The sequence below is a fragment of the Centroberyx gerrardi genome, chromosome 2 (genome assembly GCF_048128805.1).
Source record: "Centroberyx gerrardi isolate f3 chromosome 2, fCenGer3.hap1.cur.20231027, whole genome shotgun sequence".
Lineage (NCBI taxonomy): Eukaryota > Metazoa > Chordata > Actinopteri > Beryciformes > Berycidae > Centroberyx > Centroberyx gerrardi.
The window spans coordinates 36450914-36523002 of NC_135998.1; the positions used below are offsets into that span (position 1 = coordinate 36450914).

The 72089-nt window shown below is 40.6% G+C and overlaps 2 protein-coding genes across 2 annotated transcripts; both read left to right on the plus strand.

Annotated features, from left to right (window-relative positions):
* The first annotated feature begins 26958 nt into the window (after positions 1-26958).
* Positions 26959-36145, plus strand: LOC144542384 (uncharacterized). The gene is made up of 6 exons (XM_078288926.1): positions 26959-27117; positions 27587-27727; positions 29448-29904; positions 31709-31957; positions 33467-33712; positions 36047-36145. Exons 2-6 carry the CDS (start codon positions 27594-27596, stop codon positions 36143-36145), a joined length of 1185 nt encoding a protein of 394 aa, XP_078145052.1. The 5' UTR covers positions 26959-27117; positions 27587-27593.
* Positions 36146-43497: 7352 nt separating this feature from the next.
* Positions 43498-49337, plus strand: tdgf1 (teratocarcinoma-derived growth factor 1). The gene is given in 7 exon segments (XM_071905949.2): positions 43498-43520; positions 43734-43786; positions 44836-45027; positions 46427-46541; positions 47061-47170; positions 49232-49273; positions 49276-49337. Coding segments are annotated over 7 exon segments (597 nt in total).
* The last annotated feature ends 22752 nt before the right edge of the window (positions 49338-72089 follow it).

The window sequence follows — 72089 nt, forward strand, 5'->3', positions numbered from 1 at the left end:
TTTTGATGATCAGGATCCTGACATCACCACGATTCCTGTTGTCTTTGGATTTTTGGAACATATTGAAGCTAAGGAGTCGCATAAAAGTGCATAAATGGGCCGGCCTATTAAAATTTGAGCTGTTTCGAGGATTATGTACATGCCGAATTAGCCAGAACACCCTACCGATTAGTAATAAAGTCTCAAATAATGTTTTCCGATGTGTGTTTTTTTGCTGATAAATAAGGCAAAAACAAATTGGCAGATTTTTGAAGGGACCTTGGAGTGGTAGGAGGGCCTTCAACCAGAGATCTCTGCAGCGTACGCCGGCTCTTTGTTTCACTCACTACCATTCAGAACCTCTGCTGATATTTACTAGTCAGATTATACTTCAGGGAAGCAGAAATATTACACATAGACCCTTTAAATATCAAAATCAGTTCTATTCACTCTAACCTACCATCAACGGTAGACTACATGAGAAAAACGAGAAATAGCTGCTGTAGTTGGTTTATGGTTGCTTTTAAATTCATCGATACAAATGATTTTGGATGTGGCCGTTCCAAAGAGTAAAACACATCAAGAACGCTCCTGAGCTGATCTGAGCCGTTCTTCCACTTCTTCCCATGTGACCTGAACACAGCAGAAAGCAGCCAGTACGACCTGACCATTGAGTGAAGTGAAGAAAGGTCCAAGATGGGAGATAAATTGGGTAAAAGAAGAGTTTAAAATTCTTATGAAACATCTATAAAATCTGGAGAAAAATTGATCTGTATTTAGAGGTAGGATAGGTTAAGAAAGTTCCAAAAAAGGGTAAAACTCTCATTGGGAATCAACTACTTAAATGAAGGTTAAATTAAAAACAGAAATGCGTTACCCGAGTTGTCTGACAATACATTTCTTGGAAAGTCATGTTCTGGCAGCTATATTAAAAATCTATAATATTTTGTTCTATTTTTTCATATTCCTTAGATACTTAGATACTTTAGATACAAACATAATTATGTACATCAGAGCGTCTGTGACATCTTCAACCAAACTGGCAATGTAAATCAATGGATTACATTTACATTCTAGTCAAGTCATGACTCACAACACAGCAATACATTGGTTTATTTTAAGGCAAAAAATAATTGCATTTAAAGTCAACAAATTATGTTAAAACTATGCTTGGTTGAAAATGAGGATCAAACTATCTTCATTTAACCTTTATTCCTGCAGAAAACAAGATAGATGTTCAGCTTGGAGAAGTGAGACTGATCAAATAAAATAAAGATTCAAAGGGAAAACATTATAACCTGTCAATCATCAATAACTGACTCTCAGATTAAATACAATAAGATGATTCTGAGTCATTTCATTTTCCAAATTGTTGTTGTCCATGTGATGTTAAAATCCTGTTCAGTTACACAATACAATACAATCTACTCTGTTTACAGGGACAGATGGATCATCTCAGCAGCTGTGTTTGGTCAGCAGTGTGAGGGTTTCTCTCTCCCTCCTCTATCTGACAAGAGACACTGAGGAACCGAACCCAAACCTAAACCCAGGGTAGAGTGGTTCAGTGAATGTGGAGTGGAAGGTGTGGATGTGGATCAGTGTGTCAGAGGAAACTCTGTAGAAGGACAGAGAGCCAGCAGGCCAGTCCAGATACACTGCTACTCTGTTACAGACAGAGGAGCGGGGGATTTGTATGAGTGTTGATCTGTTATTGTACCAGGAATAGTAACCAACATCATAACAGAACAGACTCCAGGACTTTTCATTCCCTCCAAGCCAGCAGTCAGCACCCGCTCCTCTCCTTCTGATTCCTCTGTAAGTCACTCCTATATGAACCGTTCCTTCCCTCTCGACCTCCCAGTAACAGCGACCAGTCAGACCATTTCTACACAGCAGCTGTTCCCAGCGGTCAAATCTCTCTGGGTGATCAGGATATGGCTGCTCCTCTCTCACCTCGGTCACCTTTCTGTTGTCTTCAGACAGGAAGAGGTTTCTGTGTGCTGTGTTTGGGTCCAGTGTGAGTTCACAGGCATCTGATGAGAGAACAAGACTCAATACAGCAATCAGTTTCATTTCTGTGAACAATTATTTATGGATTTATTGATTCAAAGTATGAGAAAAGGCAACCAACATCTGATGGGGCTTATATAAGATGTAACAATTAGGACAATATGATTAAAAGAGACTAATGATAACATCTATCACAATCACAATCACATCACAATCTATAATGATGCTATAGATACATACACATACATACACATATACTGTATATATACAAAAATACATACACAATAAATAGCTAAATATTTCACATTTCAGAACTTATTTAATGGTTTCATTAAAACACATGATGTCAGCCATCATCTTCATTCACAGTAGGATTTGAATGAATGGACGTCACATACTGCTGCATAAATTGACTTTCTTTCTAAATAGTTGAATGTGTGCTGCTTTGTTTTCATGAATCAAACTAAATACACACTTACACTTCCTCAGACCTGGTTTCAACCACTGGACTCCACCATGGTCCACACTGGGGGGGTAAACAAAGTCAGATCAGCAGATTCTCTTTGATGATGGAAACATGTACATTTAATAACCTTCCCTATGAATGATTTCCTCCCATATCCACCATTAAACAGTATTCCTCATCTTCTCAGTGTGAGTCTCAGCCATCTAGCAGACGTCGCCTCTCCATACTAGAGTTGTCACGGTGGTGTGGTTTCCCTCCTCAACACCGGTCACACCGGTTATACCGCATGTCGCCACTAGAGGGTCTGAGCGCTATCAAAGTCAGCGTCACTACAATGAAAGTGAAACTTAAAATTCCTCTCCAAACTCACGTTAACGGCATTTGTAAACGGTAACACTTTTTAATCAGCGATTTATAACACTGCTCAACACTCAGGTACTTAATGTGAGTGCAGTGCAGATTCTGGCACATTGCCCTTCTTTAAGGGGCGATCACACGAGAAGCGTCGCTACAGGCGCATCCGCTTCAAAAACGCCTCGGCAGACCGCGTCGGGCAAAACAGCTTGATGGCCTGTGGAGCACTGAGGAGCGGGGCTGCGCGTGCGACCGGGTTAAAGACCGCTAATGTCAGTTTTTCATCTGTGTTTTCCTCTGTCCCGCCGTTCCCACCACATCAAACCGCATCAAAACAGGAAGGAAAGCCCGCCTTCTGCTTGATTTGATTGGCTGCCTGGCCCAAATGTGACATTGACGAGCGGTGCGACTCCGCGCCTTGCGCTGAAAAGTTGAGAATATTTTAACTTTTATGTGCGCCTAAAAACCGCCAGAAAAACGCGACGCGCGTCGCAAGAGAAGAGCACGCGCCAGGCGCGCCGTGCCATAGGAAAACAACGGTTTTGGTGGCGACGCGTTTCTAGCGACGCTTCTCGGTGTGATCGCCCAGGCTACCATTGGATCCTAATCTGTCATATTAGTGATCAGATTTAGTGATCAGTATGTTGTTAGTATGTCCATTTATTATTTTGTAGCCTAACTTGAACATGGAAGCTCTGAATATGTGCTTTTATTTTACAAAATACAAAATAACGGTATTCCCGGTGTGGGGCTAATGCCACCTGTGTGGACTCCAAAACCGTATGCCACCGCTAACACCGCCCACCGCGACAACCCTACTCCATACCTGAGAGAGTCCGGTCTCCGGTGTGGATCCTCCAGTCCAGCAGAGACCAGCTTCACTCCTGAGGCTCCTGGATGATTGTAGCTCAGGTCCAGCTCTCTCAGATGGGAGGGGTTGGAGCTCAGAGCTGAGGCCAGAGAAGCACAGCCTTCCTCTGTGAGCAGACAGCCTGACAGCCTGCACACACACACACACACACACACACACACACACACACACACACACACACACACACAAGCAGCCAACAGCGACATATTGTTGCATTTCCATCCAGTGATGTATAGTTTGTAGTGTTGGGTGATAAAACAATATTGATAATTATCTTGGTTAAATTTTCCTCAATATGAAAATAAAAGCAGTTTGATAACTTTCAATAATAATGATCATGGCAGAGTTTCTCTCTTAAAGCAAAATTTGGGTTATTTCAACCTGGGCCTTGTTTTTTTAGTTTTTTGATTGAGTTCAAAATTACATAACTTCCTTCACTGTAGTTTTACATAGCTTCAGTTAAACAGGAGAGCTGCTGTCCAACACACACACACAGCAAACACACTCTCCAACAGCTGGACCCAAAAAGTGAATAAAACACAACAACACTCACACTGCAGTTAAACATATCTTTAAACAGCTGCAACTGAACACTTATGATATTTCAGTTATAATAGTCCATTTGATATTTTTTAGCGTTGCTCACACACTTCCTTATTTACTGCGTTCAGGTCATATTGGAAGAAGTGGAAGAACGGGCTTTCACTGCTTTGGTTTGTTATTCTCATATAAAGAGTATATAAGGTTGTAGTTTTGAAAAATATGACTGAAAAATTCATTTCATTTTCGCTTGGTCTCTGTTTCATTTTTTTTTTTTTTTTATATCCCGGGAATGAAGTGTCTTAAATGAACATTGACTGTCAGATCTATTCAGTTTTTATTCAGGAGCAATATTACCCCTTTAAACTTGACAGAAATAGTGACTTTACATTATATCGTGATAAAACTCGACATCGCCTGCTATGAAAATTTTAAATCGTGATAACATTTTCAGCCATATCACCCAGCACTAAAGGGGATCGCACACCGGACGCGTCTGGTGGACGACTTACAGCGTCCAAAAATTCAAAACCAATGAAGGTGCACACACCGCCGCCGCCGCGGCACGCTGGCGCCGCCCAGCCACGACTTCCAGCGCCACTCAGCACCACTCATGTTTTACACTATTGCTACTAGACCCAGAACAAGACCCACAAATCAATATTAAATATGCGGCTTGAAATTTATCATTGTGAACAGAAGTAGCAAGCCATCTAATATTTTAAAAACAATAACTTTTTATTACTTTTTTTATTTTGTCAGCTGACATTTGTTTTCCATCTAAAAAAAACATTGCCTAGTAAATCAAATAAATGTAGGCTATCCAGTATATCCATTCATTCACTCTAAAAAAAACCCCCCAAAAAACGAAAGATGGATGATGAACAGTTAATCAATGAAGTAGGTAAATATCCAGAATTATACGCCATCAATCACAGATTATTTAAGGATAACCAATGAAAATCGGCAGCTTGGAGGAAGATTGCGGGAGTAACGGGATGTACCGCTAAGTTGTAACGTTATACGTTAATCTATTATACATATTAACGTCTACTGGCGCTCTTTGTATGACGCTTCCTATGTGGTTTAGCTGCGCCTTGTCCTATCTGCGACGCGGCACTTCTCGTCCGGTGTGCGACCTCCTTTAGAGTTTATTCATTGTTTATTTTTGAGGATTGCTTCTGTACAGCTTTTCTGAAAAAGAGATCCCAGCTTGACCCAAGGATCAGGTTTGTGTTTTCATTTCAGTTCTCGACTCAGTTCGTGACAGAATGTGACAAGTTCTTTACTTCAGGTTTCAACAACAGAGGCAGTGAGGAGAGGAAATAATGAAATATTCTCTCAGAGGAGAGAAAGTAGAGCTGAATGTTGGTTTCTCAGCTGCTTTCAAAAATCACATCAAAATCCTACAAAGCTCAGGTATTTTCTCTGACATTAATGTGCATATAAATCAGAATTTAAATGGTCTGTTGAACAGTAACAGTGATCCTGACCTGAGAGTCTCCAGTCTACAGTGTGGACTCCCCAGTCCAGCAGAGAGCAGCTTCAGTCCTGAATCCTGCAGGTCGTTGTTACTCAGGTCCAGCTCTCTCAGACTAGAGGACTGGGAGCTGAGAACTGACGACAGCTCCTGACAGCATTTCCCTGTGAGTTTGTCTTGATTTAACCTGACAAAACAGAAAGAAAATCCTTGACTCTTTAGCTTTCCAGAGCAACTCACTGTCAGTGAGCGGGAAGGTCTTCAGTGTTGAACTCCAGTTCACTTGGGCAGGGAACATTTGGTGTTTCAGAGATCCAACATGTGACGTTCTAACCCTGCCCACCCTTTAATAACATTAAAGGAACAGAGTAGAAGAGGAATATAATACCCAACATTTGTATCACGCAGTGTTTATACCTGTAGTATGTAGAGGAAACAGATGCTAAATATCAATATTAATATCATTAGTAAGTACGACGAGTTACATGTAGGGACATGAAGAGGTCGACCCCCTCTGAATTCTGCAGGTCGACGACCTTCACAGGTTCACAGCGCCTCCGTCAGATTTCCATCCATTTTGGACAGAAAGTTCAACCCAATTGAACTTTTTTCTGGACTGATGGATTCGTTACTGTCCGTTCAGCCAATCAGAGGCGTTCCTATGTTTGTTTTGGAACAAATCGTGGTGATCACAGAAACAACGGTCTGACCAAAACAAAGATAAAACTGAGAAAGCCTGGTGTAACGCTGGGATGACTGGAGGTTTTCCAGGTAAGTGCCTTATTATTCTAAAAACAGCCCAACGAACAGAAATCTATCCGTCAATAATTCTGTCTGTTTTTTCTTAGTCCCTCAGGAAGGCTTTCCACAGTCTGGAAGCCCTGAGGACTAAAGTGAAACCACCTTCAGTGTTGAGTCTGGACTGAGGGAAAGTCAGGAGGACCTGAAGATCTCAGCTGGCTCTCAGCTCACAGGGAACTAAGAGCTCCACAGTGTAATTCAGGACCAAAACTAGCTGCTTGAAATGTGTTCGGTGACATTTTAATATGAATTCTCTATCTAACTGGTAACCAGAGGACAGATGTTAAAACTGGGCAGATGATGATGTCACCTTCCCACTGGTTAAAATCTAGCTGCTCTATTCTGAAGCAGCTGGAGATGTGACAGTGAATTATGGCTGAGAGGAACAGAGAGAGGTGCAGTAATCTAATGACAAGATATCAGAGCATGGATGATCTTCTCTCAGTCACTGAGCTTCACTGCTGTGTATATGAAGCTGGATCAATAAAACTCAAATCCTCATGTAAAACCTGCAGGGCGACCTTTGCAGATTCAGGAATCCTGTTTTGAGAGAACGGACCTTAATTTGGAGAAATGTGTCAAATCAACTCAGAAAAACTGTTAACTGATCTGACCTGAGAGTCTCCAGTCTGCAGTGTGGACTCTCCAGTCCAGCAGAGAGCAGCTTCAGTCCTGAATCCTGCAGGTTGTTGATACTCAGGTCCAGCTCTCTCAGATGGGAGGGGTTGGACTTCAGAGCTGAGACCAGGACTTCACAGTGAGTCTCTGACAAGCTGCAGCCACTCAATCTGAATAAAGAACAAAGCATGTAGATATAAAATAAAATATTCCTGAATGCTTGCAACAATTCAGTGTTTCATAATCCAGTTACATCTGTGGATTATAGCGCTGCTTTCAACACCATAATTCCCTCTGAACTGGATGCCAAACTACAGGCCTTGGGTCTCTGTAACTCTCTGTGTGACTGGTTAGGGTTACTGACTTGACTTTTTACACAGACTCTTAAAGTTGGTAATGCTTTGTCATCTACACTCATTCTTAATACTGGCTCACCTCAGGGTTGTGTGTTATGTCCACTGCTTTATTGTTTGTTTACCGATGATTGTATAGCTAAACATATGGAGGTGAAATGGTGTTTCAATTACTATCTCATGGGAACAAGATCTATCTCATGGCCACAACTTTCTCTCTCGTGGGAATGAGCGCTATATGTTGACTTGTAGCTGCAGGGGCTGCTTCTCAGTCCCAAACATCAGGATCTTGTTCCCACATGTTAGTAAGTTTAGATAGATAGATAGATAGATAGATAGATAGATAGATAGGTCTCATTCCCATGAGTTAAAAAAAACATAAAACACATTTCACCTCCTGGGCTCCATATAAACAAAACAGTAACTACATAGTTAAATTAGCAGATGATACCACAGTGCTTAAAGTCACACTGAAACAGAAGTTTCTTTAGCTTCTGTACTGTGACGTATTTCCCAGTGAAATGGAATATTTGAGCGGTGTACAGTTACAAGAGGGATTTAAATCAAATCCTTCGCATTTGATTGGACCGCTAAACAGTGGGCGGGGCTTAGAGTTTAGCGCGATACGGAGCTACAGAGAGAAACGGAGCTACAGAGGACTGTTGGCTCCACACGCACCTCCCTCACCTGTTGTTAGATCAGGAGGAGGACAAGGTAGAGATGAATGAATTAGACCTCAGCGACATTGTTTTGGAAATGAAAGCACAGTTTTTGCCCACTGATATCCAAACACACATCTCTTCCCATCTCTCTCCATATTGCTCTGTCAGCTGCGACCCAGAAACGGTGAAGTTTGGTTTTATATGACCGGTGTGGCTAGCTAGAGGTTGAAGAATGATTGATGGGTGGATGTCATGATATTATTGGTTGAAGTTGGTTGGTTCATGCTTACGTAAGCACACGGCATATTTTGTTTTACCGGAAGAAAACATGATTGGATTTTGATATAAGAATACAAAGAAATTGATTTTTTGTATTTTTTTTGGCATATATTGTTAAATAGGTGCACAATATGACCGGGGATGTGATCTAAAAGGGTTAAAAATGCATTTTTCATTTCATCTCGACTTTAAGTAATAACGATGAGACATCCTACTGGAGAGAGGTGCAGGACTTGGGAGTGTGGTGCCAAGAAAACAACTTATTATTGATTTGAGGAAAAACAGCAAAGGGCACACTCCCATCACAATCAAGGGGGTGGCTGTAGAGGCTGTGGACAACTTTAAATTTCTGAGCCTCCAGATCTCTAATGATCTGACCTGGTCCCACAACACCAGCTCCATCATCACAAAAGCACAACAGCACCTCCATTTTCTTAGAAGCCTGAGGACATTCGGACTGCACAAAACCATTCTCATTAACTTCTACCGGGACACTGTTGAAAGCATCTTAATGGGTTGCATTACAGTTTGGTATGGACAAAGGCCGTAAGGCTATACAAAACAGTTTCAACACTGCTCAACAACTTACAAACTCTGAAAGGGAAAAAGTACAGCTCTTCCTCCAACCCATACGACCACATAGGTAGTTTGTTCCTACCCTCTAATACGACCCACAGGAGCGTTTCCAACGTGATCTCACAAAAATACGTGAAATGAACACGACCTTGACGAATTTGAAAACGTTCCTCCGCCACAAATTGAATTACATCCCAAAGGTTGGTTGATGGTTAAATTTAGGCAACTGAAACCACTTTGGTTAAATTTAGGCAAGTAAAACAAGTTTGGTTAAGGTTAGGGTTAAGTTTATGGTAAAGTTTAGGCAAATAAAACAAATTGGGTAATGGTTATGGTTAGGCAACTAAAACAACTTGGTTAAGGTTAGGAAAATGGTTTGGTCATGGGTTAGGGTTAGGGTTTAGGGTTAGGGTTAGGGTTAGGGTTAGGGTCAAAAATGAAAATGTGACTCATGGTTGTATGTCCTTTGGAAACGCTGGGAATCGAAACCCGGTCGCCGACATCGAAGGCAAACATATACGACCACGGCACCCTTACTTTTATTTTAATGTTGAGAGAGAAACTTGACAGTCACGTGACGTGGACGCAGACCAACGTAGCACATTGTCGTTATTTACACGACGGCTAGAGGTCGCTTAACTTTAAAACGTAACTATAGGTCGTAATAAGCTGCTTGTACAAACGACCTATGGGGTCGTTTTTTGGGGGAGGACAGTCTCAGCTCTTCCCCCCACTGAGGACGTCTACCACAATTGTTGCCTGAGCAAGGCAACACAACATCAAGGATTCATCCCATCCTGCACACACACTGTTCTCACTGCTGCAATCTGGCAAACGGTACTGCAGCGTACGAACGAGGTCAAGATTTAAGGACAGCTTCTTCCCCCAAGCCATTTGTATGCTCAATAACAAACAGCTGGACTAATGCACTTACACTACTGCACTGTGTAGACTGCACCTTATCTTGCACTTTATTATTATTATTATTATTATTATTGTGTTGTGTTATTATGACTCAGAGTAAATTGTGTGTGACCATACGTATGTCTGTGTTGCTGTTTTGTTTTGACATTGATGGGATGAGCTGCCGTGAAATAGCATTTCATTGTTTCTTAAATGTTTTTTTTTAAACATATGACAATTAAACTTGAAGTTGAAACTTGAAAGAAATCCATTCTAATTTCAGATGGAACGACTCTACACAGAAGTCCTAATATTAAGTGTCACCACAATATTCATATAACATTCATGTCAGCACATTGTTAAATATGATGTCTGACCTGAGAGTCTCCAGTCTGCAGTGTGGACTCTCCAGTCCAGCAGAGAGCAGCTTCAGTCCTGAATCCTGCAGGTTGTTGTAACTCAGGTCCAGCTCTCTCAGATGGGAGGGGTTGGACTTCAGAGCTGAGACCAGGACTTCACAGTGAGTCCATAAGAGTCCACAGCCAGAAAGTCTGTGATTACAGATTTAATGTGAAATGAGAACTGAGACTAAGCATACCAATCAAAACTAACTAACTCGGCGTCCAGTAACAACACTGGGTTGTTACGGGAAAAAGGTAATAAATTACACATTACTTACGTTACTTATTAAAAGTAATGAATTACTTTACTTATTACTCCCCGAGAAAAGTAAGTTGTTCATTACATAGTTTTTGCGTTACACTCTAAAACGATTGTGGTAGGCTTACTTGTGTTGATTGGGCCAGTAAATATTGTAGAGCTAAGCCACATTACCAGAAGAACTGGTAGAACAACTACTGAACTGGCCATCTGCTATTGGCTGGTCTTTGGTGTCACCTTCTATAGAGTACAACAGGTGGTGAAACATCACCTGGCACCAAAGACCAGCCAATAGGCCCTTTTCACATCGTCATGGTAACAGCTTCTGCATTGAGAAAAAGGTGCATTACAACTTCCTGTTGCCAGCTCTGACCGTCACTAAATCACTCCATAACCTGCCCATCATGAACACTGGTGAAGTACAAAGACTAAACTAGAGAAAGGCTACAAGTTCTTCGCCTCAGGTTACCTCTTCGCAAAAATTAAATTGCCACAGGAGGTTGTAATGCACCGATTTCTGATGCCGTGACAAGGGCCTATAGCAGATGACGAGTTCAGTACCCTACTATTAAATGTCAGGCTTCACCACAGATTTGGGTTTGCGGTTTAGTTACTTTTAAGGTTTTTAGCCTGCAGCATTAAATTCCAACTTCCTGATTTGTATTTACCACTTTGTTGGCTTGCTCATGTCACTCTCTGTAATTCTAATATGTCTGACATGGGCTGCAGGCAGGGTAAGACAAGGGGAATCTTTCATAGATATTATACCAATAAAGAGGTTAAAGAGGCTGAGGAATAAAACTCAAGTAACCATCTATCTGTTAGATCAGTAACTGTAATGTGATTACTGAAACTGGAACAGTAATGCCTTACTTTACGTGTTACGCCCAACACTGTGTACCACTGCTATGTAGAACAACAGTTAATAGTGTGTATGTTTGAGGAACTATAGATCTTTATTGTAATTCTGATGGTGTCAGGTATGAAGGTCGCTCTACACTGTTCTATACTGTTGGTATTCACATCAGGACTAACCGAGCCTTCCTGCAGTTCCTCACAGCTGGGATCAGTCTCCGTCGTCCCTCCACTGATGTGTTGTAGGCCTCCAGGTCCAACACATCCAGAACCTCCTCTGACATCTGCAGCATGTAGGCCAGAGCTGAGCAGTGGATCTCAGAGAGTTCCTTCTCTGATCTGGTGTCTGACTTCAGGAACTGTTGGATCTCCTGATGTACTGACTGGTCGTTCATCTCCATCAAACAGTGGAAGATGTTGATGCTTCTGTCAGGAGAGGTACTGTAGGTGTTCATCTCCTTCAGGTTGCTGATGGCTATCTGGATGCTTTCTGGTCTGCTTCTTCTGGTCCGCCACGGCAGGCTTCTGACGCTCCTGGTCTGACCCAGTAGGCCTCGTAAGAGACTCTGGTTGGACTCCAGTGAGAGGCCATGAAGGAATCGGACAAAGAGGTCCAAGTGGCCATTTTTACTGTCCAGGGCTTTTTCCATGGTACTGTTCAGGAAGAAATCCAGAGATTGTTCACCGTCTAGAGAGTTCCAGTCTCCCAGGAATGTCTCCAGTACCTTCTCTTCCCTGTTTGTGTAACAGTGGAACATGTAGACAGCAGCCAGAAACTCCTGAATGCTCAGATGGACAAAGCAGAACACCTTGTCCTGGACCTGGTACAGCCCACACTCCTCTTTAAAGATCTGTGTGAACACTCCTGAGTACACTGAGGCTGCTCTGATATCAATGCCACACTTTGTCAGGTCGGCTTCATAGAAGATCAGGTTGCCTTTCTCCAGCTGCTCAAAAGCCAGTTTTCCCAGAGAGAGAATCATCTTCCTGCTCTCTGTATTCCAGTGTGGATCTGTCTCAGCTCTCTCATGATACTTGACGTTCTGCAGTTTGGACTGAACCACCAGGAAGTGGATGTACATCTCCGTCAGGGTCTTGGGCAGGTCTCCTCTCTCACTGGTTTTCAACACATGGTCCAGAACTGTAGCAGTGATCCAGCAGAAGACTGGGATGTGGCACATGATGTGGAGGCTTCGTGAAGTCTTGATGTGGGAGATGATTCTGCTGGCCTGCTCCTCATCTCTGAATCTCTTCCTGAAGTACTCCTCCTTCTGTGGGTCAGTGAAGCCTCTCACCTCTGTCACCATGTCAACGCACTCAGGAGGGATCTGATTGGCCGCTGCAGGTCGTGTGGTTATCCAGAGGCGAGCAGAGGGAAGCAGTTTCCCCTTGATGAGGTTTGTCAGCAGCACATCCACTGAGGTCGACTCTGTAACATCAGTCAGGATCTCGTTCTTGAAGTCTAGAGGAAGTCGACACTCATCCAGACCGTCAAAGATGAACACAACCTGGAACTTGTCAAACCTGCAGATTCCTGCTTCTTTGGTCTCAGTAAAGAAGTGATGAAGAAGTTCCACCAAGCTGTACTTTTTCCCTTTCAGCAGATTCAGCTCTCTGAAAGTGAACAGAAATGTGAACTGTACATCCTGGTTGGCTTTGTCTTCAGCCCAGTCCAGAGTGAACTTCTGTGTTAAGACTGTTTTTCCAATGCCAGCCACTCCCTTTGTCATCAATGTTCTGGTTGGTTTATCTCTTCCAGGTAAGGGTTTAAAGATGTCTTCACATTTGATTGTTGTTTCTGGTCTCGCTGGTTTCCTGGATGCTGCTTCAATCTGTCTGACCTCATGTTCATCATTGACCTCTCCACTCTCTCCCTCTGTGATGTAAAGCTCTGTGTAGATCTGCTTCAGAAGTGTTGGGTTTCCTGCCTTAGCAATCCCCTCAAACAAATACTTCAACTTCTCCGTCAGACTGGATTTGAATTCATGTTGGCAGATGGCAGCAAGAGTCTCTGAATGAATAAACAACAGATGACATCAATGAGAGGTGAGTAATGAGTAATGCAAACATTTTCTGGTAAATGTCCACATTTCCAACTCCATGGAATCTATTCGGCTCATTACTGGTGGGTGGACAAGCAGGTCTTGACTGGGTATAAGGTATAAGGTAGCTGGTCGATCGGCCACCAATCGTTAATGAATATCGGCCGATATTTGTTCTAAATAGTTTGATTGGTGGTCTCTATAAAGGCCGATCAGATGACGCAAAACAATTTCTCTTCGCGCCGCTAAAATGGCTTCACCGATCTGGCAGTTCTACCGGGTGTCTGAAAAAGACAATAAATTTGCAAACATGTTAGGGAGAGACGAGTTGGGAAGAGATCCAAACTCTCTCTCTCTCTCTCTCTCTCTCTCTCTCTCTCTCTCTCTCTGCACACGCGGGCGTGAGGGATATTTTTTTTTCCATGCCAAGAAGACGACCGGCTGAATTCCCAAAAAGAAGAACTAAGGGTTATTAACGTTATTGGGAATACAGCTGGGTTTCCGAGACTAGCAGATTAGCTGTATATTGTTGATTTTTGTTGCCTCAGTAGGCCTATATATAAATTATTGTTCTAACTTGGTGTGTTGTGCACATTTAGCTTTTATTCTAATTTTTATTTTATAAAAATTTATTTATTTTATTCCACAGGAAAGCTATATTTGTTAAGATCTAAGCTGCTCCCAATAACCAAGCGTAGGCTGCTATGGTTTAAGTTGTGTCTCTAAGAGAGAGAGTGGAATATGTTGCACATGTTGCCTGCCAATAAACAGTTGTCAATTCATGATACTTTCTCATCTCTTAATTTTAATACTTCATATACAATGTTGTTAAGAATAGTTAAATAAATAAATAAATAAATAAATAATGCTACACAATGAATAGAAGCCTTCAAATAGACCCCGTGATCGGCCGATACTGCTTCCAGCGATCGGTGATCGGCCCCAAAAGTCCTGATCGGAGCACCCTTAGCTGAATCTTTTATTATTACTCAGCCAGGAGTTTCATGCAACCAATCGGATTCCTTCAAAACACATTCACACTGTCCTGATTCCCATAAAGCTCTGCTAGCTGTGCTTTAATGGTTGTGTTGACAAACTTTGTGTTAACCAAGCAGCTAGCTGCATTCCTTTTCACTTTGTGCTGTTTGTTATGTTCATGTATGTAAAGTACTTAACTACTATAAAAACTTAACAATTAAAACTTTAAATCGTACAATAAACACAGACGCTCACAAGGCTGCCTGTCTCTCTTTACACATCTATTGTCTGGATGTAGGCCAATAAAAGTACACTTAAAGATGGCACAGCTTGCACTCTATATAAATTGTTGATATGAAGTGTTATATGATAAATCATTATGTGATGCATGATTGCATAAATTGGATCTTTTTTACAAATGCCCCATTTTAAATTTTCCCATGACTAACCTTTGGATCCTGAGCTGGTGTTTGACAAACTCTGCACTAGATCATTCCTGTTGATCTTCATTAAAACCTTCTTGATCACCTCCAGAGTGTTTGTGTTGTAGGTCTGCACCATCTGATCCACTGTGTCCTGCCTGTCTGCCTTCTCCAGTCGGCTCTTTGGGATGGCTGGGAACCCTTCCAGGCACTCAGCCAGCTGCAGGAACCACTTGAAGCTCTTGAACTCTTCGTCTCCCAAATCCTCCAAAGTTTTGAAGGACAGCTCTACAAATGTTGCCATCGTTGCTCCCTGGTAAAATTATAGGAAATATTCAACTCTAAGAACAATTATGCGTTTTTCCCACAGGAATGACTTCATCTCATCAGTACCAATGTTTTAGAGGTGTGTCTAAAGATAGTAATATCACTTTATCAGCCAGGTCACACAAGTAATTGGTAATGTAATTAAGCCCTGTTGAGTAATGAACAGAGGGATTATTATATGGGATTTTTGACTAGAGAATACAGGTCACAGTGATGAGTGCTGAGGGGGCACCGGTGACAAAGCAAATGCAATGTGGTGTTGGGCTTTGATAGGGGCAGGTTTGGTTATTAGCAATCAATAATTAATAATCATGAAATTATTAATATTCATAAAATTATTGACAGGAGTCAATATTAACGGGGCACCATCCTGGAATCAGGGACCAATAACCGAACCTTTAACGTAGTCTCAAAATGGCTGTTCACCCCCAAATGACAGTGTTTAAGTACCACTGTACATTTATGAGTGAACAGTGAAGAGCCTCTGTTCGCTCCTCTCCCCGCTGTGACAGTCTCACCTGAACTTTCACCGACTGTGATCAACAACCAGGACATCGACATTGACACTGATGTTATCTGTAGGAAGGTTCAGCAACGTTTGTTCTTTCTGCCCAAAACAATGACTTTGTTTTATAGAAGTTTTATTGAATCAGTGTTGTTTGTATTGTAGCTTGGTTTGAAAATTTGACTGTGCAAAACAAAAATAGATTGAGCAGGATGGTCAGTACAGCCAGCAAAATTATTGGAGTTCAGCAAATTCAGCTCATGGATATGTATAAAAAAATCTGTTACCAGGAAAGTCCTCATGCAGACGATTTAGAACTAAAACTAAAACTAAACAGGACTAAGTCTTCTTTTATTGCAACTGCTATAAACTTTCTAAATTCACAGAGATAGTGACTCTTAGTAGTGTTATTTTCGTCTATGTTGTTTTTATGGTCTTTGTAGTCTATGCTGTGTTTTCTGTGTTTGTGATTTGCGTTTTTTATACTTGGCTGCACAAAACATTCCCATCAGGGACAATAAAGTTATTGATTGATTGATTTGAAGAGTCATTTGCGGACACATAAATGCGACCTGATCTGAGATCCGATCTGACTGTTCTGATTGCAGGTGTAGCCACGGCCAAAGACAGGTGTAGTGAGAAGGGACCACATGAAGAAATTAAGGTGAATTACAGTTAAAATAAAGTTTAACTAAACAAGTTTCATTTGATGAATAAAATGGTTGTAGTGACAGATGGGTTTTCAGTACAGTAGTGTAGGTTATCAATAACATTTCCTCATTACAGTCCTCTTACTTTGTGTCTGAGGGTGCAGGTTCATTACTGAAGTCTGGAGGAAAATCTTGGGTTAAAATAATAATAATGTTGTAATAACACTCACCCTGCCTCAGCCTGCCTCTTCTCCTCTTTCTGCTCTGCTCTGTCGTCTCAAAATGAGTCTGAGCTAGCTGACTTCACACTTTCAGTTTTACTGTTCCCTCCCTGTTCTCATGTACCTGGATCACCTGGATCAAATGCCTTCAGATTAGGCTGAAGTCACGTGTGTGTGTGTGTGTGTGTGTGTGTGTGTGTGTACAGATCGGTAACAGTGTTCTAGCAGAATATACTGTAAAAGTATAACTTGTAGTTGAAATAGGGTTTCAGTGCAGTAGACCTTTAGAAATATGAGTAGTGGTAGACATAGCACTTTAGCGGAGTATACCATTGAAAGTATAAATATGTTGAAGTAGTATTTTAGCGGAATATGCCTTTAAAAGTATGAGTAGTAGTAGAAGTAGTGTTTAAGTGGAATGTGCTTTTAAATGTTTACAAAGCAGTACTAGGAGCAGCAGTGTTTTAGTGGAATAAACCTTTAAAAGTATGTGTTGTAGAAACAGTGTTAGAATACAGAGAAAGAGTATGTGTATGTAAGTGCATTAAGCAGCATGTATTTCATCCTCCTACTTTTATTGAAATATAAAGTAACCGAGTGGAAAGATGATCAGATAACATACCAATATAATTTTGATAAACAGATGTCTCGCCCTGAATAAACATGAACCAACAGCCTATATAAGATAACGTCAGGATCAAAGTGCAATCTGAAGTCTGTGGCAGAGAATCAAGAAGCAGTTTTATGATGCGTCTGTCAAATGGTGAACTTTAACCTCACTAAAAGCATTACAACTAATTTACATGTTCAGGACGTTAAACAGTGAGTCTCACCCTGGGGTGCAGTTCCCCAGGTGCCAAGGTTGGCTATTCAAGGTATCCAACCGCCAGTAAGTCTGGTCACATGCGGCACTTCAGAAACTTGCACTTTCTTTTTACTATGGACTGGTTTGTACTGTGTATATGTATGTATGTATTTATGTTAGTGTCAGCAGTGCTGTGTTTATACTTTGGTTTTAGTTGCTGCAAACAAATTGCCCCTTGAGGAAATGAATAACGACTGAACTGAACTGAACTTTCATTAGTGACGTTCAGTCAGAGATAGGCTGGTTTTCTGACAGCTTTGTTTCTATAGTTTGGTTTTTAAATTTGTCAGAAATTCAGTTCCAGGAACTGAAAAGGTCATATTTGGCTTTCTGAAACCTGCAGATACCCATACAAACTCCATTGGTGAGCACAAGGATGTTTTCAACAAGGCAGATAGAAACCCTTCCCAAAATATCACGGTTTAAAGCGGGTCACTGTACAGAGCTTTGTAATGTGAAAGGTTATATGGATGCAGGAGTGAGTGTGGTTTCTCTGTGTTAACACAGCTGGCCCAGTGTTGACAGCAGTGGGAGATATAAGGAGCAGATCAGGTTGCATGAACGACCTGTCAGTAACTCACGTTACGGTTGATGCTTATTCTATCAGGATGGTATCTAACTCTCATTTATGTTTGGTTTCCCTTTGGTGAAAGCATGGGGAACGTAGAAACCTTCTGAAAAACACTGCTAAGGTCAGACTGTTCAATCTGACAGACACTATGTTTACATGGACAGCAGTAATCTGACTATTGGCCTTATTCTAAATAAGACAATATTCAGGTTAATCTGTCTCCATGTGTTGCTTATAGAACTGTTCCCTTCATGTTCCTGTCTCCAGCTGCGGAGCAAAGTCCGGTCAGCAGGACAGAGGAGGATCACCGGAGACTCGGACAGTTTCGGACTTTACCGAAAACTTCATGATCTCCGTTTCCCTCTAAATCCTGAGCATGCTCAGTTTCAGCCTCTCCTTCTGTTTCCTGCTGTCGGTCTCTTTCTTTCTCCTCTGAAACCGGTTCAGCCTCTGGAAGGCAGAGGAGCGCCAGGCGGTCCAGAGAGTCCTGGTTGGATCCAGGTGTTTACAGTCTGAACCAGGGGAGGGGGGAGGAGTGTGACGCAGTGACGGACGGTCAAAAGCGGCTGGCTGGCTATGCATTTGATATTTTCTTTCACATAAACTATTATGAAAAATATACATTATTGATTTAAATCATATATATTATGCATATGCGACTAGCGAGGGGGGGTCAGTGGGGGGGTTCACATATGGGTTCACTCACAATGTGCATCTAAAAGTGGGAGTATTTGTTGTGTTCTTTTATCTTTCTATTTTACTTGATTTGATTCTTTTAATGCAATGCATCTTGCTTGTTCTTTTATATGAATTGTATCTTTTTATCCGTCTTTTATCTGCCTTTTATTGATGTAAAACACTTTGAGCTGCATGTTGTGTATGAAAGGTGCTATACAAATAAAGGTTATTATTATTATTATTATTATTATAACATAACATAAAGTAGCAACATAAAATAACATAACATTAAGTAACATAACATAAAATAACATAACATAACATAACACATTAAGTAACATAACATAACATAAAATAACATAACATAACATTAAGTAACAACATAACATAACATAACATATCATAACATATTTGTCTGAAGCTCAATACTATGAGCTTGTATTTTTAGCATGGTTGTTAGAGGGAGTTGAGCCCTTCAGCCTGGCAGAGTACTGAGGAAGGAAGCCATTACTAAGGAAGTATTATAAAACGGATAGTTCCGGTCCTTGATTATGATTGGCTGAGCCGCGTTCGAAGCCGTTTTAAAATACTCTATAAACACACACCTGTGACCGCATCACATCAGTATTACTGCGCCAAACAAATTGCCTGTGTCTGCGTCTGTGTGTTGCTTGGCAACCGTTCTGCTAAATGTCGCTGAAGAACTACATTGCTTGGCGGAAGAATGATTATTTGTTATCAATAAATTATTGCATTTTTTGTTGCTGTGTGTTTATTTTATGAAACCTTGCCAGGTATATGTAGTAACTGTTTTATAAAAGCAATAAGCTAAGGGGGTTTTAGGCAAGCCTAACAACGCCCCTTAGCTGTTCTAAAATCACTGTAAACCACGGCCTCTTGGGGCTTATTGCTTTAACAAAACACTTGAGTATTTCTGTGAGCTTAATGTGACTCACTTGACTGTCCAGACAAATACTTTAACGTGAGTGAAATGTAACTGAAGCAGCAGCACTTGATTAAAATATTTCTGTCATTGCAGCATGACACACCAGCAGAGCTCCATCAGCCTGAACAGGATCCAGTGATGACAGAGGTCTGCAACAGGAGCCGTGGGCCGGGGTTTCACCGAGGCTCAACTTCTATTTTTAACTACGATTCTGGAACAATTTGCAAGGACCTACAGTGGCGCCATTTGTTATTTTCAGTTGTTTGTACTCCTAAACACATATGTTACCTAGAATATGGTCCAAAGTGCATGTGTGCAAGTTAAGAATTAAGAGTGGACATTTTCTGTTATTTCACAGCAATTAACTTTCTGAATTCTGAATTCTCTTCAACCTTTTTTCTAAATATTATTTCAATGCCATTTCTGCTTTTCATTGACAGTAGCAGCAAAGCAGATTTACACACAATACTAATCAGAAAACATAAAATAAAAACAGCTGTGGCAATACAATATGATTTTATTGTTTTAACATTTTATCTATTTTTATCTATCTTCATTATGTTTTCATGTATTTTGTATATTCTATGTATTTTTGTATAGTCTTTTGTATTAACAGTTGCACTGTGGCAAATTCCTATCAACTTAAAATAAATATAAAAATTGAATCTTGAAACTTGAACGATTGTAGCCGACTGATCCGCTGGGAGGAAATCCCAGTACAACACAGTGAGCAGCTCCACTGGGACAACTGGGGTTAAGTACCTTGGTCAAGGGCAGCTCTCTGGTTATAGCTGAGGATTGAGGATTCACTCATTCACTTTCCCCCCAAGGCTTTCAGGGATTTGAACCTGAAAGCTTCAGAAGCTTCTTTACAATCCTCTAATCCTCAACAAAAGAGCAACTCTCTAGATCAGTTGGTCTGCAGGTCAAAGGTCAGCCTGCAGTGTAATCACCACAACACGACTGGTATCCCAGCTCACTAACACGCAGTACCATTTAACAACAAAGTGTGTAAAACTAAAGGATCGGGTTCACTTTAATTTGCCGAGTGCAACAGGTGGACGAGGAATTTGACCTTTTGAATCCATGCAAACACAAGACAAGACTGTTCTATAAAACAGTTTGACACCGTTGTTTCAGCACAGAATGTAACAGGATGTCACTTCCTGTGCAGACGGACGGACTGCATGGCGGCCGAATACGTAAATATACTAAAAGTATGCTTCGGTGTTGAAGAACCGTGCAGCGCTGACAGTCACAGATGTGTGAAGTACAACCGGGCTCATACAGTTTATAGCAAAAGATGCATAAATTACACTTGCAAATTACAAGCTGCTGATTGGTCGCCCGATGCAATATGCAGCTTTTTTGTCATTAAAATAGCAATAAATAAACAAGAGATATTCTACATTCCCAGTCGGTGTGTGCAGGCCTAAATCCATCAAGATGACTGACAGGTGTGTGGGTGGGAATTTAGGGCGGGGCTAACAATTGCACTTGCTGCTTCAAGGCAAAAATTTCGATTACTGCAGTGTTTCATTGGTGGTTTTACAGTTCATGCTTGTTTATTTTGCTTGTCTGATTGTTTACAAGCCTTTTCAGACAAGTGAATAATTTATGTACCATTTTTTGATAATATAATAGTATTTATGACACAACAAGAAGTCAAAAGATGTTTGAAATAAGCTCCCAACTGCTGAATTACTTTACGAACTCTAACCACACAATTGCATGAGTGTAATTTGTGTGAATTGCTACGTAAACCGTGTCTAATGAAATTCATACCGATACAAACCAATCGTTCAATATGAAAATGGCATTGATCTAAGTTTTTGAATTGCTACACAACCAGAAACGGTTTTCATTAGTTTTGCTTTCAGTGGTGAGCTTTAGTGTCCCATGGTTGGAGAATTCAGAATTGGATTCAATGGAGATATTTAGTGTCTCGTAGTCTAAATGCCTTTGTATTGGTTTCAATGGAGGGTTTCAGTGTCACATGGTCTAAATGCTGATTACAGAGAATTTGATTCATGCTGATTTCAACAGATAGCTCTAGTGTCACGTGGTGGGAACACTGTTTCAGAGGCCTTGGCATTACAAGAATTTACAAGGAAACCTTTTTTCTTAACAAATAAGAAGGTAGAGGGGTTCAACTCAAAATAGAAAGCCTTTTGCACGGCTGTAAAAACAGCCAACACTAAACAGATGACTGAACTGTGACTGAATACAGACACAGTTCAGTCAGTTTTGCAGACTGCAGTTAGTTTGTGTTGAAAAAGACTCATCCCACTTTAGTGTTTCCATTCATTTCATTTCATGTCACTCCATTTTCCAGAGTGCTGGCCACACTGCAAAAAATGAGAAACTGTCATTTTGTGATTTCTTCTTGTTTCCAGACCTATCAGCTTATTTCATGATATTTTTAATCAGATTATCTCACTGCACCGGCAGATAATCTTGCTGGTTTCAATAAATGTCACTTGATACATGCCAACATGACAAGAAATCATCACAAAACAATCACAAAACATCACAAAACAATGAAGAAAATTTGGAAACAATAAAGACAATAATAAGACAATTTCAGTTACATTCTCCTGAAAAAAAGTCAAATTTGTTGAAACCGGTAAAATTATCTGCCAGAGCAATAAGCTTGATAAGTGCGGACAAAAGATAAAATAACCTGATAAGTTTGTCACTTTTTCCAGTGCTTTCTTCTAGTGTTTGCCTCACTCCAACGCTAAATATAGCTGCAAACATGCCGGTGAAAACGTAGCCGTGGAGCTCGTGTCGGACGATAAAAATAGCAGCGAGGAAGTCAGAGACTCACCAGATACAAAGGACAGGCTGACTGTAAGCTGTAAAAGTTACTGTAGAGGGGTTTTCTGTATACAGACAGACAGGCAGACAGACAGACAGACAGGCAGGCAGACAGAGAGAGAGACAGACAGGCAGGCAGACAGAGAGACAGAGAGAGAGACAGACAGACAGAGAGAGAGAGAGACAGGCAGACAGAGAGACAGACAGGCAGACAGACAGACAGACAGACAGACAGGCAGACAGAGAGAGAGACAGAGAGAGAGACAGAGAGAGAGAGACAGAGAGAGAGACAGGCAGACAGACAGACAGGCAGGCAGACAGGCAGACAGAGAGAGAGACAGAGAGAGAGACAGAGAGACAGTCAGGCAGACAGACAGACAGTCAGGCAGACAGACAGACAGGCAGGCAGACAGGCAGACAGAGAGACAGACAGAGAGACAAGCAGACAGGCAGGCAGACAGAGAGAGAGACAGAGAGAGAGACAGAGAGAGAGACAGGCAGACAGAGAGACAGACAGAGAGACAAGCAGACAGACAGACAGGCAGACAGACAGACTCAGAGACACTGAAGGAAAGACATCAGGTAAGTCCTGGTATTTACCTGCCAAGGTGTGGCTCAATTCACTGATTCAACTCAACTCAATTCAATTCAATTCAATTCAATTCAATTCAATTCAGTATGATTTGATTTGGTTCAGATATTACCTGACGCTGCAGTTTGACGCAGTAAAGATGGAGGCTTTGTGCTGACTTGCATATAAAAACCTTTCCATGGCTCAGCATGTCTACTTTGATCTTGCTGATTCGGCTCTTTTTATTCACAACAACACTGGGATTGAGATTTTCTTACTTTCTATAGTACTTTAGTATCAGGTATTTTAGTATCAGTGGACCAAGTTGGCGCTCTTTCGAAGGATGAATCATTTTCAAAACATGCATGTGTGGAGTGAACGCATCTTGAGTTGCGCTTGAACACGAGTTAAAGACACGTAACACGCTGCTATTAATACGAGTTGTGTTGAAACGTAACCTTATAGGATGTCATGTGTCTAAAACAAATGGATGTTGTGAAAATGACTCATCAAGTTAAACAGCGTGCTTCGAATATATTATAAATATTTTGAAGCTCTTTTGAAGAGGGTTTCTTAGTCCTCGGGTAAGGCAGGGAGACACTACATGACTTTCTCTCTGATTATAGCATCACAAGTCATTTTCAGGATCAGAGCGAGTCAGTAAAAGTCAGTAATTTTACTTTTCCTTAATTACATTTTCACTGAAGTGTTGTACTTGACTACAGAGGTGGGGACTCGAGTCACATGACTTGGACTCGAGTCACAGTTGTAACTGCTTGAGACTCGACTTGATGCATGAAGAGAAGACTTGAGACTTGACTTGACTTGGGTTCTGGTGACTTGGGACTTGACTCTGACTTGTACTTTGATGACTTGAAAAGGTTTCTAAAGTCTTGACTTGAGATCTTGTGTTTGTGTAAATGACTTAGATTCAAAGTGATGAGATTTGTTCCAGCGGACGACTGAATTTAAATTCTGTTTTCTGAATTTGTATGGAATGATTGAATTTATTGAAGTTGAAACTGATTATAGAAATCAAACTCATGATGCTCTTACCAAGTTTTTATCCTATTAAAACCATATTGCATTGAAAAGTCCTAGATATTTAGTTTTCTTTAAGATGTTAAATTGATACTGGACTCTTGATTTGTTCTGACTTGACTTGCTGTTCTACACTTAGACTTGAGACTTGACATTAATGACTTGGACTTGACTTGGTAATCTACATTTAGACTTGTGTCTCAAGACTTGAGACTTGTGCCTCAAGACTTGAGACTGACTTGGGACTCGAGCAAAGCTGACTTGGTCACTCCTCTGGTATGAAGACATTTTTCTTCACTTTGAAAATTATCATTTGAGCTGATGAAAGTAGACTTTACATTTTTGACTTGACTTGATGATCTACATTTAGACTTGGGACTTGACTTGAGACTCGTGCCTCAAGACTTGAGACTGACTTGGGACTCGAGCGAAGCTGACTTGGTCACACCTCTGCTTCAGTCCATTTTAAATCCATCCATCACAGAACAGATTGTGTCTCTCCATCAGCAACAGAAACTGGATCAACAGAAACTGGATCGACAGAAACTGGATCAACAGAAACTGGATCAACAGAAACTGACAAACTGTGGATCCATTCACAGTGAGAAGAGGAATCTGACTTTACTTTGTTTCTGCACTTTATTTTCTCATTTCTAATGTTTCCAGTGAAAAGAATCTAGTTTGAACTCTGACCTCTCTCCTGTTAGAATCACATGGAAAAGATCACAGCTGACAACTTTACTCTGAGGACATTTTAAATCAGACGCTTACTGCAGTACATTTTTACACGAGTACTTTTACTTCAGTAAGTAACAGTACTTCTACTTGACCAGGATATTCTAATACTCTTTCCACCGCTGGTTCAGGACTTCAGTCTTCAGTCTATTTATCCTATTTCTTCATGTAATATTGTCTGTATCTTGAGTATCTTGAATTGAAGTATCTTATTATTATGTCGTGTCCTCAGATTAAGCAAACCTCTCGTTGGTCCCCATGACAACAGCACTGTTATGTTTTAATGAGCCTTGATCCCAAGAAGAGACACTACTCTCTACATCACCAGGGTACGAGTACGTTTTTTTTCCCCCATACTTTTTATATACTTTGAATCTTTCACTTTAATCCTCATGTGTTTTTTTTCTTGAAATCATGTGGAGACTAATGTAGAAATAAACAACACAAAAAAAAACAGAACAGAAAATAAAACAGAAGTAATGATACTGAATATCTTAAAAAAAAACTCGCTCTCAAAGAAGGGAAAAAAAGTTAAAAATAGATATAAAAAACACATAAAATTGTTTATGTATGCAAGATGCACATCGGGGTACTTGTATATTTTAATGAGATAAAACATAACTTAGTTTGATCTGTTTTGATACACTGCAAAAACGACAAGCTGTCCAGTGATTTCCTCTTGTCTCCAGACCTATCAGCTTTTTTCCTGATATTTTTAGTCAAATTAATAATAATAATCTGCTGGTTTCCATAAATTTCACTTGATTCATGCCAATATGACTTCTTCTTTCAAGAAATCATCATAAAACAATGAAGAAAATCTGGAAACAAGAAGCTTTCTCCAAGACAATTTCACTTTTACCAAGAAAATGTCCTGAAACAAGTTACATTCTCCTGGAAAAAAAAGAAAGTCTAATTTAATTAAAATTGTCTGCCAGTGCAGTAAGATGATATCACACACACACACACAAAAAAATCCTAAAATAAGCTTGATATGTGAGATATATTTGAGAAAATAACTTTTGTCAGTTTGCAGTGTAGTGTGTTTTCAAACTGCATTCACTCAGAAGGAAACAGGCTTGAAACCATTCCAGACCCGTGAAGTTTAATAAACGCTGAAGACATTCGGTCGCTGTCATTTGATTCTGCGCAGCGTTCATCGGGGACTTCTCTGATGCCTTCATGTGATGTGATGAGCTCATTTCCTAATTTGAAGTCTTAGTTATTTAGATAACCCAAACTCATTTATCAAGAGGAAGGCCGCTAAGTCCCAGAGTCCGTCTCCTAGAGATGGATTAAGCCGGTTGACCTTTTTATTTTCCAGACAGTTCTCTATATAAAGGACCTTTTGAGTCCGGTGTCTCCATTAGCAGCCTGCTGTCGTCTGTTGCGGTCCGGTTTGTGTCTGTTGATTCGCCCGCTGAAGGTTTGTTTTCACAGGTCGAGGGATCGCGCTGCTTCCCGGTATCTGACGCTTGATGGGCGTGTCATACGTTTCTCCTCCATGACTACAGACAGACCGACAAATTAAAACTTCCTGGCTGCACCTGATTGGACAAACACTTTCACTGGATTTGGAAACTGGAAAAACACGGCTTTCTCTTAAACTTTCTCTTACAGTTCACCGAAATGTGTTTCTGAAGACGTGAGAGGCAGAAATCAGCTGCAGCTGCTGAGTCTGTCTTCATGTCAGATGGACAACGGCTACTTTAACAGTTTGGACTCGAGTTTCAGGAGTTTCCAGAGGCGGCGAGTCACGGCCGACGCCCCTGATTTGCATAAAGTAGACTAAGACCTCAACTTTATGCAAATGTAGAGCGGCCGACGTGACGCGGCGTCCCTTGAAACGCACCGCGGCGGTCGAGAGCCGAATAACCCCCCCGTGTTAAAACTAAGTGGAACATTGCTTTAATTAACTGTTAGTTAACAATAAAATAATAGTTAACTAATGTTAATTGGATTCAGTGCATCAATGTTCAGGCTGATCTTTCGCCGTCGTTAAGGCGAAGATACTCTGACAAATGTGTTAAGGATCTGAACCATCACACTGAGCTGTGAGGATCAAATCAATCAGGAAAAAATACTTGTTGTTAAAATCACTTATCGTCTCTGTAAACGTGGTCTACAGTCTCCTTTAGTGTAGTGGTGATAGTTTTACGGCTGTGGGTGTTTGTTGTTGTTGTTGTGGTGTGGAGGCTGTGAGTTAATAATAGCAGAGTGAAGTCGGCGTCTTGTGTCAGCCGGTCTTCAGTTTGTGAAGACGAGTCAGTTCTTCACCGGCCAGGAGACCGAAGACACAGAACCGGACTGAAAGATTATCACTGATCTATCTGTCTGTGTATGTAGCTTATGTCTATCTATCTATCTATCTATCTATCTGTCTATCTATCTATCTATCTATCTATCTGTCTATCTGTCTATCTATCTATCTATCTATCTATCTATCTCTCTGTCTATCTCTCTGTCTATCTATCTATCTATCTATCTCTCTGTCTGTCTGTCTGTCTGTCTGTCTGTCTGTCTGTCTATCTATCTATCTATCTATCTATCTATCTATCTATCTGTCTTGTCTGTCTGTCTGTCTGTCTATCTCTCTGTCTATCTATCTATCTATCTATCTATCTATCTCTCTGTCTGTCTGTCTGTCGTGATTTTGTTATAAATTTTGTGTACATCAAATTCAGTGCCACTGTGTCTTTGAAGTTATGTGAGCAGAAGGCAGTTTATTTCCTCATTGCTTTGCCGGAAATGATGTGTTTGATGTTGCTTTTGTTGTTTATCGCTTGTTTATATTTGTGTCTCCTAAGCGACAGGATGTTGTCTGACAAGGAGGACGTGACGTCGTTCACCAACGAGCAGCTCAGAGACCGATGGGAGAAGAGAGCGCAGAACTTAACTGACCAGAGCCGGCTGGAGACGGACAGGAGGGGGAGGAGCGCTCTGAACGGGTGAGAGGGACAAACATGCAAAGTCTACTTTCATCAGCTCACATGATCATTTTCAAAGTGAAGAAAAATGCCTTCATACCAGAGGAGTGACCAAGTCAGCTTTGCTCGAGTCCCAAGTCAGTCTCAAGTCTTGAGACACAAGTCTAAATGCAGATTACCAAGTCAAGTCCATGTCATTAAAGTCAAGGTCCAAGTCTAAATGTAGAACAGCAAGTCAAGTCAGAACAAATCAAGAGTCCAGTATCAATTTAATATCTTAAAGAAAACTAAATATCTAGGACTTTTCAATGCAATATGGTTTTAATAGGATAAAAACTTGGTAAGAGCATCATGAGTTTGATTTCTATAATCAGTTTCAACTTCAATAAATTCAATCATTCCATACAAATTCAGAAAACAGAATTTAAATTCAGTCGTCCGCTGGAACAAATCTCATCACTTTCAATCTAAGTCATTTACACAAACACAAGATCTCAAGTCAAGACTTTAGAAACCTTTTCAAGTCATCAAAGTACAAGTCAGAGTCAAGTCCCAAGTCACCAGAACCCAAGTCAAGTCAAGTCTCAAGCAGTTACAACTGTGACTCGAATCCAAGTCATGTGACTTGGATCCACCATGCACATGCAACATATGGAGTAAGAGACAGCAAGAAAGATAGACAGACAGACAGACAGACAGACAGACAGACTAACAGAGAGAGAGACAGACAGACAGACAGACAGGCAAAATAAAGGAAAGGCTGCTCTGAATTCACATTTGTTTCATTTCAAACTGGTCTAACAGTTATTCTGAAGACTTGAACAGAAACATTACAGAGCTGAGCAACTTCTCACTTTTCTGTAAACTAATACAGGCACAGCAGGAGAGATGGGGGGAGGGAGAGAGAGAGAGAGGGGGAGAGGGAGAGAGAGGGAGAGAGAGGGAGAGAGAGAGAGAGAGAGAGAGAGAGAGAGAGAGAGAGAGAGAGAGAGAGAGAGAGAGAGAGAGAGAGAGAGAGAGAGAGAGAGAGAGAGAGAGAGAGAGAGACTGGTTCACTAACTAATTAAAATCATCAGCTCCAGTGGGAGTTTAACCCCCAACCCTGGCAGCGTTAGTGCCTTGCTCTGAACAGGACCAAACAAATCTAACTGATTTATAAAGCACTTTTTATTTTATTAATGACATGTTTTTAATCAAATGTAGCACTTTTTTTTTTTTTTACCTTTTTGGAGGGTGTCTTTAAAAATCCTGCCAGGTTGATATTTTACTTGAGGAAACTACATAAATGCAAACATGACTTCTGGCTTTGTTTATGTAGTGATTTATTGGATTATTTCCTGACTACTGATATAAGGATAGACAAGATGGGGCATCATGTGACTGCTAACCATGACTTTTACATAGTTTTCAGGCTGTAAAAAGTTACGTTACATTTGTAATATTTGCAAACGATGGAGTTGTTTTGTGTTAATATGGGATTTTCCAAAAACAACAAAAAAGAAAACTTATATTCCTGCAAAAATTCAAGCTCTTTAAGATCATATGTGAATATACCAAACCCCAAATTTAAATAGTCGAATGAGAAAACAGTATAGTTATTATCTGTATCTGTATCGACTCTCTGTACGTTAGTCACAGTCATACTGTTTGTGTAAGTATTATATAGCTATGTTGCATGTGGCCTCTCCTGCTGCCAGTGGCTAATATGGAGACTTTTTCTGTCTTTTAAAAAAATCTGTAGTCTCTTCAGCGAGTGGGATCGCCGGCTGTCGCTGAGGAACGGCGTGTCTTCAAAAGCAGAGAAGAAGAAAGGAGACATGTCCGACTTCAGGAAGTACGTCGCCAGAGACGAGGAAGCGGCCCCGACCGAGCCGGAGATCCGGAGATTCAAAATCAAACCGCCTCCGAAGATCCCCAAGCCCGAGCCTCCTCCTCCTCCGCCTCCTCCCAGGAGGAAAGCCCCTCCCAGAGCCCGCCGGCCGAAGCGCAAAGTGGAGGTGGACCTGCTGAAGCTGTGCTGGGGAGAGTCGTGGAAGAGCCTGAAGCTTCCTAAACACCTGCTGCCGAAGCCGGACGAGTCGAGGACGGGACTCTCGGAGATCGAGTTCACCGACAACAGGATGTACAGACCGATGGGGTTCGACCTGGAGGCTGAGTGGGGCTCGGCTGCTGCTGGGTGGAGACAGGCGTGGAAACAGGTGACACGCAGTTATCTTCAGGTGTTCAGCTTCTGTCCAGAGCAGTGCTGGGTAGAGTGCTGAAAATCTATACTCAAGTAAAAGTACAATTACTCCCATAAAAAATAACTCAAGTAAAAGTACAATTTCTCCCATAAAAAATAACTCAAGTAAAAGTACAATTTCTCCCATAAAAAATAACTCAAGTAAAAGTACAATTACTCCCATAAAAAATAACTCAAGTAAAAGTACAATTACTCCCATAAAAAATAACTCAAGTAAAAGTACAATTTCTCCCATAAAAAATAACTCAAGTAAAAGTGAAAATTACCATTTGAGAAACCTACGAAGTAAAAAGTTAAAAAAAGTACTTGGTGCCAGTGCAAAATAAGCACTTGTTGATAAAACTTTCTTAGCCCTTTATAAAACAGAATATAAGTCTGTTTAACTCTAGTATTTACAGACATTATCAAAGTAACCAAACCTATTACAGCCCCAAAATGCAGTAGATACCGAACACAATACAGTTAATTAAAACTCAGATTGTTTGTTCTGTAGTATTACTCCCTGTACCAAGACCTCAGTCAATCAACTAGAGAATGAAAACTTCTGTCCATTCACATTTTTCTTTTTTTTTTTACAGCAGACTAGTTGTAACGAAGGTATAAATGGCAAATGTAGTGAAGTAAAAAGTAGATTACTGGCTCAAAAATATACTCGAGTAAAGAGTAGAAGTACAGTTTAAAAAAAAGAACTAAAAGTACTCGTTCCTTTAAAAAAAACTACTTTTTTTACTCGTGTGTTACTACCCACCCCTGATCCAGAGTCACTTACAATGAGTGAGGGGCAAAAAATGTCCATCTTAAGTCATTTAGTCTCATATTGAACCTTCAAATCTTATTTTTCTTAAACCAAGAGAAACATTCTGCAGCGAGGAGAGATAACTCCACTTGTCTCCGACGCAGCTTCACTTGTTTCAGGAAGTTTCTAGAACAGAGTGTCAGTCTGTTGAAACCAGTCAGAATAAGGCAGATCACTGCTCTGCTGTCAAGAAGATGACTCTTGATTCTACTGAATTCATTAAACAAGTTGATTTGCATCGGAAACAAGTGAAATTATCTCACTGCATTGGCAGATAAGAAAATTATGATTTTAGGACTCAATAATAGACTAAATGACTTGTAATGAGTATCAGTAGATATCCAACAGAGTGTCAGTAGATTTTCAACACAGTGTCAGTAGATATTAAACAGTGTCAGTAGATATTAAACAGTGTCAGTAGATATTAAACAGAGTGTCAGTAGATAATCGGCTGACTGTCAACAAGTTTCATCAGACTATCAGTTTGGTATTTTCAGTTGACTGTCAACAAATGTTCAACAAACTATCTGTAATTTGTCGGCTAACTATAAGTTCACCTGCTCAGCTGACTCAGCAGACTGCTGGTCGACTGTCAACAACTTCAGGTAAGGTGAGGCTTCAGATAGGCACATAAATAAAGTTTTGGTTATAGGACAGTGAGGCAATTCACTCAAACTACTCCATATGTAGGAATGTGTTTCTTCCCCAACAGACACTCAGTTTGTCTGTTGATTATCAGTTGAGACCCTTGTAGTCTACAAGTGTTGATTGAATACATGTTACTGTCTTCAATGGAAAAAATGGGAATTTGATTACAGACCCCAAAAAAAAAGTCTTTATTAAAATGGGCTAGAACGTTGAAAAAATAAACACACCGTGTATCGGCTTTCCCCTTGGTATTTTTTTTTCTACCTAGAAAGCTGTAGCATGTAATTCTCCTCGCTCTCACCACTCTGCCTCCCAGGTGAAGAGTCCGGCCCTGTTGGAGCTCTCCAAGGAGAACAAGGTCCAGTGGGAGATTTTGTCTGAAGCAAAGCTGATTTGGCGGCACAAAGCTGAAATAGATGAGTTTGCACTTCCTGTGTGGGCCGGAACCTGGAAGACCATGATCTTTGTCCTGAGACAGCAGAAACCGGACTGGGATCGAGTCTGGCCTGATCACCAACAAAACCCTAGTGACAAGATGTACCAACTACGGCATCTGGAGGAGCAGGTGTGCAGGACTGATATTATTATTATTATTATAGTGTTATTATTATTAGTAGTATTAGTAGCAGTACTGGTAGTAGTAGTATTAGTAGCAGTACTGGTAGTAGTAGTAGTAGATAGATAATAGACTGAGGCACTGGGTGGGCATATCTGGTACTGCATTAGACTGGTTATCATCTTATTTGTCTGGTAACACTTTACAATAAGGGTCACTAAGTTAAGGGTTAGTTAATGCTTAATAAGGAATATTTAATGCTTAATAAGGGTTAGTTAATGCTTAATAAGCATTAACTAACCCTTAATTAACAGTTAACTAATGTGCAATTTACTAATGGTGTTCATGTTAACTAAGGTATTAATTTATACATTATTTAATAGTTTATAAAGATTACTATTAAATGTATAAATTAATACCTTAGTTAACATGAACACCATTAGTAACTAACCCTTAACTTAGTGACCCTTATTGTAAAGTGTTACCATTTGTCTAATAGGAAGTTTTGTGTCTCTGTTAACAACTTCTTGTCGTCTTTTTCCCATATCAAGTATGGTGTGCCTCAAGGGTCAATTCTAGGACCAGTTTTGTTCTCCCTATATATGCTCCCCTTGGGTGATGTCATCCATAGACATGGTATTTCTTTTCCTTGTTATGCGGATGACACACAGTTGTACCTCCCTGTTAAGCCCACTGACCTCAGTATGCTGAGTTCACTACAGGATTGCCTGAGTGATATAAAAAACTGGATGTCGATAAATTTTCTTCAGCTCAATTCTAATAAAACAGAAATCCTTGTTATTCGGCAGCATATCACAAAACAAATACTGCCATCGACTGCTTACCCGTCACAACATATCAAGCCTGTTGCAAGAAATCTTGGTGTCCTGTTTGATAGAAATTTATGCTTTGAGCAACACATCACAAAGCTTGTCCAATCATGTTTTTATCACCTCAGAAACATTGCAAAAATAAGATCTATTTTAAATTTTAGAGATGCAGAAACTGTTGTACATGCTTTTATCTCCTCGCGCCTTGATTACTGCAACAGCCTTTTCTCCTGTCTTAAACAAAAAACTTTGAAACGACTACAGACTGTACAGAACTCAAACTCAAAGAAAGCATTTCCTGATTTTACCTGAGCTGCCTCCTTATTTTACTTGATTTTTATTTGTTTTTAATTTCATGTCTATTATTTTAATTTTTTAATTTTGTGTTTTTACTCCCTTTGTGTTTATAATGTGTCTATTTTTATGGCTTTTAGTTCATTCTAATCTCTCTGTGCTTCTAATGTGTTCTGTTTTTATTGTAAAGCACTTTGTAACCGTGTTTTGAAAGGTGCTATATAAATAAAGTTTATTATTATTATTATAGTAGTAGCAACAGTAGTAGTAGCAGTAGTCGTAGTAGAAGAAGTAACAGCAATAGTAACAGTAATAGTAATCATAGCTATATGATTTCTATCTATCTATTTCTATCTATCTATCTATCATTAGTAACATGATCGTTGTCCTCCAGTCCAAGCCTTCAGGCTGGGAAGACTCATGGAAATCGTCCAGCGCTGAGCTCAAACCCCGAGACTCCACAGATGACCGGACAGCCGCTGTGAAAACCTGCAGCGCCGACACTGAGGTGAAGATCAGCGCCGTGTTCCTGCCTGGCTGGAGCGAGTCCTGGCTGCTCGCTGCTGCTCCTCTGGAGGACCAGGAGGAACTTCACAGGAACTGGTGCTCTTCCTGCGGATACTGGCAGGAGATCCGGTGGGTCAGCAGAGCAGCGGTAGACAGTGTTGGGTTGTTACTCATTCCTCGTTACTCATTTCAAAAGCAATGTCATTACTGGAAGCAATAATTTGAGGTAATACTTGTTGGATTCATTTTCTGTTACAGCCCCAAAATTAGCACGTGCATCTTCTCTTCCTTTCAAAAATCAGGAGAGGGCAGGTTCCTCTCTTGTGAACAATCAGGAAACCAAACAGCGTTGACGTCTGATGTTCTTCACTTGTTGTTCAAAGTAGTGGGAATACTTTGATGAGAAATGGTAGAAAAGTTACTTTCTCTGGGTCAAAGTAGAGTACTTCCACCCGAGCAGGTCAGCTTTTCTATGATTTGTCATCTAAGTTAGTTTAATGTGAGAAGACAACAACTAATTATGATGAAAACGAATTGGGGGAGGGAGGAGGGATACAGCATTTGACTTTTATACATTATATGTAAGTTTTCAAAGCAGCGTGTGGTAACTAACAGAGTTACAAAGAGACCAGATAGTTGGTACAAGGTGCATCAGACACAAAAACTGCAAAAGTATTTAATGTAACAAGGGGAAGAGTCTGGAAAACAACATGCAAAGAGGAACAGTGATCGCAAGATGAATTCACCAACAGGGAAAGACAGACACTTAACAGGATAGATGAGATTATATGAAACTTTATTGATCCCCATGGGAAAATTAAGTAGTTGCTAAACACCTGTGTGACAGTCTCAACAAAAACTGCACTGAGCTCCAAAAAGTCGGCGTTTATGACAGGGCTGCCATTCAGAAAGAGGCGTCAGCTGGTGTAAGGAGCAAGAGAAAAGGGTAATATGTTGTGATGAATGAAGCCTTCAACCCACAGTCTGCTGCCATCTGGTAAACATGGTGGTAGATCTGTAATAGTATGGCGCCATCTACTGGGAGTCATTAGGTCTGATGATTGCTCTACAACAGTGATTCTCAACCTTTTTCATATAAACAGATCCCTAATTTAGTCCGCATTAGGGCCACAGACCCCCATTTGATGAGTTTTTGAATTTTTTTGAATTTTTGAATTTAATATTCTCAGACCCAAATCTGAGAATATTTGTATTGTCAGATTTGATTTTGTCCAGAAATCCATGACTATCTGTGTTTTAGGTAGAGAGATAACAGAGAAACTATGATCAGAACAGTCTTTCTGCTACATTCTCTAATTGTGTTAACTTCTTGTAAATGAAATAATGCTGAAGTTTAACAATTCATAGATTTGCTGGGGACCCCCTGGAACCCTCTAAACCTCTATCCCCGGACCCCACATTGAGAACCACTGCTCTACAGTCTACATGGTTATATAATGGCCCATGAGCAGCATCAGCAGCACCTTAGGGTGTTAGCACTGTTCCCTCATGATGTCCCCATATTCCAGATGATAACACCCCCATACACACCACTTGCTTCAGGAACAGCAGGATGAAGTGAAACTCCCCAGTCTGCAGATCTAGACATCATTGAATGTTTATGGAGAATCGATTTCCATCTCCTTCATCCCTCAAAGAACTGGAGGCTTTCCTTCTTTTTGTGTGATCAATAATTTTTATTGCTTTGTTAGACACTGAAATTGGAGCAGTACAATACCATTTGTAAATATGAAGCCTACACCTAACCAAACATTTCTAACATTTCTAACATTAAGACACTTATAACAACATAGAGCACACAACACAAGAGTGGCAAGAAAGAAAAGAAAAAGTCAAAATCTGTAGACTCCCGCACACTGTCTTCACTGACAAGGGTTTTATTCCAAGCCTCAACAAAATCCCATGTAGAGGTTAGTTTCTTTTATCAATCAATATGCTATGTGCATGTAAATCACCTCCACATGTCACTAAGACAGGCATTTAGCCGATAATATAAGATAAGCATTAAAGAAAAGATTTGATTTTCTGTATAATATTCTGTTTTTTTAGCAAGGTGTGATCTAGCAATCGAAAACAGCTTTTCCTCTTGAGGAAAGGTCCAATATCCCACTACACACAGTTGTTTGACAGGCCTCCAAGGAAGATTGAAGCTTTTCTGACGGCAAAAGGTGGCCATACTCCTTAGACACTTAATACTCCAAGGAAAATTGAAGCTGTTTTCTACTCCTTAAGTACTTAATATTCATAAATTGTTAGGTGCTTCCATTTCGTCTGCACATCTTGGGTCTGAATGAGGTCAATGTAAAACCCAGGAAGGCATTTTGGCAACATAGGGTGTGATATCATTCCATGTTTTGCAGATGCATTAAGTTTGTACAAGTTTTCATTTGTGTTTTATCATTTTATGTGAACTAAGCCAAAACCTAAACTGTACCTCTCTCCACAGGTGGTGCAAGGCTTCACTGGAGTCCCAACATCGCCACATCGACATGTTGATGAGGAGGCGCGACGCCACAAACCACCTCCTCACATCAGGGCTGGATGAGGAGGTGACTGATACCGCAGAGTGGGGGGAGGCATGGCGGACTCCCAAAGCTTGGTCCAAAAGAGGGGAATATGAACTGAAGGAGAAGAAAGCAGAGGAGGAAGAGGAGATAATGGAAGACATAGAGGAGGAGGAGGAGGAGGAGGAGGAGGAAAAAGATGAGATAATGGAAGACATAGAGGAGGAGGAGGAGGAGGAAAAAGATGAGATAATGGAAGACATAGAGGAGGAGGAGGAGGAGGAGGAGGAGGAAGAAGAAGAAGAAGAGAAGATAATGGAAGACATAGAGGAGGAAGAAGAGGAAGCAGAGGAGATCATGGAAGATGCAAAGGAGGAGCAGGAGGAGGAGGAAGAAGAGGAAGCAGAGGAGATCATGGAAGATGCAAAGGAGGAGCAGGAGGAGGTAGAGGAGATGGAGGTGGAGGATGAGGAGGGGCAAGATGAAGAATATAACAATGAAGACTCTTACGAGGAGGAACGCGAGCTTGAAGTCCCTCTGCATCTTCAGTTCCACAAACTGAACGCCTCCTTCCCGGGTTGGAAGGACTCCTGGAGGGTGGCGAAACCCCACAGAGGAGGAGAAGGAGGAGGAGATGAAGAAGGAGAGGAAGAGGAGGAGGAAGGCTCCGTTTGGAAGAACTCCTGGAAGCTTTGTATCTTGCCGAGACGCGATGAGGAGGGTGTGGTGTGTTTCTCCACCAAGCACAGGAGTCTGAGACACTTGGGACTGAAGCGTGCAGAAGACGGCATGCCGAAGAATGAATGGTCCCAGAGCTGGAAAACTACCAAGGCTGCGGTGGTGGACACAGACCACCAAGAAGAAGAAGATGATGAAGAAGAAGAAGAAGAAGAAGAAGAAGAAGAAGATGAAGACGAAGAAGACGAAGAGGAATGTGAACATAAACAGATCAGGCACAGCAACGAATGCTGCTATTCCCAACCTGAGCCATCGTCCCATGTGCTTGACTTCCCTCTCTACGATTGGGACAAATCGTGGAAGTTCTCCGCTGAACCCTCACCCTCCACTTCCTACTCTTTCTCTCGTTGGTCCCACTCCTGGAAACTCTCCTATCCCAACAGCCCTGAAACACACAGGCAGAACATGCCGAAATGCCACAGGCACTACCAACAAGTCGATTTACCCCAAACCGAGTGGGCCGAGTCGTGGAGGCACCTCCAAACGGGACTCGATCCCAGCGTGTCCAGGGAGGAAGGATCGGCGGTCGGGGAGTGGGGAGCCTGTTGGAAGCTCCTGAACCCCCAACTCTACCTGAAGAAGGAGGCCTGGTGCCGGGAGAAGGCAGAGGAGGGTGAGCAGGAGGAGAAAAAGGGAGACTTGAGCCTCCACTTGTCCTTCCTGCCTAGAGAGGAAGCGGCGTCGGGAAACCGGAAGCTGATAAACCCGAAGCTCAGCACGTTGGAGTGGAATGAGTCGTGGAGGTTCCTCAAAGTAGACATGGATACGAGGGAGAAATGAAGCCAGACAGTGGGAGGCACAGCTTGAATCCACCTCCTTGAATCACTCACTTTTAACTTGTTTGCTTGTTGACCATGTGACGATTTGAGTGTTGAAATCCATGGGATTGGACCGGACTGGCCAGGTAGGCTGGACATCGTGTTTACATGTTAGGTGGCGGGCCAACACTGATCCATCAGAAAACACACAGAATTATTGACGGATAGATAGGCAGAACAGGAAGCTTTGCTCATAACGGAGCAGCTTCATAGAAACAAGAAGAAACAGACTCTACAGTATAAATTCAACAAGAAACTGAGCTGGAAAAGCTCCAGTCATCCCAACGTTACACCAGGCTTTCTCCGTTTTATCTTTGTTTTGGTCAGACCGTCGTCTCTGTGTTCACTCCTATTTTTCCCAAAACAAATGTTGACGAATCCGTCCGTCCAAAAAAGTTGAACTGGGTTGAACTTTCTGTCGTCAAAACGGATGGAAATCTGACGGAGCGTCATCAGTCCCGTCCGGACAACAGACAGCTGTCAGTGAAAATGAACTGAAACGAACAGAGACAGACAGACACAACGGATCAGTGTGACCGCCGCCTTACCAACTCGTTCCTTCTGTGATTGGGCAGGAATGAGCTAGAGGACTGAAATATCATTGGTTCAGGTGAGGCTGAATTCAAGAAAAATGCAACAAAAACAACTACTGCCTACTACTTCATGGATGATAAATGGATGGAGGAATGAATGACTAGATGGATTGCTACATGGATGAATGGATGACTTGATGGTTGAATGGATGGATGGATGATTAATAGCTAGATGGATTACTTCATGGATGGATGGATGGAGGGAGGGAGGTCAAGATAATGAGGGCTTCATTGTTTCTGAGGAAAACTGTCTTAGATATGCAGCACAGCAGAAAGGAACGAAATAGAGATAGATGGATAAAGGGAGGGAGAGATGAGAGGATAATTAATAAGAGAAATGTAAATAATAAAAGACCTAAAGCCACGTTTGGACACCGACAACCCAGAAAGGTAAGAGAATTCAGCCAACTAATCACACTGTGTTCCTTTCATACAAAGAATACGACTGAAGAATAAAAATTAATGGCCAAATACTGTATTTAATCATTTAATATGTGTTACTTTCACCCCTCATAAATATGAAGCACTTTACAAGAGATGATAGACGTGAAAGGAAAACGACGTAGAAACTGTAAAGCAAGAAAATGTTATGTTCAGTGGTATAGATGTAAAAGAAGACAGACATCAGTCTTAACAGTGTGTATGATGGTCTGAATCTTCAGACGATTGTTGTGGAGCAGATGTTTCGATTTTTAGTGAATCTATGCACCATAAATTATTGTCAAAATAAAACTGTGTTTGTATTTGTCTTAGGTATTTCCAAAGAACATGGGACAAAAGCTTTAGTGCAATATCAGCTGCTTGCAACACACACACACACGCACACACACACACACACACACAAAGGGTTCAAGGTAGCAGCAAATCCACAATTTGCTGATTAAAGTCAGATTAGCAACAGAATCTGGGTCTGTAAAAATACACACAAATTACAAAGTTTACAATCACCGGAAAGGAATTGAAAGTCAAACAATTTGTGATAAACCCCACCCATCACACTAAGAGCCAGGTCTGATTGACAGCCATATATTTTGGGAATATGAAAAAAGAAATGTTGAAGGAGTTTCATAAATCCCCTGGAAATGAGTCTTCCTCACCGCATGAAGAATCACATATTTTGTTTTATCTACTTTTCTGTGTCTTACAATCAACACAATACTATCTGAATGGTCCTGATGCAGTAAACTCCACCCATCTGGTCCTTCAAGCAGCTTAAAACAAACGAAAAAAATTGTGTCTCTGGCAGGTTAGTTATTCTACTCAACAGGTAATGAACCGTCGTTTAGAGTCCGATTCTATTCTAAGCATCTAGTAAGCTGTTAAAAAAGTGGAAGTTGCAGGTAAATTAGTCTGGTTTTCAGGTAACCAATTCAAACCAACAATAATTTAGAGTTGTGCTATGTTCTAAATACAATACAAACATACAACAAGAAACAAAAAATATGACTGATGTGGCGTTCTGGGTCATCCAGTTACAGATGAAGTAAGTTTGAAGTTTTCTCCTTCTTGTTCGTGTTCTTCTTCTTCTTCTTGGGTTTTTAAGGCGGTTGGCATCCGGTGTTGGGTGCATTACCGCCACCTACTGCTCTGGAGTGCACATCCAAAACATTTATAAACTTAATCCTAGACATTAGAACCATTAATTTGACAAACACAAAAAATATCCTACCAGGGTTACGACCAGGTGAACTCACGATTTACTTAAAGTTGACCTCCTGAATTAGAGATTTACTCAACTCTGTCAGGGTACGTCTTTCTGTTTCATATCTCTTAAAGTGAATAGTGACGTGTTCGACTGATTCCTCCTCCTACAGTCACAAACTCCCGCAGGATGTTTCAAAACAAGTTTTAAAGGACAGTTCCAGCAGCTTTCCCTTCCTGTTTTACATCACTGTAGATGGTTTTCCAGCTTTTATCATGTTAAGAGATATATGATATTTTGCCTTCGTCTTAGTTGTTTTTCAAATATATAAATCTTTAATTATTATCATTATTTTATAAACAAACTCTCTGCCTGTCAAACACGCTGTCTTAATATTACGTTACACCCAGTAAAGAAGAGAGCAGCAATTTAAAGCTGGAATTGTTTAAAATCTAGCTTTTGATTGACAGGAGGCGGGTCCTACTGTAACTACGAGAACATTAGCTATTGGTTGAAAGACTTATTTTGGAGAGGAAAATGTAGAAATCGGACACGTAATGACACAGAAGCGATATCTTGCCTCTTTGTGTTTACGAGCAGTGACCAGATTCCTGAATGTGACGCATTAAAGTGAAACAGTGAACAGAACTTGTTTCAAAACATAAAAACTTCCAGCCTGATATTAACTCTCTGATGCAGATTGTTGCTTCTTATCCACAGCGATGAATTACATTACCTACTGACTGAATTAGTCTCCAATGTTTTCTCTGCTGTCTGGAACTGAATGGGAGTGAATGAGGCTGAGAGGGTTGGAAAAACGAATTGAAAAATATCTGTAATCGGGAGGCATACACGTAAAAACTGACACAATTAACATTAAAGGGATGGAAAATGTAAAAAAAACAAAACACTTCCTGACACCATGGTGAGGGGGCGGGGCCTCTGGCCGCTCTGTTGCTATGGTAACACAACAGGAAGTGCAAGGGACAGACAATTTTTCCGAGTTTTGTTCTTGTACATTTCTGACTTTAATCTCAGAAATTTTGATTTTTTTTTTCTCACAAATTTCTGACTGTAATCTCAGAAATTCAGACATTTTTTTCTCATAAATTTGTGACTTTATTCTCAGAAATACTGAGTTTTTTTTTTTTTTTTCAATTCAAATATTCTTTATTGGCCTGACTGAATGTTGCCAAAGCAGTATCTGTATACAGTCATACAGTGTGTCAACATGTACATATGATATATGATTAAAATGCAAAAAGGAAACAAAGAAACAGACAAAAGGAAACTTAAGATGCAGTATTATAAATTAACAACAGAATAGTCAAATATGTAACCTCATTTACAGTGTCATATATATTTACGGTCAATACTCAGCGTTAATCACAGTGTCTTGAATGATGTAAAGCTGATATATATTTCCATGGTTTCCACCTCCAATTCTCAGTTCAGTTCATTCAGCTCTGCTCTCATCAGCTTTTCATCAGCTGGACGTTCACAGCTTCCCTCTTTCCTCCAGTCGCCGCTTGTTTGCTGCTGATTTCCATTTCCCGTCAGGAAGGTTTTGCTCCCTGCTGACAACATTCCTGTGAATTACCATGAGATCAGACCGCATTGTGATGCTGCTGGGATTACAAAATACCCATTTCCACCGCTATTGTCCGAGGATCGTCCAGCTTAACTAGAGCAGGGGGAGGGAGGAGGGGAGGGGGGACTTTCATGTTTTACCCCCAAAAAGTTTCTTGTTTTGTGCAGAAATGTAACATTATCCTCACTGGAAGTGTTGAAGTGAGTCCTTAGACAGAAATGGAAGTATATAAAATGTTTTTTTTCTTTTTTTCAGTCTCTGATTTTCAGAGCCAGGCTGATTTTAAAGAGCTGATCGACCCAGCAGCCAGTGAATTAACATGTGAAGCTTGAGGCTGGATGGGATGGGCGAGTGAGGTTATACATGTGTATGGAGAGAGAGAGAGAGAGAGAGGAGAGGGAAAGAGAGAGAGAGAGGGGAGGGGGTAGAATTAGAGAGTGAGAAAGACTTTATTTTCAAATTAGAGAGGAATTCTTCCCCAAATTCACCCACAAAATCCCAGACGTCCACAACTTTCCATCTGAGCGACTGATCTGAACCGTTATGTATCTGTTGATTATACTCATTATACTGGACACTACTCAGTTTTTAAATTTTCAATATTGCTTTTTATTCATTGTTGTATTATTTCATTGTTTATGTTGGAGGCTTTCCGCTTTGGCAACATGTTATATCAAAACATGTCGGTAAAGATTCATTGACTTGAACTGAAATGAACTGAAATGAATTGAACTGAATTGAAAGAGAGAGGGAGAGAGAGTTTGAGAAAGAGGAAAGGATTACTGAAGAGAGAGAGAGGGAGAGGGTGGGAGAGTGACGAGAGAATGGAGAGAGAGACAGAGAGAGAGAGAGAGAGACAGAGAGAGAGAAAGAGAGAGAGAGAGAAAGACAGAGAGAGAGAGACAGAGAGAGAGAGAGAGAGAGAGAGAAAGACAGAGACAGAGACAGAGAGAGGGAGAGTGACAAGAGAATGGAGAGAGAGTGAGAGAGACAGAGAGAGACAGAGAGAGTGAGAGAGAGAGAGAGACAGAGAGAGAGAGAGACAGAGAGAGAGAGAGAGAGAGTGACGAGAGAATGGAGTGAGAGAGACAGAGAGAGAGAGAGAGAGAGACAGAGAGAGAGAGAGAGAGAGAGAGACAGAGAGAGAGAGAGAGAGTGACGAGAGAATGGAGTGAGAGAGACAGAGAGAGAGAGAGAGAGAGACAGAGAGAGAGAGAGAGAGAGAGAGATGTTACACAGATGCAGCGTTACACAGCTCTGTTTACACATTTCTTTATTCTAGTATAATTTTAATATAACTTTAACTGTACGTACATTTTTTGTTTTTATTTCACACTTGCTTTGGCAATGTAAACATATGTTTCCCATGCCAATAAAGCCCCTTTGAATTGAATTGAGAGAGAAAGAGAAAGAGAGAGAGAGAGAGAGAGAGAGAGAGAGAGAGAGAGAGGTGGGCGGGGCTTCCTGGACTCCTCCCACGTGAGAAAATCACCTGAAATCAGCTGAAGGAGCCACAGCTGAGAGGAAAACAAACACACTCTCTCTCTCTCTCTCTCTCTCTCTCTCTCTCTCTCTCACTCACACACACACACACACACACACCCCGACTGCTGGAAACCTCCGAGGAGCGCGAGCCTCTGTTTCTCTGAGGTTTATTTTTAGTTTTCTTTTCTTTTCTTCTAACTACTCTCTTTTGGGAGAATCAGATCATAAAGAAGAGTTTGAAGTTTTTTGGGATTTTTTATTTTTATTTTGGACGTTGAATTGGATTAAGAAAAAGTGAAGTTACGCAGGCAGTAACTTTCCATCTAAAGTTTTATTTACTTTTGGAAACCTCGAAGAAAGAAGAAACTCGATTTATATGTTTTGGAAGTTGAAGTTTATCCATTTACCCCCCAGGTCACCCAGCTTTAGTATCTGCTTTTAATTTATCTTTTTTAAAGTGTTACTTTTCTGAAGACTGTGAAGAAAAAAAGTTATTTTCAAGGTGTTTTTTTTTTTACCTGAAAAAATGAGTTGGAGGAAGCTGCTCAGGTGAGTTTAGGATTTTCGAAATAAAGTAGACTACAATTTCATACAGAACATTAAATTCACCAGTTCATGTCGGCAGTGGCGATTCTTAGTAATGACTCCGTGTGTTTGTTTGTTTAAATAAAGTTAATGTGGTTTTATTTAGTCTAGTAAAATCTCATTATCAATTTCACGCCTTTGTGCTAATAAAGTTTATTTTGTTGTTTCCGGTTTCAGGATTCTGCTCTCCGCTGTTTTCACGCTGCAGACCGCCGCTGCTGCTTCATCAGGTTCGTGACGTCACGTTTTTTAATATGTTTTTTAAATATCGGTAAAGTCCTAAACATGCCTTCTTATCTGCATACTTGCGGTTTCTGATGGTGTCAGTTACTTCTGCAGAGGGAACAGTGTGTTCATATAATTAAAGCTGCAGTTACACTCTTATACAAATCTGACTAAAATAAAATATGCTTGTCCTGAATATCAGAAACAGGCTAATTGATCATTTTGGAGTCGTGTTTCTAGTTTTAAGGCTTTACTGTGGGGTCAGTCCATGTTTGCACATAAAAAAAAACAACAAAAGTGCAAAAATTTATTAGGCTAAGTTTTATTTAGGCCACTTTTGGAAAAAGAACGAAGAATCTCAATATATATTTATATATTTGGAAGTTGAAGTGTAGCTGTTTACCTAGGTTTGCTTCAGTATCTGCTGAAGTGAGATTGTGAGGAAAATTGTGAGGAAGTTATTTTCAGCGTTTTTGTTTTTTTACCTGAAAAAAGTTCTGAAAGCAAGTAAGAAATCCCCCAGCAGGCCGACTTTGCTTTGCTTGTTTTCAGTGAACTCTGCCTTTTAGCCTGAGGTTTCTTCAGTTCAGTTCAGTTGTACAACAAAAATTAGCATGTAAAATGAAATGTACAAGACTGAATTTATACAAGTAATAATAATAATACATGTTCGATAAGGAAGTAGAAGTGAACACTTCCCCGTTTTTCCTGACTTGTATAATAAAGCCTCATTGTCATGATAACCTCATTTATTTTTTAAATCTTAGATATTATACCATTCCATAAACATAAATACATAACAGAAATACATTTGTACATATTCACATTCATATACAAAACAATCTGGATGTTACTCTTGAAGCTTGTCTTGATGTTAGTGGGTCGGACTGCTTCACTTAACACACTGTCACTGTTTTTATTGAATAAAATCCACTGAAAACAGCTGATCTGAGGAACAGCCTCAGTCTCGGGTCTTGCTTTCAGAGATCCTCACACTCTGGTGCTGCATTCAGGGCCTCCTGGGTAATCGTGACACTGTTGTGTTTGTTTCCAGGCTGTGAGGAAGAGGAGTGCAGCAGTAAAAGCCAAACGTCCCCCTCCTCCTCCTCCTCCTCCTTCAGGAGTAAAGCGCTCCACCCCTCCCAGGAGTTTCTGGGACAGCTCGCCCAGGTGAACGCACCCAGCAGCGGGGAGCGGAAACACCGGGACGCCGGCGCCGTGCTGCCGTTCATCGGCCTCACCGGCAGTAAGTTTCTTTCATTTCATTTCTTATCCCTGTCTCTCTCCTTTTATTCTCATTGTTTTTTTTATCTTTACTTCATGACTGGTTTCACTTTCAGTCCGCTCTGGTTCTGTTTATTTGTCACTTTGCACCAGCTGTTTACTCAGTTCCCAACGGGTCCGAGAACAGAAAGACAGAAGGTGGGAAACAACTAGGTTATTTTCTACAGATAGTACCAACACATACAAACACTTCAATTCATTATTAATTATTGCTTTGAAGTGTTTGTATTTATTAGCACTATCTGTAGCAAATAAACTCCACATTATAATCAGGTTTAACTGTACAGCCACAACAAAGCTGCCTACACTGAGTATGTAAGACAGTATAGTTTTTCCTCTAGAGCTGCAACTAACCTTTATTTTCATTATTGATTAATATACCGATTCATTTTTTTGATGATTTAGTCTATAAAATGTCAAAAACAATGACACATGCCCATCACAGGTTCCCAGAGCCCAAAGTGATTCTTCAAATTTCTTTCTTAGTCTGAGAAGCAGACAGTATTTATTTCATAATGATATGAAACAGAAAAGCAGCAAATCTTAACATTTGTGAGGCTGCAACCAGCAAATATTTGGTATTTTTATTTGATAAATGACTAAAAAGATGAATCAATTATCAAAATTACAGTTGATTAATGTTAGATTGATCGATTAATCAACTAATCGTTTCAGCATTAGTTTCCTCTTTCCTCTATAATAATTTTGCCACCAAAGCTACAGATGATATGAAATTAAAATACCAATATAATTTAGACAAAATTATCCCTAGAACACAAACAAATATAACACTTCTATCTGGAATAGATTTTTGAATGTTTCAGAAGAATGTTTTTTGACTTTCTTCACATTGGGAGGCAAAGTTTTTCGTCCATTACAACAAACAACCTCTGTAAAAAAAAAAAAAAAAAAAAAAAAAAAAAAAAACTAAAATGAAAAAGGGAGAAGTTGTTTACTGAAGCCAGTCAGAGATTCTGCAGCCGGACGTCAGTTTGTTTTTCGGCTCTTTGTGTGTTCCCGTCAGTTTTGGATGTTTGACCACGGCGTCTGTCTGCTTTACGGCGGCTGATGGGAACCAGCGGACGACAGGAATGCAGGCGCTGCTGCCAGATGGAGACTCTGGTTTATATCAGCAGGGAGGGGGTCTCAACCCGGGGTCTGGGGGCCCCTCAGGGCCTCTCAGGACGCCTCAGGGGGTCCCAGAAAACCCGCAGCAAGTTTAGTTCGGAAAGGGAATAGATGAAGTGCCGCCTGCAGAATTACAGGCTTCTACTCAGGAAATGAAAACATCAGTAGAGTGACAGATGAGTATCTCGCACAGTCGATTCGAGGTGTTGACTGTGACTTTTGTTTCACTGAAGGTGCGAAGCAGAGCCGGACCTGCTGTAAGAACGGAGGAACCTGCATCCTGGGAAGTTTCTGCGCCTGTCCGCAGCATTTCACGGGACGGAGCTGCGAGTACGACGAGCGCATCAGGTACAGCCGAGTTTCACCGAACTTCACCGGCAGCTGCGAGGTGTTTCTCTGTTGTGGCTCTGCAGGTCTGAATGTGGAGTGACATCAGTGTTTTTTTTTTTTTTTTATATCACAGGAAGGATTTCAACACCAATACCTTCCTCTTTACCTTCCTTAGATACTTTAGTTTAGTTTTGTGGAGCGGATATTAAAAACCTACATGCAGCTCTAAATTAGCAAGGAGAACACAGTAAAGTCCAACAAGTGTTTTCAGTCTGAGTCTCGCGTTTAAAAACATGGAATCAACAGTTTTCGTTGCACATCAGAGCTGAATTATGAAACTGAGCTGACTCTTCTCAAGCTACAACTCAGAGTGTTGGAGTAGAGACTAGGGCTAAAGACAAGTAACCAAATCCACCTTATCACACTATTCACTTTTACTGAGAACGTTACTGAATGGATCTACAGCCACACCACAACAAGCTGACTCAGATTCACACTTTATTAACTAACTTCTTCTCTGTCTCTCTCTGTCTGTAGGAGTTGTGGTCTGATTTCTCACGGTGAGTGGGTGCAGAAAGGTTGCTCCTACTGCCGCTGTGGGTACGGCATCCTGCACTGCTTCCCTCATGTCTTCCATAAAGACTGCGGTAAGTTTGACTTTAATGACGCTGATGTGTGAAGAAATGGATGAAGTGTGTTGTTTGTATGAAGCCGGCTTACACTTTCTACTGGAGCTCGTACATTAAAGACATTTTGGGTAGCCTGTATGAGTCGAGACCTTGTAATAATAATCATAATAATACGCTTTATATGTACACCTTTCATACAGAATTGCAGCCCAAAGTGCTTTACATAATAATAAATATGTGTACACACGTGGAAAAACAGCCACCAGGCTAATTTCCATCTGTTGTCCCATGGCAGGATGATGTCACAGTTTAATGAATCTATATAAAATAATTATAACCAATTAAAAAGATAGGAAGAGGGGAAAAGTAGTTAAACATGAATACATGAGCAGTAAAATAGTTGATGCAAAATAAGAGCAAAACAGGATAAAACCATTATTAAGACTAAAAGAATGAGAAGAACAAGAGGAATATGAACTTATGATCTTATACGTACAAAGATTTGTCTTTAAATTTACTTTATGGTTCCCTCAGCCAGTTGGAAGTAGTGTTTCGTTAGAGCAGAGGTTCTCAACCTGAGGGTCCGGACCCTCCAGGGGGTCGTGGGGTGATTTATGGGACAGTAAAAAAACATATTTCTACTAATAATGTCTGTGTAGATTCATGTAAAATCCTCTGAGAGGCTTCTTCAGCTGAGCGGTGAAACGTCTTCAACTCTTCATTTTAAGTCCAGTGGATTTTGTTTTTTTCTGTTGGACATATTTCTACGATACATATTTGTTGTCATGTATATTCTTTCACGGTTGTTTACCTGCAGACCGGACAAACTACCGGACACTTTCACTGTTTCACCAGACAGCTGGATGTCTAGAACAGAATTAGCATGTAAATGAAGAGAGAGCATCTTCAGTGTCTCTTTAATATACATCTGTAATGTAAATGTGAACTGCAGCTTCTCTGCCAGGGAGCGAGAAACGTCAGAAGAGCTGTTTTTGTGTTTGTATTTAAATTGAACCGTTCTGAATGAATGGGGAAATGTTTTTGAATGGCAGAGTCAGGCAGTGTGTGTGTGACGGCCATCTTTGTCCCGTCCGGTCGTGTGAACGGCTTAAATCTTAGCAGTCAAGTTAAAAACAAGTTTAAAAACAAGTCCTGAGTGACAGCTAAGTGCAAATGGACGACTCTAGTGCAAGCTAACAAGAACAGAAGTTAAACAATTAAAGTGGTAGTCTGCAAGAGTCTCGCTTTTTTTTTTAGTTTATCTAGTCTCCATCTTCCTCGAGGAGAGAGAGAGAGAGAGAGAGAGAGAGAGAGAGAGAGAGAGAGAGAGAGAGAGAGAGAGAGAGAGAGAGAGAGAGAGAGAGAGAGAGAGAGAGAGAAGAGAGAGAGAGAGAGAGAGAGAGAGAGAGAGAGAGAGAGAAGAGAGAGAGAGATAAGAGAGAGAGAGAGAGAGAGAGAGAGAGAGAGAGAGAGAGAGAGAGAGAGAGAGAAGAGAGAAAAAAAATGTGCCTGAAATGTCTTGTGAGACTGAAACGGTGCCAAAGTTTGTTGTTTAACATTCAGCTTAAAGCCCAAATCTGGATTCAACCCGCATCTTCTAGATAGACATTTACATTACATAGGAATTTATCAGACTTTGTGGATGTGCTAATGGCCCCTCCCCTCCTCCCCCAACACACACACACTACACACACACACACACACACACACACGCCCTTCACCCCCACTGCCTTTAGTCATGCTAACTTCTCTACCTTCCTCACTCGCATATCCTTTCTCTTTCTTCTCTTTATCTTTCCATCTTGTTCTTCTTTCTCTTCCTTCCTTCCAGCAGGATGTGTCGGTCTGTTGTTATTTGGCGGATCTGAGTTTTCACCAAGACTAACATCACAACCGATATAATAAAATTACAAAATATATTTTTTGTATTGTGTTTTCCCTGCTGGTTATTTTCACTCCTGTGTTTTTTTTTCCTCTCATGGTTGTAATGTTTAGTCTGTTTTCTTGAGCTGCAGCACAGTACTGAGTCATGGATCCATTCCTTCATTCCTCTTCTCTCTCTCTCTCTCTGTTTTCCAGATGATTCAGACGAGGTGCGTTGGTTTCGTTCGTCGGGCGTCTCGCGGTCCCGACCGGCTGCTTCCTGTTTCCGACGCTGCTTCTTCCTCTGCTTCTCCTCCTGTGAGAGTTTCGCCAAACCGGAGGATTTCTGGACCAAACCGAGCTGCGGACTCTGCGAGATTTCTTACTACCGAGAACAACAAACAAAGTCGCTTCTTCAGCCCGAGCGGTCAAGTCGGTTTCCCTCGAAAAGTCTCGGAGCTTTTTAACTTTTTAAAAACTATTCATTGGGTTTTTGTCCCAGTATTCTGCAGGACTAAAATATTGTCAAAGTGTGTGGATTTGAACCTGCATCTTCTCATATACATTTACACTTTAGGCATTTATCAGACTCTTAACAAGAGTGATTTATGAGAAGCTTAAAATCCAAAATCACCAACATTATAAACAAGAGTAAGGACATTTACATTTTAGTCATTTATGCGACCGTCTTATCCAACGAGTGATTTCTCCTGGAGCCGAATTGTTGCCGTTATAAAAGTCTGTGGTGGTAAATCACGTCACTTTATTCCAGGCGGCGCCTTGGAGAAGAAACGCTGCAAAGTCTCCTGGGAAATGAGTTTGCCAGTTTAAATTGAGTCCTGTGGATTTCAGACTCCGGTGAAAACGTTCTGCAGGTTTGGCGAAGCTCTCCGGAGGCGGCCGTCTTCTGGGCTTGTTAGTACAGAGCCAGAAATGAGAAGCGTTGGCCGTAAATATGGAACAACATCGTCCGTAACACCGACATGCCGACATGACAGAGACTCAACGGACTAACTCTCAAAGATGTGCAGACCCTGTTCCCGTCCCAACATGCAGTTTTACATCATCAGTGACCAAAATCTAAATATAATATGGTCAGAAGAGACTGGAAGCACCACAGGCGAGTCAGATTCACCTGAAATGACCCGGACCAGAACTTTTTCAAACTGAAAAGTTCTTCAGCTGCCGATGAACTTTGCTTCGGCCGAACTGTTTGTGTCTCCGGCTGTCTGGAGGTTTCTGTCTCAAAGAGTTTGATGCTAATGTGAAGGAAGCTGTACATAAGATTTTTATAGAAAAATATGTCGGTATTTTGGCTTTGCTCTGGGGGAATGCATGTTTTTCTTTTTGTGTGTCTGATTGCACATGTGATATGTTCAGGGTGAGAAAATATTACCAGACAAATGACACTGTTGTCCACGTTGTCAGGAAACCAAACTCTAAACATCCAGTTAAAGCTTAATAATGAAAGTGTCTGGTAAGTTAATCTACTCTGCATTCACCGACCATCTTCTGGTTAATTTTGGGTCTAACAGCAGCTGTGGATGACGAGTAAAAAGTTATTTTCCTGCCCTGAATATGTTAGAACTTAAAAAAGGAGACGCCGAGTTTTTGTGTTTTCAACTAAAAGTGAAAACCTTCATGTCTTCTGTCTGATTGCACACTCTGATTTGATGTTACATGTCTTCTGTCTTTAAATATCACGGGAAAAACTTTATGCACAAACATTGGAGAGTTCTTGTCTGATTGCACACTTTGTATTTTATGTGCTGTGAGAAATAGAAAATGTTAGTCGCTAATTTTCTGTGTGACACAATGACTTTATGTGTCTGGCAAAAATGAAATTCCCACCATTTAAAAAAAATATGACACCCAAAATAATTTCTGGCATGAAATTAAACTTATTGTGGATCATTATGAGAGCTGTTGGTCGTCTTCTCTTCACAAAATAACACTTTAGATCATATAGCCAGATGTGTTTTTGAATATTGAGCAATAAACATCAGGCAAACATAAGGAAATATTGTTTTTCCAAAACATTATGAATGAAAGCTGTCAACTTTTTGAATATTCTTTATTTTCCAAACAAAATATTATTTTTTTTTTTCTGCACACTTCTCTGGTTTTGAAACAGGATTTGGTTGAAAACTACAAAACTGCAAGCAAAGCTTTCTCAAAAAATATGATACAGCAACTGTTGAATTATTGGAGACAAACTGGATCAAGCAGGAAAACAATTTGGCTCGATTTTCCTGTGCAGAAAAAAAACAAATTGTCCTTCCTGTCAGATTTATAACAGTTTGGTCGTGACAGCTGCTTAGCGCTGCTAAAACCCTTTTTTTTTTTTTTTTATAATTTTTTATTGGGTGAGTAAGGGTCTGAATACAATATATTCAATCTTCAACATGTTACATAATCATCATTTCTTCAAAATAAAAAGATAAAAAAAATAAAAAATAAAAAAAAGGAAGACAAATTTCATGATTTGACCCTGTTTAAGTTGCTCATCCACAAATTACATACAGTCACCTATGGTTGTCATCACAGGTGATATAGCATCCCCACCCACACATACATATACACACTTATCACACATACACACACACACGCAAACACACACACACACACACACACAACACACAACAAAACAAAACAAAATAAAAACGAAAACAGGGTTCCTTAAATTTTATGGATGCTGGGTGATTGTGATTTTGCGGCTCCACTATCTACAGAGCTTCAAAAATTGAGCTCCATATCTTATGAAATTGTTTCTCTTTGTTGCTGTCCACTGACATTATCCTTTCAATACTCAAGTAATATTTCATTAATGTTTTCCATTTTTGAAGTGTAGGTGCTTCTTTATTTTTCCAGTTTTGCAATATTAGCTTCTTATAAACTAATGACGAAAGAAGAATTTGCCATCCAGCTGGGTATCTTATTTTCCCAACATTTTGAAAGAGACAAATCATTGGTGAAAATGCTACTTTACAATTACAAGTTCTTGAAATCCATTTTTCAATGTTCTCCCAAGTCTTTCTAATTTTCTCACAAGCGCTGCTAAAACCCAGAGTTTAAATTAGAGAAGCGTCTGATAATCGATCAGTAAATGAATGTGCAGAGGTGCGTTTGACTTGTTTAGAGACTTGCAGGTTATAGATCGGTTCTCAGCATCAGCAGCAATGTTCAGAAAAAGAAGAAGATTTCAGAAGAACAAGAGATTTGATCGAGGCTCGCAAAACGCTAACAGCCCAGAAATTAGCATTTTGTGAGCGTCTTTTTTATCTCTTTTTTTTTATAGTGGAGCAGCAGTCGGACGAGACAGGAAGTTTGCTTCTTCACACTGCTGCCAGTGGAGAGAACTGATCTACAACCTGCAGAAGTACGTCAGCCATGTTTGTGAAAAGGGTGTGTGACGGCGGTGGTGCGTGGATGAGAGGAGCGTGGAGGCGGGGCCAGAGTAGCGGCCCATAATCCCTTGCTTGCGGCCTGCTGGGTGCAGAACAGCAGCGTCGCTTCAGACTGCCGGCATCGGAAAGTCACTTTGTGCTTTAAAGCTGAGAGATTATGATTTGCTGTTGGTTTGCAGTTGCTGTTATTGGTGGTTTTTGTGTGTGTGTGTGTGTGTGTGTGTGTGTGTGTGTGTGTGTGTGTGTGTGTGTGTGTGTGTTGGCTGGGCAGGGGCCGTGCTGCCATGTGTGTTTTGTGAGTAGATGTTTCATTAAAGAACATCAGGTCAGTCTCTCTCTCTCTCCTTATCTGCTGGTATTTCAGTGTTAACGTCTGTTTGCTTTGCTCCTGCACTATCTACAGCAGAGAGTTTATTGATGAGGTTGTGATTGATTATCTCCCGTCCTCTTATCTTAAACAAACATGAACAGTTCCTCCCCGGTCCATTGGCCTGACGGCTGTTTCAGCTCAGACACATTTGGTCACAGCTGTTAAAAAAAACGGACAGAAACATATCAATAAAATCAATAATAATGACATTTGAATTGTTAGTTAAATCACGATAATAAGAAAAGAGATCATGCTTTATTGTCAGTTTGAACAGAAATTTGTTTACAGAACGGCATAAGTTTGTAGTCTGCAATAAATAAAAAACAAAAAAGAGTCCCAGTTTCGAAATTTTACTTTCCACACAACAAAAAAAACATTTTCGTGGTTAACTCTGGTAAAATAACAACTTGTGTCCAGACTTTCCGTGTTAAGAGATAAAATGTTTGTGTTTCTTTTGTCCCGACAAGTTCCTTCTCTGATATCACCAGGCCCGGAGGAGTAGGGGGGGGGGGGGGGGGGGGGGGCTGGTGTCTGTGTGTGTGTGTGTGTGTGTGTGTGTGTGTGTGAGGTTTGGGGGGGGTGGGGTGGGGGGGGGCGTTTTTTTTGGAATGACACTGTGACCATGGAAGCGTTACATCATCTGGAGGTAAGGTGTTGCTGTAGTCGTAAAGTTGACTAAAAATAATTTGCATTCATGAACATAATTATAACCACAGTTTTCTGTTCAGTAAATGATGTTCAGTAAATGATAGCAGTAAACATTAAAATAAAAAATGAAAGGTAAGTTCTCAGCAGAGTCTGTTGGGACACTTCAGTTTATCAGCAGCAGACGGCTGCGGCTCCGTCCTGAAACAGAGAACTGCTCCATCTTTCACCTCCGAATAAATAACTCCTTTAACTTTAACGTCATTTTTATTTTTTACTCCACGCAAACACATTTGGGGTAAATATTTTCTGAAATTGTCCTAAAGTGACAGTCGTTTGATAGTGTTGGCATTTTAAATCAAACTATTATTAGAAGGAGTTCAATTTCAGTGATTTCATGTCCCACTACAGCAGCACTAAAACACTTTTAAAATCACAACATTACAGAAATTAAATCAGTTTCCATGGAGTGTGTATGGACAGAGAGACGGCTGCTGAAACGCTGCTGTTGTGAATTAAGTGTACAGACGGATTAATTAGGCTAGAGATGAATTAGTTAGAGTTACATTAATGAAGACCCCCCCCCCCCCCCACACACACACACACACACCCACACACACGTCCGAAAGCCGATGATAATCTACCGATTATGTGAAACAGACCAACGAGGCAGACAGACAGTCAGTGTTGGATGGTAACACATCGCCTCAGTAATGCCATCACTTTTTTCAGTAGCAGTAGTGAAAAAGGATTACATTACAGATACGAATAGACAAGAACGGCGATGACGCGGCAAAAAGGCCACGCCTACAAAGTGCGAAACTATTCAGTTTCTATGAGCAAAACAGTAAATCAGCATTTTCTGTGTTCTAATTATGTGAAATGTATATGGTGTAAATAATTGGTCGTAGCTAGAGACTCCCAAGTCTTGATGAAGTTTGCCTCGTAATGCCATTGGCCCCCGCGTGTACAATTACAGTGTGAACAGATGGATGAAGTCAATAAGCCTGTTGGATGATCACTTTAGACCCAGAGAAACTAAGAATAATGGCTGTATTTACTATAGTATACAAAAGAATATTACCACTGTATATTGTGCTGCTTACAGTGTGTTGAAAACTTAACTGCAGTACTACAGTGTTATGAAAAATAAATACTCTATACAGTAGCTACCATAGACTCAGTTACTGTGATATTCCAAAAGCTGCTCTGCCCTGACATAATAGAACAATTACGCAAGAAATGTGAAATATTTAAGATCATGCTCTGTAGGCTACTACTATAGCATAAATTAACCAGCCGTAACAAAAATAATTTTTGGTAGCTTTGTAGTTTAATTCAATTCATTTGGATTGAAAATATCAAACTCGATAGTCACTTTGAAAAAATAAAAAAATGAATGAAGATAAGAACTGAACTGACTGAAGAAACAGATAATCTCAGTAGAAACAAGTCCAGATCCCGTCCAGGCCCACAGCGTGTTGAACTCCCGCTGCAGCCACACTGATCCGTCGCAAAACACACAGATTTATTGAGGCTAGATTTCTGAAAAATAATAAATAAATGAAATAAGAAACTGACAGAAAACCTACAGTCATCCCAACGTTATACCAGGCTTTTATCTTTGTTTTGGTTGTACCGTTATTTCTGTGATTGCCACTATTTCTTCCAAAACGAATGTAGGCACGCCTCTGATTCGCCAACAGATGGTGACGAATTTGTCCGTTCAGAAAAAATTTCAACTGGGTTGAACTTTTCTGTCTGTCAAAAAGATCGCTCTGAGTGGAAAAAAAAGAAATTTGATCCATTATTTCATGAAAATCGAGTCGATCGGCATTGCATTTACTTCTGCATTACCAAACCTCACGAGGTGCAGGTCGCGCACTGTCACACACACAAATGGTAATGCAGAAGTAAATGTAATGCCGATCGACTCGATTTTCATGAAATAATGGATCAAATTTCGTTTTTTTTCCACTCATAGAGCGATCGTCAGGCGTCAGAAGACTTGGATTATACTACACGAGCTTTATGGAGTAATTTTATGGACATTTGTTGCCCTTTTTGAAGCAGAACGTCCGGCTCCCCATTCACTGCTCCTCCAGCAGCGAGCCTGGAGAACTAAGTTGTATTAAGAAAAAACACTCACCCGAGTTTGTACTGGCATGAGAATGAGTAGAAAATGACCGAATTAAAATTTTTGGGTGAACTAATCCTTTAAATACCACAGGTAATAACGTGACCTACCGTTAAACCTGCAAGAAGCGATTTCAGACCCTGTAACCAATCCTGAAACTAGCGTGTGCTACGTGGAGATTTCCGTGAGACGATGTAAACAAACAGCCACACAGCAGCAGCTTGTTGTTGTTTTCACCTCTTTCCTAAAGCTTGTTGTCAGTCGGCCCGAGTAACGGCGAATCGATGAAGCCAGCGAGGAAACGTTTTCAACTAGTAAACTTTCTACCTGCCTCTTCACTTGTCATTGTGGGACATGTGACCTTCAGGGGGAGAAAAAAGAAAAGACTTGTAACCGGCAATATTTCTCCGTAGGTACGTTGATTTTAGCCATTAGCCTTTATGTGTTTGTCCTTAAGGGCTCACAGTTGCACATGATCACAGTTACTCACACAGCTACCTACGCTTATGTGTGATTAGGTTTTGACCTTGTTTTGCCCCAGCAGTATGGAGGACCAAAGTAGTCACAATTAAATACATAAATATGTCAGTGAAATAAATAATTACATAAATAAATATAGAAATATATAATATAATCAGTAAATAAATTAATAATTGAATGATATTTTTTCTTTAATTTCAAAAATATTAAAGAATATTATTTCATAATTATTGTTTTCATAATTACATGACTAATTGTATTTTTATTTCATAAAAACATTTTTTTTATTTTTCAAATGGCTTTTATTTTTAATTACATGATGATATTATTCAGAATTACATTTTTCAAAGTGGTTCTTTTATTTCCCTTTCTCTTTTTTCATTGCTCCTCTTTTTATTAATGACTTCATTTCATGATGTCTCTTTTCATAATGTCTCAGCCGTCTGTCAATCAAAGTGAATGGGGCGGGATCTGTTTGCTGATTGGGTAATCCTTTGCAATCGATTATTTCTGGTCTGCTGTATTCACTCATGTCGATGACGACCCGATGATGCTTTACCGTCCAGGGGACGCGCTGTGTTGAAAAAAAAAAATCCACCGGCTGCGATTTTCTCACCGTCTGCGCATATATCTCGCGCATATCTTCCGTTTTGTTCAGTCTCAATGAGTGAAAGGAAAACGTTTTAAAATGCCACCAAAGAAAAAGATCAAACATATTGCTGGCCAACAAACTATTGCAGGTAGGGATGTACCCAAATCCGAATCCGTTATTCGGGAAAGCACAGATAGGCTAATGCGATGGAAACACTCGTTATTATTCGGGGGGGAAAGCCATGATTGACATGTCTGTGTGTCAGCCGCTATGTTTCTTCAAATCGATTCATAACATTGTGGATGGCCACAAGATAAAAATGCCCGTTCTTTTTGCAACATAGGACTTTGATTTCACTAACTAGTCGTTTCATTTACTCCACATTAGAGGTCTGCGACCCGACCCGAACCCGACGGGACCGAGACCGTAACGCGCTCGGTCGTGTCTTAGCTTACATTAGCTTTGTGCTTGTTAGCTTTAGGGAAGCAGGCTAACGTTACTCCTGGATAGCATGACAGAGCGAGACGACGTCAGTACTGGGTAGACTGGGAGTAGTTGGTAGTAACCTACTCAACCTGTTGCTGTAACTCAGTCTCAGTAAAAAAACAAGGAGCGCCACCCAGTGACTTAATCTGTTACTGCAACCAAACAATGTTCCAAAAGCATAGTAGGCATATTTGCGACTGTTAGAACTGTATGTCGGGCTCGGTTGTTTTTTTTCATGCGTGGAAAAAAGCACAATGTTTTATGCTCCTCGCTTTCTCCTGAAGCTCTGTGTCACACAGGCTGCTGGGCTCTCTCTCTCTCTCTCTCTCTCTCTCTCTCTCTCTCTCTTCAATTCAAAGGGGCTTTATTGGCATGGGAAACACACGTTTACATTGCCAAAGCAAGTGTGGAATAAATACAAAAAATGTACGTACACAATTAAAGATATACTAGAATAAAGAAATGTGTAACCAGAGCTGTGTAACATTGCAGAGTAGGGGTTTCTGGCACAACTCCACCTACTTCCAAGGTGCATGGAGAAGGGAAAAGGGTCCAAAAAGGTCAAAACTCCAGCAACACTTGCAGTATATAAAACAACTTTATTGTTAGACCAACGCGTTTCGGCTTGTGGCCTTCATCAGGGTCCATTGCAACATTGCAATGTTACACAATGTTGTTCAATTTTCAGATACATTTTCAACATACATGAATATAACCATAATTATAACCATATAACATCAAACACGAGTTTAACACTACAATTTGTCAAAAAACACAAATTTTATTGGGGACCCACTCAAATTACCACCTGTGGGTCCCGGGGACTCACTACATTGAAAACCTATTTATATCACTGAGCAGTATAAAGTTTATATGCATTTATATGTCAGTAATGCAAATTTGATTAACTAAACATTTATTTTGTATGATTGGCAATGCCTTGGAGCACATGCATTACTGTGAGTTTTCACTTGTCTGTAAGTTTGTTAATGCCAGGAAAATGTGTTTCTTTTCTGTGTTTTTAATGAGTTGGGTTAGTTAGGGTTAGGGTTAGGGTTAGGGTTAATGAGTTTGTTAGGCCATAAGCACGACTTCGTAGCAGCGTTCTCCAAAACAACTGAAGTCTTTGGGGACCCATCTTTAGAGCGCCGAAAAGAGCAGAAAATATCCATAAAATGTCTCCATACAGCTCTTGAAGCATAATCCAAGTCTCCTGAAGCCGACGATCGCACAGTGAGTGGAAAATATCGATATTGACGCCATTATTTACAGCAAATCTTCACTAGAGCCAGTTGATTTCTAAAAACGGCTGCGTGTGCAGTCGTGAATCTCCTCCACTTCCTTGTTTACACTCCTCCTACACAAACTGAAAAAAGTGACTTAAAACGCTATCCACGTAGTTATCAGACTCTCAAATGTCTGCTCACTCTGACACTGTACATGTAAATTATTTCACATACCTCCATTGTAAACACGCGCGTCGATAATTCAGAAGCTAAAGCCCTTTCAAATTGTTGAGTGTCATCATTGTAACATCTTGAAGAAATACGATTTGTTGAGCTGGGAAAATATGATGAAATATGCAGATTCTATTTTGGTGTATAAAATCCCCCATGGTCTAGCCCCTCCTCCTCTAAAGGAGTTTATAAAGAGAAACACAAACAGGAGGAGACTCCATTTAGAAAAAGTGCCATGAGGGATTTGCTTAGTTCATTCAGCAAAAAAAAAAAAAAAAAAGGTTACTGGATAATCAAAAATGCTCCCATAATTTAACATAAAAAACCTCTGGATGTGTTGTTTTGTATGAATTTAGGGCGTGTTTATTGTGTAGAGTGAGTTTTAGGTATGTGCTGTTTTGTACTGTGAACTAATTTGAGTGGTTATAAAGTGGTGTTGATTTTTTTTTCTCCCTACTTTTCCCCTCTTCCTATCTTTTTAATAGGTTATACTATAATTATTTTATGTAGATTCATTAATCTGTGACGTGTATTTTAATGTGACATCAACCTGCCAAGGGACAACAGATAATTACAGAAAATTAGCCTGGTGGATAAATCTGGCATATTTACATTTTATTTTAAATGTCCATTAATATGCACTGTCCCTGTTAAATAAAAAAGCGTACTGCAGCGCTGGGCTCCAGGCTTGATGGAGGGAGGATGAGGCCCTTCCTGCCTGCTCCACCTCCCTTGGCACTTTCACAGTGGTGGTTGTTATAAAGAATATTTTCCTTGCAGACCATGGTTGTGTATGGGGAGCTGTGTCCTTGCAGGGAGTAACCCCTCATCACATACCTGCCTCCCTTGTGTCTCCGCCTCCCTGGTCTGTCTCTCTGTGTTAGTCTGTGTCTGTTAGTGTGTGTGTGGCGTGGGCGTGGCTCCCTCTCTCCCCCCCGGCTCCTGGGCTCCGGGTTTACCTGCACACCTGAACCTCATTACTCATCACCACCAGTATATCTCCCCTGGCTTGCCATCCGTTCATCGCCAGATTGTTCCACCTAATCTGTGGTAGGCACACGCTCGGTCGCTCTGTATCCATATATCAGAGTTTATTCTTGTGTTCCTTGTCCCGTACGTTTGATCGTGTTTCTCCTGTGTCCAGGATTTCCCCGTGTGTCTCTCCGCCCGCCCACGCCATTCCTGCCAGTCTGTCAGCTTCCCTGCCGGTCCGCCTGCCTGCCACTCATCCGCTTGTCCGCCAGCCAGCCTGTCCGCTCACCTGCTAACCCGCCTGCTCGTCCGCCAGCCCAGTCCGGATCGTCTCCACCACTCCACCCCGCTGCCTTCGTTTCACTCCAACCAAATCCAACTACCAATAAACCTTTTCCCTTTTCCATCTACCTATTGTCCGTGTCTGCATTTGGGTCCTCGAAAACAATCCCTAACACATACGACTCCCCAGTGGCCACCTTCTCTTTCATTGCTTAGGAAATAATTATCCAGTATTCTTCCATTACTAACATACCTGACATACAGTAATTAAATGATTCCCACATTCAACAATCACAATATAAAGAATTAACTCTCTGAAACTATTACTCTCTCTATTTCCTTATTTACATGACCTCATGAAGCCTGGCCTCCATGACAACAGTACAACAAAACCAACTGAAACGGTCTAGCCTCAGTAGAAAATATAGTAAGCTACAATTAAAACACGGACTACCTAAACATACAGTATAAACAAGCATGTACTCAACCCCATGGTCCTTAGGAGTCCAGACGAATTTGACTCCACATGAAGTCATACGTCACAGGAGAAGTCTCCGTCAGTACTTGCTAGCAAGCCGGCTAACATTAGCCTAACTGTAACTTTATAAATGAAGTGTTCAAAATACGTACAACATTCACACATACACAATTAGGCACTTTTGCTAGCTGCTAAAGCAAACGAAACGACCAGTCTGTGTGTTTTAGTGGTGTTAGCTCACCTGGAAGAATAAATACATAAGTTTCCAAAGTTGTTGACTCTGTCGGTTGAATTACATTTTTCAAAGTGGTTCTTTTATTTCCCTTTCTCTTTTTTCATTGCTCCTCTTTTTATTAATGACTTAATTTCATGATGTCTCTTTTCATAATGTCTCAGCCGTCTGTCAATCAAAGTGAATGGGGCGGGATCTGTTTGCTGATTGGGTAATCCTTTGCAATCGAACACAGCTCGAGCTCCCAGACTGCCTGTGTAGAACAGCCTTACCAAAAAGAAAAAATTTATATGCGGCTATCTGTAGAATATACAAAATAGAGCGTTTATAATAAAATGACACACGTGTATCTTACAGTTAATATGAGTATTAACTGTAAGATATAAAAGAATATATCCTATGTGCCACACCTACCGACATACATTCAGGGCATTGTTTATTAACTGAGCGTAAGGAGATATGTACTGCTTTTAATCATTCTGCTGCATCCGGTCATGTGTTTGAAAACAATGACACTGAATTAATCAGAAATGCTGGCACCTCCCCTCCTAAAAATGGGAGCTCTACTCCTTCTCTTACTCTTACCCCTTATTTTAACTTCTTTATTTAGCTCCAGTGTAGTTACTGATGACCTTCTGGCCATTTTCCTGGGAAGTCCTCTGTCTCCTGTTTCTTGAGGGCTTCTGTCTGGAGTGTGAATGAATGAATGAATATTTTATTTTTGTGTCTGGTCATTTACATGACCCATCCCTCATGGGATTATTCAGACACATTAACTAATAACAAAACAAACCAAACATTCTGACGTGTTAACCCACTGTCATCTAACAGCACAATACTTTGTTATCATCCAAACATCAATATAAACATAAACAAAAACATAAACATCATCCAAACATAAACATAAACCTCCCACAAATAACGCTCCAGGAGATATCCCACAATGGGAAAAAAAACAGCAAATATGCAAACATACAAACACGGCCCCCGAAGCACAAGACACAATACACAAATCCAAACAGGACAAAATCTGCATCAGCATCCATTAGTGCCAAACACTGTATATTTGATCCAGTTCATAAACCAATAGTTTGCAATCCATATAGAATAGAGTATGAGGAATTTATCTATCATATGTTACTTTTCTCCTCCTATCCCATGCTTTAGAGAGATATTCAGAGAATGCAAAAACATTATCAAAAAGGTATTCAATTAAAGTTCCATTCTCAATACCTATCAAATCTAAATCGGGAACATGAACTTATTTAAACAATATTTGTCGTAAATCATGATATAAAGGACAGTATAGGATGAAATGAATTTCGTTCTCCACTTAATTCAACTCACAATATATCAACACACAATCACACCTCTGTATCTTCCAGTTTCAATATGTAGTGGTAATATACCACATCTTATCTGTGCACAGAGTGATCTCTGACTTTTAGGCAAATTATACTTAACATATTTTTCACATTTGTAGTTTTTCTTAAATAAACAGTAAGTTCTCAATTTTGGCTTTTGCCAAATTTCTTCTGCCCATGATTGTGTGCATTTAGCCCGGACTTGGTATTTAAACTCCTCCACCTCCACATTTGCTCTTTGGAAATAATTTTCTTCAAGTCCACACTCTTCTAATAAATCAAGTATTTCAGATACCCATTCACCTCCAACAGACAAATCCCAATAAAATATTTCTTATTTTTATTGGTTGGTGTTCAACAGGCTCACCATGCTGGCCTTCCATCTTACTTCACAGGAGTCCCACCCCATATCCCCATTAACTGCCAAAACAGGCGCATATTTATGAAGTCCCAAAAAGAATCGAATTGCCCGATTATGGATGCGTTTGTTTTTCTGAAACCTTTTGTAACCCCATATTCCTGACACATAATCTAAAACAGGACATACACATGTTTGATATAGTTTGGAATATGTAGAATAACCCATCTCTCAGCATTTTAGTTTTACCTGTAATACCTCCCAATGCCCTACTTGCCGAGTCTGCTAGAACTGATGCACCATGTAAAAAGGACATACTTTCATCTAGAAACAAACCAAGATACTTATATTTATCTGTAAACTCAAGTTGTTTCTCACCAACACAAAACTGAAAACTACTCCTTTCTCTACCTGGTTTTCGAAAATGCATAACTTGTGTTTTTTTTTTTGATTGATACACAGTCTCCACTTTTTACACCATTCAGCAACACGTCAGCATTGTTTGTAAATCTTCCTCATTTTCTGACAGCAAAATAATATCATCAGCATAGAGAAGAATGTTTACAAGTACATGGCCACATAATACCCCTTTCCCCAGCTGCTTTACCTCTCTTCCCAAATCATTAATAAAAACAGCAAATAAGGTTGGTGATAGAACATCCCCTTGTTTAACACCAGAGGGCGTGGAAAACCATTCTGTAAGATATTCATTCACTTTTACACAGGCAACGGGTGCCCTATATAAAGAGTTAACAGCTTGATAGAATTTTCCATTAACCCCTATTTGGTAAAGCTTATACTTTAGGAGATCATGATTGAGAAAATCAAACGCCTTTTGAAAATCAATAAAGCAAGAAAATGTGGGCTTATTGTATTTTAATCTGTTTCTAACCACTGTGGATACTGTAATATGATCTATACAGGCTCTTCCCTTTCGAAAACCATTTTGCTCCTCCTCGAGTAGACTGTTTTTTTCTCTGAGCAAAACGTTGTGGCTGAGGTCTGAAAAGCAGGTTTCAAAGTTTCCTTCAGTGATCGGAGATGTGATCGGAGGGAGGGTGATGTCACTGGTGGGATGATGCAGTGGTCGGGATATGGCTCCCAGTCAGAGTCTGAAATGAACACATGAACGTACTATTTGCCCCCTCCTGCCCCCAAGAACAAGGACAAACAAGCAAACAAAAACAAACACATAAACCCTTATGGTTCATTTGCTGCCCATATTTCAGTAATAATATTACCATCCACCTTTGCGTCGATGACATGAGGTACACCGTCGATCTCCCCCACCCCCTCCTCCCAAAGAGCCTTTGGCCAATGTAATCTCACACAAATACATGAAATGAACACGATCTCTAAAACTGCGATTTACGTACCGTGGACATGTATTATGGCAAAATAACGTTTCTCCACCACAAACTGAATTACGTTCCCCCAAAACAAATTGAAATACGTTTCTCCGCCACAAATTTAAAATCGTTTCTCCGCCACAAATTGAATTACGTCCCAAAGGTTGGTTAACGGTTACATTTAGGCAAGTAAAACGGGAACGTATCTATGTTCCCAGGGTCCTATGTTCCCAGGGTCCTATGTTCCCAGGGTCCTAAGTTCCCAAGGTCCTATGTTCCCAGGGTCCTAAATTCCCAGGGTCCTATGTTCCCAGGGTCCTATGTTCCCAGGGTCCTATGTTCCCAGGGTCCTAAGTTCCCAAGGTCCTATGTTCCCAGGGTCCTAAATTCCCAGGGTCCTATGTTCCCAGGGTCCTATGTTCCCAGGGTCCTAAGTTCCCAAGGTCCTATGTTCCCAGGGTCCTAAATTCCCAGGGTCCTATGTTCCCAGGGTCCTAAGTTCCCAAGGTCCTATGTTCCCAGGGTCCTAAATTCCCAAGGTCCTATGTTCCCAGGGTCCTAAATTCCCAGGGTCCTATGTTCCCAGGGTCCTATGTTCCCAGGGTCCCCAGTTCAATATTCTGTTAACACACATTAACCCTCCTATTGTGTTCGGGTGAAATTTGACAGGTTTCAAGTTAAAATATTTCATAAATATTATCCAGTTTTTTTTATTGGAACAAGGCTTCAAAACAGCTAGGCTATATAAACACAACAAAACCAATGGTTATCATTTTATTTGATTTTGAAGGTCTCTAACCCTAACCCTAACCTCTGGGTAAACATCTACACACAACCAACCTAACTCTAAAAGAGTCGATTCTCGATTCCATCACGTCGATTCTGAGAATCGATTCCACTAGTTAACAGAATTAGAGTCGACTCCTGTTGCAATCTTGGCTCCAACCTCTGGAATTGAAAGAAGCTACTTTAATTGAAACAAATTTGTAATTAATTAATTAATCAACTGGACAGTTGCTACAAAACCTGTTGAGCTAACCAGACTTTGTAGAACATTTGTATCAAGTTTTGTACCATTGCAATGTAATAAATTCGTTTTGTTGTGCAACTTAAATTTGACGTGTAGAGTCGACGTCATCAGCGCAGTAGCTCACTAAGCGTTACCTGACCGACCGACTCATCTCAGCCTCGACGTCTAGAACCATGGAGACGTCTGTTAAACAGCTGATCAACATCAAGTTACTCAGAGGGTTGACGAGCTGCAAGCTGTTTATTAAGGATCACATCCAAGACTACGCAGGTCTACAGTCTCTTGTCTAGTGACCTGACTTTGTTAATAACGTTCTGCAGGTCGAAGGTCACGTAGCTAGTAAAGTATTCTTCCTCCTCTTTCTGTTACATGTTAGCGTGTGTCATTTAACTTTAATAACATATTTGCGTGTTTTGTACAGCGTCCGGTGTGAACAGTCAGAGCTCGCAGCTACAGATCCAGAGATGAGACCGGCGAGACGTTTCAAACGAGACGAGAGATCGTCGTGGAGGCGACTCTCAGAAAGAGCCGGTAGCTTCGTCAAGCTTTGTCCTCTCTGTGATCGACGGCTGGTCGCCAAGGCAACGACGTCTTCGGCCGAACAATCTGGTAGATTTCACAACAAAGCAGGTGTGAGCGTATTGTTCTCATTCATAAAGCCGCCGCTGCTGCAGTTTCCCTCCTGACTTCACTGAGCAGAACCTGGACCCGTGAAACCGGTCTCTGGTCAAAACTGGGTCCAACCAGGTCCGGTTTGGCCCAGGTCTTTAAACCTGTCATGATGTTGATTATTGATTATTAGGACTGAATATTAAGTGTGAATATGATCCATATTGTTGCTGTAACCTCACTCTCTGTTTACTCTCAGCTCTTTTATATTTTCATACAGAACATATTTATTCTTTCTGGTAAATTTTCATATTGTAAATATTTTGAATTGATTCTCTTTGTCTCAATAAGATCCACTGCTGTTATTTTGGAATAAATATTGGTCATACTTTTATACATATTTCTATTCAACGTGTTGTGTTTATATAAACTGGTTTTAATAGATTCTTACTAGATTATATTTTTCTTTGCTGGATCCTGTTACTGTTTACTGATTTCCCCACTGGATCAATAAAGTTTTGTCTAATTTCATTTTATAATTATTATTATTCTCTGGATCAGGATTAAGGGTCAGGATTAAGGATTTATTATATTTGACACCAGTCCCGCTTGCCCCCAACATCCAATCAGATTCCTCCAGAGCTACATAAGGGATATGATGTCATTGATCAGTATTACCTCTCTGGTCTCTAGATGTATTATGAATAGTCTTCAGTATTCATGTTAGTGTGGCAATAATATAATTTATTAAACCGTCAGATGTGGCTCTGCTTCAGATTCTCACTCTTTACTGGGTTGGCTTTGAGAACTCACTGAAGTGGCCCAAGCCTTGAAACCAGGATCATCATCATCATCATCATCATCATCATCATCATCATCACATTGATTCATTCAAACTGCATAATATCCATCACATCAGAGCTGGACTGTCAGGAACATCTGGTCTCAGAGTCTCAGTGAACTTTACATTTCTATCTGTTGTAATTCTACATCTCCTCCTTCAGGCTGAAATAGATTTAACATGATAGTTTTCTTTCAGCTGGATTCACTTTGTCCGTTTGCCTCATGAAAAGAGTTAAGTGTTCCTAATATTTTGTCCGGTCTGTGTACATGTCCACATGTCACCAGAGGGGTCAGAGGTCAGAGGTCAGCAACCTTTTACATGACAAGCAGCTGCTGATCTCACTGAGCTAGAAGCAGCTGAGAAGCTTCATCCATCACATTATTTATTTCAGAGTTGAAACTGCTGATGATAACTGTGTGTGTGTGTGTGTGTGTGTGTGTGTTGGTCCCTCCCTGTCCCTCAGAGTCAGAGCCTATCTGCCCCCTAGTGGCCGTTAGGAGACTTTCACTCTCTCACAGTTGAAACTGCTTGTTGGAAAAGATGAAGACCAAACAATGTTCATTTAGGAGAAACTTTAATTCTGACAAACAATTACAGAAAACTAGATAGAAGTTTATCTTGGAATGATGAGATGACAATAAAATACCAAATGTTGCTAAAGAAAGATATTTCAACCTGTCAATCATCAACAACAGACTCTAAGATGAACAACCAGAACTTGATTCTGTCTGGTTTCATTTCTCATTCATTTCATTTTCATAATAAAATGTCCATGTTCTTGTTGTTAAAACCCTGTTCAGTTACCCAACACACACAATACACTCTATTTAGTAAAGTGTGTGTGTGTGTGTGTGTGTGTGTGTGTGTGTGTGTGTGTGTGTGTGTGTGTGTGTGTGATCCTGTACAGAGTGAACTATCATCTCAGCAGCTGTGTTTGGTCAGCAGTGTGAGTGTTTCTCTCTCCCTCCTCTATCTGACAAGAGACACTGAGGAACCAGACCTGAACCAGAGCCCAAACCCAGGATAGAGTGGTTCAGTGAATGTGGAGTGGAAGGTGTGGATGTGGATCAGTGTGTCAGAGGAAACTCTGTAGAAGGACAGAGAGCCAGCAGGCCAGTCCAGATACACTGCTACTCTGTTAGAGTCAGAGGAGGAGAGGGAAGGTAAGACTGTTTCTCTGTTATTGTGAAAGGCAGAGTAAGTGTTACCACGGCAGTACAGACTCCAGGACTTTTCATTCCTTCCAAGCAGACAGTCAACACCCTTTCCTCTCCTACTGATTCCTCTGTAAGTCACTCCTATCTCAACCGTTCCTTCCCTCTCGACCTCCCAGTAACAGCGACCAGTCAGACCATTTCTACACAGCAGCTGTTCCCAGTAGTCAAATCTCTCTGGGTGATCAGGATATGGCTGCTCCTCTCTCACCCTCGTCACCCTTCTGTTGTCTTCAGACAGGAAGAGGTATCTGTTCACTGTGTTTGGGTCCAGTGTGAGTTCACAGGCATCTGATGAGAGAACAAGACTCAATACAGCAGCAGCTTCTCATCTAATACACCTGTTGTGTTTATTATTGGTTGATTTATTAACAGATTGACTGTTCATTTCTTCAGTTTCATGATGACACATTTTGTCAGCCATCTTTCTTCAGAGTAGGATTTGAATGAATAGATGTCACACATGAGCTTTCTATTTAAATAGAAACTGAATGTGCTGCTTTGTTTTCATGAATCAAACTAAATACACACTTACACTTCCTCAGACCTGGTTTCAACCACCGCACTGCATCATGGTCCACACTGGGGGGGTAAATAAAGTCAGACAGCATAATCTCTTTGATAATGAACAAATAACCTTCATAACCTTCCATATGAGTGATTTTCCAGACGCCGTCACTCATATCCTCCATTCAACATTAAACAATATTCCTCAGCTTCTCAGCAGCTCCGTTCACACTGAATTTATGAATCAGAGTGAATGTTCATATGTTGGTACAGACTGGAGCAGAGCGGAGTAAAACGACCAGACTGAGTCTGTACGGTAACAGGAGTCACTCCACTCCTGTAAATAATGTCTGTAACCATAGTAACGTTTACTGCAGACCAATATGGCGGCTCCCATCGCCTGTGTTTTCAGTTTACTGGACACCAGTAACACCAGTAACCAGAGGCGTCAGTTTATCCATCAGATTTGAATAAACCTCCACCGACAGCGGCGTGGTTTCTCTTCTTCCACCTCATGAACTCGATACTTTAAAGAGACGCAACATTCGGCCTCAAGACACAGAACTGGTGGAGCGACTGCAGTGTTGAGGAAACAGACTGATAGAAAATGTGAGAATGTCTCAACTCTTCCCTCCGTCTCTTTCAAATGAGCGATGATAAAGTTACGTAACGTAACGAGCGTCGAGCCCGACGTCACGTAACGAGCGGCTGTCCGGTCCGGTTCCGGTTCACGCTACTCGGACCGACCGAATCCGCTCTCGGGTTCAGTATCGACACCTGAATGTTTCAGGTAGTGAGTTCGGTCGTAGAAAGCTTCGCTCTCCTTAATAACCGAACCGTGTGCGAACCGAACGGGACGAAGCTCCAATGAGGAGCGACGGCCGTATTTAGCCGCGGCGCGGACGCGGCCGGTCCGACGGAGAAAACGCGCGCGACTCTCGGCCTTCTAGCGGACGTCGCCTCTCCATACCTGAGAGAGTCCGGTCTCCGGTGTGGATCCTCCAGTCCAGCAGAGAGCAGCTTCACTCCTGAGGCTCCTGGATGATTGTAGCTCAGGTCCAGCTCTCTCAGATGGGAGGGGTTGGAGCTCAGAGCTGAGGCCAGAGAAGCACAGCCTTCCTCTGTGAGCAGACAGCCTGACAGCCTACACACAGACACACACACACACACACACACACACACACACACACACACACAGAGACACACACACACACACACAGCAACATGTTGCATTTTCTTCAGTGATGTATAGTTTGTAGTTCTGGGTGATAAAACAATATTGATAATTATCTTGATTCAATTTTTCTCGATTTCAAAATAAAAGCAGCTTGATAATTTTCAATAATATTGATCACAGCAGAGTTTCTCTCTTAAAACAGAATTCTGGTTATTTTCAACCTGGACCTTGTTTTCCTAGTTTTAGTCATGAAGATTGATGGATTCAACATTTCATCACTTCCTTCACTGTAGAGTTTTACGTAGCTTCAGTTAAATCAATATTCCACTTAGTTTCAACATGAAGTTATTTATTTGAAAAGCAGAATATAATCTACTGACCAAGACCAGATGCAGCTGGACCAGTTTGTAGTTCAGATTTTTACTTCCCATTCATTTGAATGGAAACTGCCATTGAACACGTTGGTGAACAGATTCAACAGCAGATCCTGCTGCTGTGATTTTTAATTGACGTTTGGTTCGACTATTTAGTTGAAAGGATGGAGTCGCACACGATGGAAAGTTACTTTGTTAAGCACTTATTTTATTTCATAACAGAACGCTTTCGGCCCTCTGGCTTTCATCAGTGTCTGATAGTAACTCATCTTTTTCCTCTATATGTAGGGAAACTTAATTGTCACAGGTGTGTGGAAAGACACAGGTGATGTCATCATCTCAACATGATCTTGTTACAACATTGAATCAACAAAATAAGAGGCTTCAAAGTATTTCATACATGCAGACACTGCTTTCAAAATACCTCTACCATTTTGACATGAAGGATCTGATCCCCATAATAAGAATCATTATGTGAAGGTCTTGCTTTGTAAGTCCCTGGTGTTAAACTAAACTCCAACATGTGCTTCCTGATGTCGCCACCAGGGGGCATTGGTGTTATTTACATTGTTAAACGTGTACAAAAAACATGTCGTCCATGTCGCCCTTTAAGATGATGCAAAATATCAGAAAACAATATATATACTGTATATGTCAAAAAACGATGGGATCTCTGCAGACATCAGGTGGTCAGCCGTTCATAAATCAGACATACCAACAGTCTCTAAGTTTCAACATTCGGCTACTATATTCACACGGGAGCCCGACCTCAAGAGTCGTTCATTCATAAAAACACCGTCAGATTGCATTCCTCGTTCAACCCATTAGGATGCAATGCATTTAAGGTATGTATCCAGAAACATTCCCTTTTCAATAAGGCATTTTCCTTGTTACCCCCTCTGCGATTCAACCTTACTTTCTCAATGCCTGTACATTTGAAGTCCTCCAGTCTGTGTCCTTTATTTAAAAAGTGTCTGGCAACTGGGGATGTGATGTCTCCTCTCCTGATGCTACTTCTATGTTCCTTAAGTCTGACGTTAAGCTTCCGTGAGGTTTGAGCGACATAGTATTTATTGCATTTACAAAAGAAAAGATATATAACATTGGTAGTGTTGCATGTGATGAGTGATTTTATCGTGTTGATTGATAAACCTGTTGGTTTTCACCATATTATTACAGGAAGTACATGATCTGCACATTCTTTTCAACTTATATGATCTAATAACTGGATACCGCACCGAACAGTCTACGATTACATGTACTGCTATTTACAACCAAACAGCATCTTTACTGACAGGAGAGAACACAGCGGAGGGATACCATGTAGGAGAGATAGTTCCTGTTTGGGAGACCGGATCTACTTTATTTTTAAATACTCATTTTAGTGTGAACCAAGAACAGAAATGCAATGGAACTGCGGACCAGTTGCTGCTTTATTGTCTTCCAGCAGGATCTGTTGTTGAATCTGTTCACCAACGTGTTCAATGTCAGTTTTCAGGAGGTTTTCTCCTCATTCAAACTCTACAAACTGGTCCAGCTGCATCTGGTCCTGGTCAGTAGTTTATATTCTGGTCTTCATGGCGGTCAGGTGCTGAATAACCCCCATGTTAAAACTAAGTGGAGTATTGCTTTAAACAGGAGCGCTGCTGTCCAACACACACACACACACACACACACACACACACACACACACACACACACACACACACACACACACACACACACACACACTCTCCGGCAGCTGGAGCCAAAAGTGATGAAAACACAGAAACACTCTGCAGTGAAACGTCTTTAAACAGCTGCGACTGAACACTTATGATGTTTCACTTATAATAGTCCATTTGATATTTTTTAGGTTGCTCACACACTTCCTTGTTTACTTCACTGGCTGCTGGTTTTCTGCTGCGTTCAGGTCAAACTGGAAGAAGAACGGCTTCACTGCTTTGTTTCATTATTCTTATTTAAATATTATATGAGGTTATAGTGTTGAAAAATAAGACTGAAAAACCATTCACTCCCGCTTTTTATTATTATTATCATTATATTATTATTATTATTATTATTATTATTATTATTATCCTTATTTCAGTTTTATTCTAGCAGTAAAGAATGTTTTAAATGAAAGTTGACTGATCTATTCAACTTTTATTCAGGAGCAAAATTAACCCTTTAAACTCGACAGAAATAGTGATTTTACATATTGTGATAAAACTCGACATCGCCTGATATGAACATTTTTATTGTAATAACATTTTCAGCTTCATCACCCAGCACTAATAGTTTGTTATTTATTGTTTATTTTGAGCTTTTGCAGCTTTTGAACAGGTTTTCTGAAAAACAGATCGTAGCTCTCAGTGAAAATTCTTTGTTTAAAAACAGTTACATGTTGGATTTTCTCATTAATGAACTGCTCTGAAATCAGTTATTATAATATTATAATATATTATAATATATGATATGTCTCCAATATTAACAGCTGACCCCAGGATCAGGTTTGTGTTTTCATTTCAGTTCTGGACTCAGTTTGACAGAATCTGACAAGTCCTTTACTTCAGGTTTCACCAACAGAGGCAGTGAGGAGAGAAATAATGAAATATTCTCTCAGAGGAGAGAAAGTAGAGCTGAATGTTGGTTTCTCAGCTGCTTTCAAAAACCACATCAGCAGGAAAATGACAGTTCAGGTATTTTCTCTGACATTAATGTGCATGTA

Excerpts from the sequence above, each read along its gene's own strand:
- LOC144542384 (XM_078288926.1), top strand. The coding sequence starts at position 27,594 with ATGTTGTCTGACAAGGAGGACGTGACGTCGTTCACCAACGAGCAGCTC. Across the intron at positions 27,728-29,447 it reads GGGAGGAGCGCTCTGAACGG|TCTCTTCAGCGAGTGGGATC; the intron begins GTGAGAGGGACA and ends AAAAATCTGTAG. Across the intron at positions 29,905-31,708 it reads GGAGACAGGCGTGGAAACAG|GTGAAGAGTCCGGCCCTGTT; the intron begins GTGACACGCAGT and ends TCTGCCTCCCAG.